The sequence below is a fragment of the Polyodon spathula genome, chromosome 19 (assembly GCF_017654505.1).
Source record: "Polyodon spathula isolate WHYD16114869_AA chromosome 19, ASM1765450v1, whole genome shotgun sequence".
Taxonomy (NCBI): Eukaryota; Metazoa; Chordata; class Actinopteri; order Acipenseriformes; family Polyodontidae; genus Polyodon; species Polyodon spathula.
Genome location: NC_054552.1, coordinates 4,449,721 through 4,521,809, shown reverse-complemented (window position 1 = coordinate 4,521,809; position 72,089 = coordinate 4,449,721). Strand labels below are relative to the sequence as shown.

Here is a 72,089-nt window from a genome sequence, read left to right as displayed (position 1 = left end):
AATACTGCTTGCAATTTTATCTAGATGGTTTTTTCTTAATGTCTCTTGGCAGTCCCTTCCTGGCATGCGGAGGGTTAAAAAGTGGCCCATGGAATCGGTCCTGAGATGCATTAGCTGTCAACCAGGAAGGTGGTCTACAGCACATATGTGAGCTGTTGGAGAAGGGAGTCCTGGAATGCAGTTAATTAACCACATCAGTTTCTTAATGTGATCAATTTTAATTAAACTGAATTTTAATTGGGATCCAAGGAGGTCTGCAGAGAGCAGTTGCTAATTCTACGAAGCATGTGCTGTTTGAGCTGCCGCTGTTCACTTCCGATTTGCTGAGGCCTAATTAATATGGATAGAGCATTAAGCCTTTTGGACTCTGGTGGCTTTCATTTCATGACTATTAATGATTTTAATGAACTGGACTAATTCACTAGTTTTCATCGCTGTGCTTGAAAGTGCTATTCAATGCGTATTTGGCTTTGTAATTGGTTTTGAGGTCCTAACGGTGGAAATTGATCGGCTTCACTGGTTTCTCCTCTGCGGCAAAACCGGATGACACATAAAAACAGTGTTCTAGAATCCATTCTAGTTCCTGCAGTCTATCAAAAACTTAATCAAATCTTGTTTTAGCATTCAGACCATACACTGTATTTAGGCGACTTTGGTTGCATGCTTTGCCTTATAACAACCTTGCCTCTGGCCTCAGGGACATTGGTGAACATGGGAAGGTTTTGTGTCATTTTTACTGAAAAGTGTTAGTATCTTGGCTCTCCTATTTCTAATAAAGAAGCAGTAGTATAGCACTAATCATTTTTCAGACCGTAGATTAGTAATTCTCATTCGATTCTTAAAGCTTGCCTGGTACAAAACAATGTAATCACAGGATATCAAAGGGATACTGTACAAAGATCCTTGTTCTGCATCAGAGCAAAGCACTGAACAATGTCTGCTATCCTTTGACCTTGAGATAAATTAGTGTGAGATTATTTCAGATTCGTATGTAAAGTCATGTATTTTTATACTGCAGAAGAAGAGATGCCAGCAGTATAAACCCAATGAAAATGATCTGTTCAGCTTGCTCCCTGCTGCCAAGGAGAACAGGTGAGAAATTGTAGGTAACTGGAAGTGACTAAGTCCTTTTCGATACTCTCTGTCGAGGTGTTATTTATATTGTCATATATCTACCAGGAACAGCCTGAAGTTAAATCTGTTTGGCTTCATTTTATTCTGTCCACCCCAGCTTAAAGGAAAGATACAGTTAAAATATTCTGCCACCATAGTTTTAAACAGCAGAGTACTGTGCATATCTAAATAGCAAAGCACATCCCCGAAGCAGGTCCTTATTTGTAACAATTTGTAATATTTAGGATTGGCATTAATTATATAGATCTGTACAGTCTTCCCCCTCAGCTGTCACTTTTTTTTCTTATATAAATTAATTTCTTACACTGTATATGGATGCACTATAAATCAAAAATAAATCTGGTATGTATCACATTTCCAGTGTCATCAGGCGCTATACTGAACATTATCACACAAACAGGGCTTTCTAATGGGCAAGGCAACCCAATCAGTTTCCTTCATATATTAAATCCAATTAGATACGCTTTCTGTTCTGCACAATCCACTATCTCTGTACATGTATTTCTCCATTTAACCAAGGAGTGTTAAAATCACAGCAGAACCTTTCAAATGAAATTGTAATAAAAGTTCCTCTGTTCTCCAGCTAAGATGAGTAGACTGTGTCAATAACTTCAGTGTAGCTCAGGTAGAGAGTCAAGGTTCCTGGTGAGGGACCTCCCTGGGTAGCAGAGGACAGCCGAACTTGCTGTTAGATGCCTTCTGTTTGTTAGCTGTGTTTTTGTAGTGTTTTACTTTAAATATGTTATTTAAAGAAACCACTTTGAGTAATACCATTACTGATAGCTCAGTGTGGTGATGCGTGGTGCTGCATTCAGTGACAGCCCATCGACTGCAGTCCCTTTGTCTGGCTCTCTCATTCATTTGCAGCAGATTCCCACCCCTATCACACAGACCCGTAATGGAAAACGGTTTGTCTGACAGTTGAAAAATGATAATGAAAATATTGATGGCCAAATTAAGTTTAATTATTTCTTTGGTCCCTGTCATATATTTTAAGTCCAGAGATGATGTATATATTATATCTTATATATATATATATTATATATATATATATATATATATATATATATATATATATATATATATATATATATATATATATATATATATAATATATATATACTACACTGACTTTGAGAGTTGACCTCAAACCCTTCTGATCATTTCTTATAAGATTCTTATCAGAATACACAAGTGTATGACGTTACAGATGGATCCTGCAATAGCTCATCCTGTAATACTTCATGACATGGTACACCCCAAGTTAGACGCTATATGTTAATTTCTCTACATGTAGAGTAGCAGTATGACTCTGGAGCTGCAATAACTGAATGACTGTTTCACTTCTTATAGGGGTGTTACTTAATTATATCACAGTCATTTGATATTAATTATTTTTAAAATCTAGTTTATTGTATTAAAATATGCAAAGTAAATAATGCAAATGACTTGTATACAGATTCAGATGGAGTATTTATTCTGAGCACCTCTACATAAATATGAAATGAATTCATTAAACGTTTCTTCAGAGACGTGCTAACTAATTCTTCATTGCTATAATTGTATTTTGAGGAAGGTTGTTTAATTAACTGAAACCCTCGATGGGAAGAAAAACGATGAACTGGCAACCCCTGGCTTTATGCCAGACCTTGGCTTGTTTTTTCGTTAAAAATAAAATTAAACATAATACATTACTGGTAGTTATTGTACTGACTGGAAAGCGATAAAATAACCATAGCTTAAAAATGGCAATGGGAAAAGCTATTTTGAAGAAGAAACACGACTCCACAATAGTCCAGAAGTAGTGGGAAAGAACTTGCAGGTAACAACATTGAACAGGCATTCGTGGTTTAATCATTCCATATTGACATACGTTTATTGAATACTACTTGATTCATACAAGATTTTCCCTTATTTATTAGTGTTCCACGTTTCCAGTTTATACCGAATTTTACCGGAAAATTACAGGGTTTTTTTTGTTTGTTTGTTTGTTTGTTTTTTTTTTTTTGTTTTTTTTTTTTTACGTCAGTTTTTACTGATTTACACCCGATTTTGGTCTATTCAATATTTCTCCGTTACTAATTTCTTGGAAGTACACAATATTTTCATTTAAAATGCTGTTTTATTTTAACTCCGACATTATTGACAAAGAGAAGGAGATGTGATACCTTTTATTGGACTAACTAAATAATAATTATTCACAAGCTTTCAAGACCTCAAATGCCTTCTTCTTCGGGTGAAAGTAGGAAAGAGAGATTGAACTCCGACATTGTAATAAGCAACCCTCAAGTGTATCCTTGGATACAGTAGACGTTTGGACGTCAGAGGATCAAATAACAGCAAACGTGGTTCTCTGCCACTTGGCTAACACATTATCACCTGGTTATGTTGGCCAATCAAATTTTAATTTTAGTCGGAGTTAAATCAGTTTATGAATGAAAAGTAGCAGAGGTGTGCCTGATGGGTGGTGCATAGCATAGCGCTGCAAATACTGCTGCACTGAGGTACGTGTTCGTGCTGACAGTAAAATAACATACTGAAAAATAAGCAACACATTAAACTAAAACAATAAAGTGAACCGAGACAAGCAATCCATGTGTGCGGCTTTTACACGCGCTTTAATAAAAAGAAAGCGCTGAATGACTGTTAACGAGTTTGTCAGAGCGCTGTGTTTTGCTGGACAGCCACTGTTTATTACAGAGAGGTGTGTATTATGACTTCGTGCGACAGTACTGTTTGTCCATCAGCTAAAACACCGCCAAACGCCGACAGTCTTAATGGTAAACATTTGACAGAAAATGGTTGAAACACACTGATGGAAATGTACTGTGTGATTTAACGTGTCTCCCGATGGCTTGCACCGCCCAGTGCTGTCAATTTTCTTTTCTTTTTTTATGATTTCAAGGTGAATAAACCTGGCTTGTTTTGTGCTGTTGTCATGTTCATACCTTCTGTAGATACTATTAACGTCAGCACAGCGATTGCCCAAATGCTCGCAAAATACCAACTAACTTGAGAAAATGTGGCCTCGAATTGCACAGATTCTGTTTCATCGTAAGTACCAGGGACAGTATTAATCGGAAAACAAAACTGCTCACGCATCATATTCTATATGTAGTATAGTATATATACTCTATAATTTCTTAATAAAAAAACAATACAAACAAAACTATATATCAAATAGCAGTAGAAACCCCCACACAACTTGGGGCAGTGATACAGAGAATGCCATAGACATAACTAGTTCATATACAGTTTCCAAATCAACCAATAGAACATAAGACTACAAATAAATTCATGACTATGCACATAGTCTAATACTCATTGCCCTGAGATTTCCCTACAAGAGAAAAACCACAGTCGTTAATTCTACTTGTCTTTTGTTCTCTTTTGGTTGAATTATTTATATACCCTTAAGGCAAAAACTTGGACATGCACTAACAACTCTTCCACAGCCTAGATGTTCTTCATTATTACATTGTTATTATTACATTGTTTTTCTGACTACTGCGTTGTCTGAGAGTGGCTAATGGTCTCATCAGAATAAATAGGTTCTGCCTTGAGGTGAAAGATATTTTTGCCTTCAACATAACTCTCATCCTCTTATTTGTTTTCTTAATTAGTCAATATATAGTGAGCAGGCAACCGTCATTAGACTTGCAATGTAAAAAACTGTGGTAAATGGTATTAATAAAATCAGTAAAGACAGGTGTAATGGATTTGAATGTGGTCTAACTGCTGTTTCTTCTGAGTTCTTGTGAAAATAAGGAAATAAATAAATATAAACCTGTTTATCTGAACTGCTCTGGGGACATAGAAATATTACAAATAAGTGGATGTTAGGATGAAGGGGAGTGTATGCCTGGTGGAAATGCTGGAAAGCTTGGATAAAGAAAGTAGGGTACTGTACGTGTATAATACACATTTCCAAATTACTTTTAAATCATGAAGAAATTACATTTAACATAAGTCCCTTTTGAGAGCAGGGATTGTAAATATCTGCTCCTCCCGGGCTGAGCCATCTAACAACAAAGTGCCCAGCCATCATTGGTACACAGCAGCCCTGCCATGACTTTCACTGTACACCAGCCCAGGAGGAGCTTGTCTATGATTCAGCATGTCCGAGTATCTGTCTGACTCCTTCCTGGATAACCCAGGGTCTAAGAGGGAAGCTTCTGACAGAAAAGGCTATGAGAGCTTCAAAGACGTGGAGGAAAGCTTAAATTCCCAAAAGCCTTTCGCTTTTACATCTTCTTCCCCAACTACAAAGAGAAAGGCTCCCTCTCTGGAGAGCTCCCTAGAGTCTTGCTCTCATAATTTGGATGATGATGTGTAGAATAACCCTCACTGTGAAGGTATGTAAAGGGCACTCGGAGGAACCACTCGGCAGCAACTCCACCCAGCACCTGCCCTGGAGATACCTCCAGCTTCTGCCACCATATGTCACCAATAGCTGATTTGCACAAGTGCAAAATTGGAGGCTGAAGCATCTCATTGGAATGAGAATCTCATTATACCAGGCTTTGATCCTGTGGATAAATCATGCGACATCTTCCACCGCATATATTTGACATTCTTGGGGGAAAAAAAGCATCTCGGAGGTTCTGAAAGGGAGCCCAGGGGTTTCAAAGTGCTAAACTTCATTGTGAACAACAGCTGGACTCTGTCCTTCTGCACATGGAAAACGAACTATAGAAGGTAACCTGACTCGGAAGTAAACAAACAACGTCTCGGGGAAATGCATTATGGTTGCCAGCCATCCTGGGGAAATTGAGATTGTCACAGTTTTAAGCCTTCGTTTTTTTGTCCTGGAAACAGTAAAATTGTTAATCGTCCCAGTTTTGCTATTGTATTTTTTTTAATTTTTATTAAGTAGCATGTATTAGGTTGTGTGTTAGCACCATTCAAAAATAAAATAAAGAATCTCATGGATTGTTTGTTTAACTATTGTGATTATGTGTATACCATATGTTTAAATGGTAATAGCTGATCTATTTTTTTAAATCTGGCTTTTTGTACATTTAACATGTTTTTGACTAGATGATAATATAAAGAAAATAATAAGTTTTTATCATCTGCAATAAATTCACCCGATGTTTAATTTTTTAATTATTATTGTGTTATTTTATATCCTGTTATTTTTGGCTTCAGAGTTGCTACAACGTCAATAAATTAAAGAAAGAAAAAAAAACCTCAGTGCGAGAAACTGACGGTCTGCTAAAAATTTTGGTCAGACACCAAAATCTTGCCAAACTGGACAAAACTCACAAAAATAGTAAAATATATTCCGTCTTTTCTCAAATTACTTTGTTTAATGCCTACTGTAGGCATTCAAGAAATGTATTCATTAAATTAACGTAGTGCTCCACCAGTGCTTTCTTCCACGGCAATATGTAAGAATCAAACATGCTATATTAAAATGGGAGCAATACATCAATAACTGCCTCTTTCAATATGCCTTGCAGGATATTCTAAACACCTGGTTCACACACCATATAAATGAGCCGAGTGCACTTGAAAACTGCATTGTGAACACAAACGAACTCGGTCCTGAAAGAAATGAAAAGGGACAGAAAAAAATAGTTCGCATCCAAACTCGGTCCCTTTGCTTGCAGATAAGCGTGAACAGCAAGTACATTGATACATTGTTTCATATATATATATATATATATATATATATATATATATATATATATATAATATATATATATACATACATATAGCTATAGCACCTCACCAATGTATGTGCTCTATATGTGGTGGTACAGGGCATACTGGTATATTCAAACTGACCACACCTTTAGAGAGAAGTTAATTAACCGATCTCACATCTCTCATGGCCCAAACCACCGTGAGTGTTTGAATGGATTTCACACACCACATTCTGTACAAGCGAGATTAAATCCGTACCAGATTTCGAGATCACAGCCCCATCCATTTGTTTTCTGTGGTCTTGAACGGGAACATCATTAAATTGCAACAAACATTCTCTGATCGATAATAATATACCAATAGGCATATTCAGAAAAACATGCTGATACAGATTTCATGTATGGCTGCTTTGTGAACAGCCAGTCAATAGAGTTTTCAGAGAATCAATTGTGAAAACACAAACTACGAGTTTAAATGGTGACTCTTTAAAATAACGGGCACAAATTCATAATGAATTCTAGCTGAATACCACAGGACTAACACCTGAATGACTTATGCACTGCCTCTTAATTTTGAAGTAATTCATTTTGAATTCAGCCCTGTTATTTCATCATCATTTCAAAAAGATTTAGGGTCTCCTTTCCCTGCCTTCAGTTCCTCATGAATTTACCATTTATTCTTCACAAATTCTTACCCTCTTATTTGCCCACCAGTGGATTGTGAGAAGTGTTCATTAGTTTATGCATACCGCTGTATTTGACAGATTTGCATATTGTAAATTAGAGTAAAACAAAGTACAGAAAGAAAAGATTTTCCTCACAAAAAGAGGAGCAAGTGAATAGTATTGTACTGACACTTATTCAGTGTCTCTTTATTCTGTTATTGCACCTGAATGTTAACCTTAGTTATTGTTATATCCCATTAAGTTTTTTCTAAATGATTATCCCTCACCTCATTTTAATTATCCGCCTACAAAAGGTTTTTAGACTGCAGCATGATGGGTATTCATTAGCAGCTGAAATGATCTTGTCCTCATTTGAAGAGAAAGACGAGGCTGACCTCTGCCTGTATAATGTAGATGTTGTTTTTCTTGTGTAAAGGTCCCTTGTTAATCTGTTGCACAAAAGACAAGCACATGCATGCTCTATCAATAAACTACTGCAGGTTTGTTTCTGAGCAAAAGCTCTTGTTAGGCTCGAGACACATACAGTAGATAGACATAAATCAAAAAACATTTTCAGCTTTCAGTAACACGTATGTATCACGTGTAAAATCCCATCACAAGGGGCTCCCAAGTGGCGTATCTGGTAAAGGCACTCCTTGTGGCATGCAGGACGTACCTTATAGCCCGGACGTCACCGCTTTGAGTCCATGCTATTCCACAGCCGACCGTGGACGGAAGCTCCTAGGGGGCGGCGTACAATTGGCCAAGCGTCACCCAGGTGGGGGGAGGGTTTAGGTCAGCCAGGGTGTCCTCGGCTCACCACGCACCAGTGACCCCTGTAGTCTGGCCGGGCGCCTGCGGGCTTGCTTGTAAGATGCTGCGTTGTCCTCCGACACTGTAGCTCCTGGGTGGCTGCATGGTGAGTCTGCAGTATGAAAAATGAAAAGGTCAGCAGTTGGCTGACAGCACATGCTTTGGAAGACAACGTGTGTTTGTCGTCACCGTTCTCGAGTCAGCGCAGGGGTGGTAGCGCTGAGCTGAGCCTAAAAAAATTATTGGACATATCAAATTGGGAGAAAATAATTGGCAACGATTTATGAAAAAAAAATTAAAAACCCATCACGAATATTGTCTGCAGGATGCAGTTGTTGCAGTTTTTGAAATATTTGTTTGAGCAATAGGTCATTTGTTGTTAGTTGTCTTATAGTCACATACAATAAAATTGAAAATACTCAGTGGTGTAGTCAAGTCGGAACAGTGTTCCAGTTCTATTTTCTACAGGCAGCTCAGACATCATCATTCTGCCACTGACATGCAGACAGGTAAAGTAAAGAATTCTGAGAAAGACACTTTGTGGAAATACTTGTACAAATTAGATAGGCATTACCTAATATATTTCACAGGGTGGAGCAAGGTCACCTGATGTAGTGTTTTAAAGACATGGAGTTAGTAACATATAAAACATGTAGAGAGAGGGTCTCCACCTCTTCAAGGCCCAACGTATAGAAGGGGGTTCTGTCATTGAGGAGACCCGACATAGAAGGGGGGTTACCATCTGTGAGGTAACCCAACATACGAAGAGGGGTACCCGTCTCTGAGATGACTCTACATACGAAGAGGCTCGCGAACCAGAAATAAGAACCTGGAGTTAGTAGATATTAGGACATATAGTGCGGGGTGTTCTGCCTCTTCAAAAACCCCAACATAATAGAAGGGGGGGTTCTGTCATTGAGGAGACCCGACAAACAAGAGCGGCTCTCCCGCTTGGGGGGGTCCTCACATAAATAGAGGCATCAGAGCCTCAAAGAGAAGAAGACAAAGGATCATGCATGCTAAAGGAGGGGTTTGGCTGGTGGTCCCCTCTGACTTATGGAGAACCCTCCTCTATGAGGTAAATGAAGTGAAGCTTAACAAAGGATTGGAGAAAGTGGAATCACTAACCCCCCAGAGGAGACCGATGCAAAGGCGATTGGCATTCTAGAGGAGGTGGAGGAGGAAACAAAAAAAACCAAGACAGCGCGACAGGAGTGACTGATGACTAAATAAGGTCGATTTAATTGATGAAAGGAGATGATAAGATAGCGGGGGGCCTACCTCCACCCCCCGAACCAGACAATTGTATACACATGTGTCACTAGAAGTTCAGCATACAACTAAACTATGAATTTGTATAATAATTCTTGTTTAAGAAAATCTATATATTAGTGGCGTTCCGGTCCCTTCAGATTTAGGACTACACCGCTGAATTTATTTTGTATTGCTTATTAATTATTAGCCGCTTATTTACCTTTATATTAATTTAACATGCATTGTTTATTTGTATCTGAGAAAATAACCTGGAGTCTTTCAAATCCACACTTAATTAGACAGCAGCTGAGAGTTACTCAAGGCTTTAGCGATACTCCCAAAAGAAGTCAACACACCAAATATAAGAATTCAGAGAGGCCCTAATTAGCTGGGGTTTTTTTTGTTTGTTTGTTTTTTTTGTTTGTTTTTTTTTAGAATCATTGCTGAACTTTGCCCCATGTATTCAGTTTAATTTAAAAATCAATTTAAAAAATGGTAATGCTGGAGAGAAAATGATTCCTCCCAATCCATCTCGTGTCTTTCTCCCACCACTAGGGTAAATTATGAATGGCTTAGATTGTCTTATTTCCATAGGCTTTGTTATTGAGGTACGCCTAATAAGGTGACGTAAAGGTCCATGCAAGTATATAGCATTCTACGGATTCCTGTCACTTTGTACACAGTGGGACACAGGGTACGAGGGTGAAACGCTTAACAAATTTACGATGTGTTATTGGGCTGTCAGTGGTCTGAACCTGTATTTCTCTTGGGGCACCAGTCTTCTGGGACAGCTTTTGGAGAAATAGGCCAGTTAGCTACCTAGATAAATCCTAAAGCTTGAGTGCTCCCCCTTCCAAGGACTACCCAGACTGCATAGATGGCTTTGTCTTCCAGGATACCAATGCCCCCATCCACAGAGCACGTGTGCTTGCACAATGGTTTGATGAGCATGACACTGATGTAATTCATATTCACAGTCACCAGATCTGAACCCAATCGAGCATTTATGGGATATTCTGGAACGATGTCTGAGACAGTGGAAGAATGGTGCCACATCCCCCCGCAGAATTCCAGGTGCCGCAGAATTCCAGAGGCTGGTAGACTCTAGGCCACGGCTCATTCAGGCTGTACTGGCTGCACAGGGTGGCCTAAGGCCCTATTAAGTAACTTTACATTGGTGGTTCCATTTTTTGCCCACTACCTGTACATTCTGCAAATTGTTGAGGCAGCTCTCCAGTGTGGTCTTTCTTCTTTGACGCTGTATTTTATTGTTAAACTATATAGTCAATCTTTTTACTATACTCTCTGTCTAAATTAAAGATCTGTATACAATTAATCACGTAATCACCGATTAATGGGTACCTATCAAAGGGATGACACTAATAAAACTGGAGACAAAGCAGGCCTTTTAATTGAAACTTGATAAAACAAAAGTTGATGGATATCCTGGAAACCAGAATCAACACTCAAGGTCAATATCTAGCATCATTAATCCAGATTATAAAGGACAGATTCTCCAATGGTAAAGTCAGACAGAAGGGCAAACTGTGCTCAACAATCAGTACCAAGCTAAAGTGCTCTCAAGTGCTCCTTTGCATTAGACAGTTTGAACTCTATGCACTTCTTAGAATCCAAAGTGAAAACAAGGTTTGCTTTTCAAAAATTCTTTCAAAAACACTTTTTCTGACTCAAGTTAAATCCTATGAAAAGAGACACCATCCTAATTACAAGCCCATTGTACTTCATGTCCTTCTTCTTCTTATTTTTAATGTATACTGAATGTTATTGCTTTTAAATTGGCTGAGACTAGGCTCCAAGGTAGCCATATAGTAGATAAAGTAATTAGTATGAATGCATGTAACACAATACTATGAATATTAATGGAGTCCAAACAATGCAAGAATCTCAAAGACATATACAACACATTGAAACCATGGTCAGTGAGCAACAAACAAGCATGGAAACAAATTCCCTCAGGCTTTACCGAAGCCTGAATGGATAGTTCGGCCTCATGCACACCCTCATCTGTAGACATAGAAATTGCATCTGAATGGATCAAATGTCTGAGAAAACTGGAAGGTATTTTATATGAGCAACCTATATTATTGTAGCCTCGCAGTACCGTCAAGTGGGACGTTTTGTGTGCTGCATTGAACTTGCGGGTGGACTGGAACTTCTCTTGTAAATAGTATATTTCTGTATGTAGCTGCACAGGTGTGTATGTGTGCTGTCCTGTCTTCCCCTCCATTTGTGTGTGTGTCACCTTGCATGAGTCTGTGAGTGGAAGCGTGTTTTGTGTCTAGGCAGTGCTGGCGTGGCGTGCACAGTGCAGCTGTATGAAAGAGGGGTCTGTGTTGGCTGCACTGTGATTTGTGTTTGGTTCTGCCAGTCAGCTGCTTGCACGAGACCAAGGTTCTGAGCGATTGGTCAGTGTGTATGTAAATGTGTCCTTGTGTGTGTGAACCAATAGGGCTTGGGGGATCTGTATTTAGGAGCTGCCTGCGAGCAGCTCAGGGTTGTGTTGTGGGTGTGTTGTTGGTGTTGCCTAACTGAGCTTTAATAAATGTACCGTTTTTACTGCTTTGACTTCTGTAATATTTCTCTAGACAACACCTCAATTGCATGTAATGTAACCACTTACTAACAAAAATAAACTTTCTAGAAATCTTTACAAACTAATTTGGCTTTAAAAAAGTTTAGCATTTGTCATTTGTTCAAACAATAAGCATTCACCATCGATACTTTAAAACATGACCAGTAAAACCAGAAACTTTTAAGGACATTTACAAACACACATTTTGTGCTGCATTTCTTAATTCACTGTAACTATAAAGCACTCAATGGTAAGCAGTAATACCAAACGATATTTCAGTTTAGAAAACAAGATGCTCAACAGTTTAAATTGAACTCATTTATACAACAATCCCCATGCATTGGATTATATAGTATTTGTATATGCATATGTTGAAAATCAATCATTCTTAACGGGGGAAACAAATATCAAATTTGATCAATGCTTAATTTGGTGAAAACAGATTTATAGCTATTTTACAGTAATTCTCATTTGCCTCGCTGGCCTCAACACATTAGCAGATCCCTGAAATTGATTCTCATCCTAATCCTAATCAGCTCCCCAAGTCCTGATCAAAACTTGTTATTGATGTGCCCCGAGCTTACTCTATTAGCAGCCGAGTCTGGCCTCTAAATGAATCATCACTGTTCCTGTGACCTTCACTATAAAGGAGCATATGGACACAAAACTATAGCCCTCAACATATAAACCTGTGACGGGTACAAGCAGGGGAGCATGGTATGAAATCTATCACTAAAACAAACTGCCATTTCCAACAAAACAGACGATCGTATACATCACAGCACTGGCCTTCCATAATTTGAAATTTACAGTCCTGGTGTTGTAGCTGACTTCTTCTCTTTCTTTTTTAGAACATGTAGCTCATGCCTAATACTTTTGATAAACTTCCATCCTCAACAAGCATGATTAATGATAGCTAAAAGAATTGAATCAAGGTTAAGAAGACAGGGCCAAAAAAAAAGTCAGGCGACCGGGGGTTGCACGGTAAATAACATCTTTACAGAAATATATGATGGGCCCTCCTTTTTGAGGTGCCAAGTAATTACTGGTACAGGCCTCCTGTAATAATTCCTATTAGAGCCAAAACGGAAAAGTCAGTAACTCACAGCATTGGGACAAGGTGAAGGCAAGGCCAGGCAAGCATGGATCAATATTTCATTTACTCGCTGAGGGTTAGCTTGCATCCCTGTATCAAACCCTTCACAGCGAGCCACAAAAGAAATAAGATTTGCTGAAAAAAAAAAAAAACTGTGCAAAGCCCTAATTTCCTTAGGGTGCTTATATGAGTACAGAGAGCAGAAAAACCTTTCAGAAAAACAATATGCACTCAAGGTCATTCATTACAATCCACTGTCAGGAAAATAAAAATGTGCCATTAATGTGAAATTCGTCAAATGTACAACAGTCAAGCGGCCAGCAACAAAATATGTTTTCAAGCTGCTAATGCCAGTGTTAAGCAAAATGTTGACCCAGCAAAGTTTTTTTTTTTAACTCTTTCTCTGCTCTGGTGAGCGTCCATGAGTAAAAACAGCTTAGCGCCATTGAAACTGCACTGTTGTTGCCTATTATTCTGCAAGGGTTCGGAAAATACATCCAGTTTTGATCAATAGAACACCAGTCTTCACTCACTGTGTCAAGTGAACAAAAGTGGATGCAGAATCATTTGTTTCAAATCAAGAGAGCAAGGACCATATTTCAATACAGAGCAGGTGCCACTGCCAGAATATAACTGATTAACCATTACTCATTACATGACTACAAAACTAGAGTTTTTTGGCCGAGGGGCAGATATTCACTTTTTCTTTGGCTGAGTCATAATACGTTTCAATGAATCAACTTATATTATCAAAAGAAATAGGTCTGGCATTAATAAATACCAACTGCCTTTCCATTAAAAAAGGCTAAGCCTCGGTTCTGAATAAATATGAAATGAACCTGAAGCTCTCATGTGCCAGGCATACTGATGGCACTAAGACAGACGACGGAAACTGGATTACATTTCAAGATGTACAACTAGAATTTCATAAATAGAGGCTTCAAGAAATTAGACCGTGGACATGTAACAGTTCTGAATGGGTTATTATTACAATTCAAACAACAGAGCACTGAACTCAAGTCACTGCAGTGTATTAATGATTGCATTTAGAAAAAAAAATGGAAAAAAAAACAGCCAGTTAGAATTAAGAGGTTGAGATGACATCTACAAGAAGGCCAAGCTACAGTACAAACAAAGATACAATTCTTGGCATTGCATTTTATTTGTGTTATTATCCTATACAGTTTGGGTTGAAGGGGTAAATGGAATTACATATTTAATGCCAATCGAAATGTAAACTAGTGATAACTCCCTCAGAGTCAGGTTATTATATTGCTTTAATAACTTACTATGGCATATAAACACAAGGTTCACATATATGTTTCATTTAATGAATTACAGCTCTAGTTGCCATAGTTCACGGCTTTAACAGGAAAAAACATGTTCCTTCTTACTCCAGCTTCTCTTGTATTCAGATTTTATGATTGGTGTTTAAACGTTTGCTCCATACATTGCCAGAATTTGTATCTTTCTTGGTTTAATGCATTTGTGATTGAGTCTTGGGTCTCCTTTTGACTTGAATTTAAAAAAGGTAGTCTGCCTGCAGAGAGTGGCACCAGAAATATTCAAGCAGTTACAATAAGTTTTCATTTCAGCCTTTGTATATAATAGTCAACTGTGTAAAAGAAAAACCTCTTCTCAAACTGTAGCCAAGTTCTCGTTGTAGTCTGTAGTGTTGCTGCACTGTCCTGCAATGACAGTTTATTCAGTTGACACTAACTTGTTTAATTTGGACCACTGGTCTGAATCATTTTAGATATGTATAAATTATATTTAATCATTTCGTTCATTGATCATTTTTAAAGTTGACCAAAAGTTTAGATTTCCCTGGAACTTTTGATATTATTTTTTTAATGCCTCTGTGTGTCTGATTAATGAAAGAATAATGGCTTTGGTGCTATTGTATGGATTAGGGATTGTGTGTGGACATATTTTAACGATCTTAAAAGCAGTTGATCTAAGCTTTTAAATAATTATATGGTAATATATAATATACTATATGTTTTTCTATATATATATATATATATATAATAATAATATAATAACATAATATTATATTATTATATATATATAGTCCTATATAACAAAAGTAATTTGCCCTAGACTGTAGATATTATGCAATAAATTAAATTCTTAGTGCTGTCTTATCTGTTATGCAATAAATATCTGATCATGTTGAAGGAAAAGTTAGAACAGATTTTAGAGTACATGTCCTAGACAGTAACCTTTAACCAAGTGTACTTTACTAAAGGCATTAAAGGCATTCTTTGTGCACAAAATGGAACAAGTCGTCTTATTTTTTAACAACGGGCCATTTCTCCACAGGGTATGTTGTTTTAGCGTTTGCTTTCAAATGGATTCCACAACGGATCAATAGAGAAGTTTTTTGCATTCATAGAGCTAACTTTACAATTGGTTTAGATGCTTGGCTGTGTGCTAGTGCCAGATTAGTTGGAAATGTTCTGAGAGAATTGAAATCCCATGCACCTGTACGGGCTGAGACTGGGGATGAATTTAATACATAACAGATTTCTTCGCAGCTCCACGGGGAATTTGTTTTGCGTTTAATTGCACGTTATTGATTTTTTTTCTTTGGAACATAATGGAACAGTGATTTGAGCTCAGCCCTGGGCCTTTGCTCTGATGAAATCTCCAGCAGATATGTGTGATATCTGGAATGTAATATTCAAAGCGCTGACAAAGAAGAAAAAGGCTTGTGTATTGTATTGTAGATTGTAAGCCAACAACTCATTTTATAGAATTATTTGTATTATTTAGTTCTCTTTTTTTTAGTTGCAGGAGTAAAAAAGAAAGAGAAAGAAAGACAGACAGACAGAAAGAAGGAAAAAAGAATAGTTACTGTGTTTACAGCTTTGCTTTTCAGCTCCTAGTTAAGGTCATTCAAGCAACAATGAGACCTGAAGAAAAAGATATTTCAAATGTTCTAGTTTTTGTATTTTTCTTTTATCTAAATCAACATAGGTTTGTGCTTCCAGATCAAATTCTTTACTTCACATCAATAATTGCATCTGATCATCTGCAAATTGTCTTGCTTTACAAAAAGATAAAAAAATAAATAAATAACAAGCAGTTTTCAATGAATTTCCCAGAAGAGGCAAAAATCTAATTACTGAAAAGTTCATTTTCTAAACGTTGCAAATAGTTTATATAACTCTGCTATTGCTACTTATTCTGTACTTTTTAACTGTTAATTGAGTTTCTTTCACAATATTTGTTTTTCAGTCTTTCCATTATAAGGGAAATATAACAAATTGAAAAAATATATTGAAAAATCTAAACAAACAAACAGGAAAAATGCAATTGTTTGGTGACTGAATAAAGCATTCGTTCACACACACACACACACACACACACATATATGTCATGATGTCATTTGTAATTTGTTCTTTTCTTTGGCCCACATTACCTCACTCCTTTAGATCAAAACCTTTTTTTGGGGCTTTTAATTATTTAATGGATTAATTCATTCGTTCATCTTAATTAACAGGTTAGAGGTTAAAAACTCCAGAACACAAAGGTCAAAAAATCGACAACACAAGAACAATAATGACGTGCATCTTTATTAACTAATAAGTGCTAATTAGCAGTAGTTGTAAAAACAGAGGACAGTCCTCCTGATCGGTAAGTGGAGTGCAGCAGTGAGAACTGGGCATTTCAAAATTGTGTAGCAAAACGATACACAATCGATAAACAATTGAACAATTGTTCCAAACCATGATTTTTGGTTTTGACCTTTTTAAATCATATTTCTAAAGCAGTATCTTTGCAGTCCTAGGCACCATTTTTGTTCTCCCTGGTGCTTTCCAATATTCTAATCTGTATCTGCATATTCCTGTCATTTTGCAGAGAGCAACAGCTGTAATGAATAACTGTGGAACACAAGCTTCCCTTCCTACAATTTTGATATACACCATATACCTTATTGTCTGAGCATTACCAACCCTGGCCATGAGCATTACATGGCCCATCACGTCCTGACGTGACCACTTTTTTGGAGCTGACACACAAGTGCCAATTGTGCTGAACTTGTTGGTGTTTTTTCATGTGGATGGAATACCTGTTCAGTTGAGGAAACTAATACGACAAATTATCTATTACAACATAGAATAGACAACACATTATACATATTTTACACTACATATTTTTGGTCTTTGGTTTCGCCTTTCCAGGTACCCATGCCCATAAATTAGCTTGCAGGTAAGTGGAGAGGCTGAAGGAAAGGAAGCCATGGGCAGGGGGGCAGGATAGCTGTCCTCTCTGTTAGAGAAAACCAAAAAGCCGATGGAGGCTGGGGATCAGAGGGCGAACTCTGGCGCTCAGAAGGGACATAATAGTAAGATATAAATTCCTTCCTTGCTGATCATTGGACATATTGTTTATCAAAGGACAAATAAGATAATAGCTATTCGATGGCGTTTTGATTTAGTATTGGAAATGCCTAAAATGTTCTTGCCATTTACAGGATTTGATGTACGGTTAAAGTGAGTTCTCTGCCAATTCAATAAATCCATTTCTCTGTAACCTACCTAAGTCCTATTCCATCCCAGGCCACCAGATGCACAAAGTGCACATACCAACAGTGCCACTTTGCCTTCTGTATTTTCTTGCTGGGAATGTCAGCACTCTGCGTGAGGCTGAGAATCGGAACCCATGCAGGATCCTTTAACAAACTGACTCAATTCTGCTTCAGTTGGTGGTCTCCAGACAAGCCATAGAAATGTTTCATTTCCCAACAGGGGTTACCAATTCACGTTGCCCACTACTGTGAAGATGTGCAGACTCACATTTTTAAAATGAGTGTTTATTGATTAACCTCCTTTGGTTTATAGATGTATTCATTTAATCAGTATTTCTGAGGTCAACAGAAGGTCATACGCTCCAGATGCGTCTCTGACATTGTTGCAGGCATGTATATTTTTTTTAAAAGACCCAAACTAATTTTACACAAATTTAATTTAAACAATATATTATTTTATTAACTCAAACAATTACCCAATGACTGGTTTGCTGGATGGCATCGAGATAACGGATATTAGATTAGGAATTTAGGTGAGAATTACAATTTAGAATTCACATATTCAGAATCCTCATGTATTTGATAGATCTGCTCACAAACAAACACTCTTCCGGGACTTGCTGCTCCAAAGCCAGCTGTGTTCCTGCAGAAGAAAAAAATAGTTAATTCCTGCTGAATTCCAATATACTGCCTAGAGCCCATCGGATTACCCTAGATGCCTTAAACACAAAAATGATAGATGTATTATATGAAATACTTATCCAGACAATGCCATTATTACAGAATGTTATTAAAAGGCCATAGTTCAATTCAGTTTGCATATTTTTTCACATGTTTGCCAGTAGCCATTCAAAGCACAGTCTGGTAACATTTAATCATTCTATCTCTGGAGATTACAGCAAGTTTAAAGTGCACGTGCCCTTATTGTTGCTCCCCAACTCTATCCCCTTCATTTAGGGAGAAATTTTTAATGGCCTTTAAGATTAAATTACATTTATGAAACAAACATTGAACTGGTGCTGTGTCTCAGCAGAATAAGCTGCCTCCAGTTACTGCCGTTATCATGGAGTCTGAGTGAACTATGCCAAGTGTTCCTGAATTTCTAAAAGACAAGACCTCCTGATCATCTGCATTCAGAGCCCGAGTCAAGCCCCTGGAGCTGATAATTGCCTCTGACAGGATTTAATTACCTTGCCCAGGACCTTTTCTCTGTTTGATTGGAGCCCTCCTCCTGCCTCTGATCAAACAAGACACTAATAACAGACTGAGCTGCAGCAGCCAATCAGAAGCCAGGTCTGATCAGTGACCTTGCTGAGTAAAAGCTGATTGGTGGTGTCAGAACTGTCAATTGTGTCAGTGAACCCCCCTGACAAGGCAGTGAGGAGATAGAGCGAGGGAGAGGGAGAGGGAGAGGGAGAGGGAGAGGGAAAGGGAGAGGGAGAGGAAGAGAAAACAACAGTGCTGTCTGTAGGCACTTTCCACAGCCTGGTCTGAGATAAATAAAACAGTAACAAAAACAGGACTCAAACAAAAATATGTAGCATGTTTTTAGAAACACTGTTCAGTAATTGTGTCCATTTATTTGGCCTGAATAGTTAGAAATATTTTGTTGCCTCCCTTCACAGATAAATGTGAAAAATACAATTAGGCTAATACATATATAATAGCTATGGCAACAAAAGGGGTTTACACAGTGATCCTGATATGGATCCAAGCTCTCATGCATATGGTACCCTTCTTCATACCACTGGAATTGCACTGCCATTAATTTAAAAAAAATGCCACTGCTTCGTCATTGAAGATTATTTGGTAAGGGTAATCTTTGCAGACAACGAAACCTACATTTCAGACCTTGCACATGGTATATCTAGATGTATTTAGTTTGTATGTTAGTCAGCTGTATTCAATGCCAATGTCATTATTACACTTCTATCCTACTTTCCAGTGCAAGTAACTGTCATGATTTAGTATTACCCTACAAATAGCTTTCTCCTTTGCACACAGGAACAAGTGGGATCATACAGACAGGTATTGTTGTGTTTGCTATCATTCGCAATCTGGTAGCAGGCTGGAGCTCCGTTAGTTTCGCATGCCAATCCACAGCTCAGCTGGCTCAAACTGAACATCCTGCTGTTGTTGCAATTTCATATGAGTACAGCTGCATGCCACGAACAAACCAATGCTCTGCTGGACAGAACATTGACTGCAATTTCAGCAAACCTAGTGTGAATAAGATCTGAAGCCCAGTTTCTCGGCGAGATTCTAGGTCTGGTCTGAGTAAGCTTGTCACCCCCTGTGTAGGCTGAAAAGGATCCTGTCTGCCTTTCTCGGACATTGGAGCTGGAGAAACATTTTTTGGGTGTCATTTTATTGGCCCTGTAGTGATGTTTGTTTGATGTAACAATCAGACATTATCACACAGGCATGTTACACATTTGGCTTATTGCTGTTAATATCACATACCATTTGGTTTTACAATATGTACAGTGGCTTTTTACAGCTTATCCCAGTTGTATAACAATCGATCACTCAGAATGCTATCACTGTGACTTGTCTTATACTGAATGGAAGATCTACGTCTGTGAAATGATTGCTCACAAGGACATTTGAGAAGTAAGTCCTCTGTGTTTTCCTTGTGGTCCAGTTCCTGTGGCTGAGGCATATAGTAATACAATTCAAAATAAATCTACATTTCCTTCAGATTGGCCCCTTTGCGGTCCTGAACTCCTTCTTCAGAGGACAGGAGGATTGTATTTCACTGCCACTCAAATAGAAAATATGTGTTTAGTATTGAGAGCTTAGACATTGGAAATGCAGAGAAAGACCAAGGCTTCACACATGATTTAATTCCTTTTTGAGGCTCTCGTAGTTAGACACAGAATTGCTTTCAGCATGCTGCTATATAAAACACCACTCATTCTTCTTTAATTCGATTACCTTGTTTGTAGTTCAGATTCCTTGTTTGATTACCTGAATTCCCCACTATTTGACAGGCTGCCACTCCTGAAGTTATTTTAATTTAGAGTTACAGAGGTAGAAATCATCACTATATTTAAAATGGCAAAAATACTTCAGTAATCAGCAAGGCTGATCATTGGGGGAATGCATGTTCCCAGCCACAGAGGCGCCTGTACATACTTTATTTCTGGGAAGATATATTTTTGCTCTCAACAATATTTGTAAATTGGAGTGAGGTGTTTGTGTTTAAAAGGTTCCCAGCTTCAATAGTAAGGCAAGGCAGGCTGTGTTTTGAGTGATTAGCCTAAGCTGGGTTTCCAGAATGAAGGTTCAGTAAAATTAAAGCCTTTCTGTTGCATTTCATACTCAGAGGCATTTGCCTTGACATTTAACACTCCATTATCTGGCAGCCCCTTGTCTAAAAGATGAAGCCTGAGGGATGACAGGGTAAAACATGGCAATTTTCTTAAACAGGAACAAATATCTTAGCAACCAGAACATACCAGGTGCTGGGCTAATCCCCTGAGTGAGGTTCGCAGTTATGGTCTGTGCCACACAACGTGACAAAGCTAAATGTTGCTTAGAAACGACAAGGTTGCGACGTATATTTATTTATTTATATGTTTATTTTAAGTTTTCGATAAATGCTATTTTATATGGTGTCCAGCATACAGGATATTGATCGTCGAGATGGATTTTTGATATATGAAGAAGCATTGTCATACTGTATACTTCTCCTCCAATACTTGATTCAGTCGTGCATCAATGCAGTACTGTATATGGCAGCTATATATATATATATATATATATATATATATATATATATATATATATTATATATATATATATATATAGTATGTGCTGTTTTATTTGGAAGTTTGTATTTCACAGCCTTCTCTCTTTTCCTTCATTCTTTTTTCTCTCTGTCTAAGGTTTTTTATGCGATACAGTACCTGACTAATGACTTTGATGTAATACATTACACCTTTGCATCTGATGCTCTAGACATCTATTGATTTGAGGGGTGAAAGGCCCAGGAGAATGGATAGGTTTGGTTTGCACAGTAACGCAAGGCTTATATTTATCTGCAGATGACAGTAAAAAATAAATCTCCATAGAATTCTTGGAGCATTTATCAGTTAAATTTCATTATAGATTGGCAGGCTGATTTCCAAACCTCGTTCTACTTTCTTATATAAATATTTTTCTATACCCATATTAAATACCATGTTTAAGGTAGCATTCTGTTTAGGGATAAAACTTCTAAAAGGTCAAATACTCTCTTCTGACAATCAGATCAAAAATAAATTAAACAAATTCAAATCTGTTTTTATATAGAATTCTAATATAATAATAAGCATTTGTGAGTTTTCCCCCTTAATGCCAGTGAGAGAGGAATTTCCCTTTTCTAAAGGGCTAAGAAAAACCTGCAATGCTTTGCCATCACAGTGTTGCTACCCATGGAACTTAAATTGTTATGATGAAAAAATTGAGCTGCTTTTGATATCTCTTCCAACCAACAACTGACCGAAGCTTTGAAAGTGGCAAGGTGGCAGGTAGCCTCCTACCACAGGCCCATAGAGCATTCAGGTATTGTTGCTGTGTGAAAAAGCAGCTACCATCTCTCAGGCATCCATCAGTGTGACTTTTTTGCACACGACATACATATTTGCTTGACCGGGCATCGTGTCTTCAAAACTTGCATGTCTGCATGTAATGGTCTTTGGCATTTATTACGAAGAGGTCGCTGTTTTTCTCGTATTTTTATTCAGCTAGTTCTTGATTCAGATGTATCAATACAATATTTTCTATTAGTCCCAGTACCTACATGTGAAATTTCATGAACAGACTATATTTGTTTATATATCTGATTGCTTCCCACAAGGAAGCGAGCTGATCGAAAATCTTGTTCCTTTAGAGGTGCTGGAGCATTTTCATAACACATTTATAACAATATATTGAACAACACCAAAACAGAGAACATATAAATCAAATTCAGATACATGCATGTGTTGTGTTTTGTGTATTGTAACAGCTTGCTTAACTTTGAAGTTATACTGTACATGGGTTCTTCAGGTCAGGTGACAGGCTGAAGCCTAAAAGTAAAACAAGGTTTTCCCATTTACAGAATAAGTTTTCAAAGCCCTTCATTTTATATCACAATTACCACTGCTGTGCTTGGTGGAGCAGCATGATGTTGTATTTTTTTTCTAAAATATTACGGTGTCTTGTTTACAAAATGTGTCCTTAGTTTAGCCTTCTGTTCACTCTCTTTTATCAGAAAAAAAGACGGTTTGCCAGGGTAGTTTTCTAACATTCAGCCTTTAAAATCTGCTTGTCATTACATCTCTCCGTCAGCCTACATGCAGCAGTGGGAGGTTATAAACAGCACTTTAGGCCATGTTATACAGTAGGTCTGAAAATAAAACAGGGACAAGTAAGGGAATGCTCCTCCTGTCTAGGTGTCTAAGGATAGAAGATTTACAAATCTATACCAGTGTAAAATAAGCAAGTGCTGTGTTTTAAGTCCCCTGAATCTTAATTACCCCAGCTCAATGGTAGGGATTATCCATAAATGAACATGAAATCCCAACAGGGTAACCTCTATACATATTTCAACAGTAAGTAATTTGATTAGTGTACTTGGCATCAAAGGGGACACTATTTTGAGTACAGGTGAAGATAACAAAATCAAAATGTATTAATTGTAGAAGCAGCATTTCTCTATACTGTCTTTAGGGTTAGTAACTTTTCCATATTTGTATACAATCATATTTTGTGAAATATAATGTGTCACTTATGAACTTTCCTGAGTTTTTCCATATTTTTACAGACATACTTGAACTAAGGAGACTAACATGCATGGTTGGATGTTTGATTTCCATAACCTTGGGCCCCTAAATGTATTATTTTAATTTATATCCACAGCTACTTAGATCAGTTGATTATGCATCTCAGTACTGTTCATTTACACAGGAAGGCTAAAGGCTCTTGCAGCTGCCTGAAAAAATAGAAAGAAAGTCTACCTATGTGCCATCATGCAGTGCACTAGCAGATTGTGATTAAGGCTGCGTTTTGAGTTGATATTGTCTATGCTTCCCTCTACCAGCAGAGCAATAAACTGCTTTTGTTGTTAACCACAGTATAAATCATTTACAGGTTATACATACACTTGTGTTATCTGCTCCTGGAGCCTAGAATGCCAATCTGATTAGTGAGAAATGGGGAAGCAGTGGTCTAAAAACGACGCAAGATCCCAAAATAGCGAGAGATAATGTCTGACTGGGCCATGCATCTTATTTTCTGTTTGGACTGGTTCATTAAACAACTGTAAATCATTTATGTTCTGCCTGGCAATGTAAAAGCCTTGAGTCCAGAAATAAAACACTGTCTTTGTTTGGCTGCTTGGTTTTAACTCGTGGAATGGTATATGTTACAGCTAAGGCTTACCAACCCTCTATTTCCTAACCTAACCTCTCATTAACATTAAACATATATCCAAACATCCTTTTTTGTTTTATACGATTTATTTTTTACTTAGGGGAACTTAGAGGTATGATCCAAACCGGATTTCAGTCCCACCTTTATCATAATGAGTTAGCCCATATTCCTGATACGACCCACCTGAGCCATTAATTGTTTTGGGGTGGGGTACAGTGCTAATGATGAGCTTTTATAGAAAATGATGTGGGTCAGATGGAGACCTACTGTACCACAGAAAGTAAATATGCATTTATTTTTTTTGCAAATGGTCGATCAACAACTTAACTCTGTTTCACCCATTTAACACACTCTGGGATGTCCAGAAAAAAAGCACTTACGCTATTTAGCAAAACTGTATTTTTGTTTGTAGAAAACGCCTGTGCATAATGACAAATGCCATCTTTTTTGTGGTTGGTTTAAAACCAACCATTCAAAAGCAATGTCATACTTTTCTTCATTTGATCACAACACATTTCTCAATAATATATCAAGGCTGCTCTGAGAAAATGAACTTCAGACAAGGAAAGGTTTTAATTGCCCTTTTTGGCCTTGCTTTTCAATTGTTTTTGACCTTTTATTAAGTAGGTGATATTTCACAGCATCTACCTAATCGTGGTTTCTTTTTTCTCATTCATTTAAATTCAACTACAACAAAAACAAATGGTCAGATTTTCAATAGGAGTTCAAGATGTCCCTGACGTGCTACCCCTGGGTAAGATTGAACCCTTTATTCTCTGGCAGCATTCAGTCAATCCTCATCCCCTCATCCAGCTCTTGTTGTTTTAAATCCATCGTTTTCCTACTTTCTCTCTGTATTTCCTGCTCCCTTTTTTTTGGCACCTGTACTGTTTCGTAGTGCAGTAGAACCTTTCATTTCTTATACACTGCATTTCAAAGGAACACTGCAGCACAGAGAGCATTGGAGAACTCTAACAAAGCTGCTGTATATTGTTTGTAGTATTGTTCCTTAGGTTTTTAAAAGTAAGAAAACGTAAATGACAAACTGAACTTACCATTGTAAAGCCTTAGGTTAGGGTTAAGGTTTAACACAAATAAGTAAGTGCGTTGATGTGGTAAACTTACTTTCTAATCACCCTGTGTGTGTGTGTGTGTGTGTCTATATATATATATATATATATATATATATATATATATATATATATATATATATATATATATATCGATATATACCTATATATTGTCCATATATTTGAAGTAGTAGTAGTTGCAGTTATAACGTATGTAAACTTCACCTAAATAACGTGTATTGTTACACCAGTAAAACTTGGGTTAGCGAACTAGTTACTCAAAGAAGATACCAACACACATCGGCATGAACCTTCATATTAGTGTAACGTATTGGTTAAACTTAACTTCAAAACTAACAATTTTATTGAAGTTGATTGTTGTGTGTTTTTTACTGCAATGCTTTTTTCAAAAAATTATCGTCCGAAAAATTGGTCTAATGAACCAGGTGGACTTACCTCTGGACTTCTGGTTACAGTCGACCACAGCCACTCAATGTCATGGGTCGGTAAGATCTTAATTATAACTTAATACCCATTAGGATTGGGTAATTATATATTATTATGATATAATATAATAATAATAATAATAATAATAATAATAATTGTGTATTAATTAAAAACAAAAAAGGTTTCTCATGATTTTTTTTTTTTGTCTTGACATTTGGAGTTTTGTTAAAGTCACTGTAAGCATAGCTGAGCCATGAATAAAATATTATTTCACCTAACAAAAGGTTATAAAAAGCATAGTATAGTGCAGTAACATAGTGCAAACATGAAGCTTTGGATTTTTGCATTTGCCACAGTACATATTTATCATGGTAAACTTTTATAAGGACGTTCATGTTACATTTGTAAGATATCAGAGAAATAAAGCCTCTTACCAAGACTGTCCAGTGGCCAATAATGCTTGCTGAGTTATTGAGTGATTCTCAATTAACTTTAATGGAGCAGATTATGTACTGTACTGGCAGTTGATATATATATATATCTATGTGTGTGTGTGTGTGTGTGTGTGTGTGTGTGTGTGTGTGTATATATATATATATATATATATATATATATATATATATATATATATATATATATATATATATATATATATATATATACATATATATATAATTCTCTTTTTAATTTTTTTTTTTATCGCAGCATTCCCTATAGGGTTGCTTTAAGGTATCTGATTGTGAATTGCACTTTACACTGAGCTGAAGGTTAAACAGTCTCATATGGTGTGGCTTCAATCTTACATAACAGATCATATGTAGTATTTTATATTAGATCTACTGTAACCTGATATTATAAAAAAAACAAACCAGTTTTGAGGATATTAATGGAATTTAGACAATGGGCTGCTTTATAGCTCACATTCCTGGATAGAAAGCCACAGTGCCCTTCAGTGTTAGTCAAGCCATGCTGTGTGTCAAGCAGCTGATTTATTCATTTCTTAGTCAATGTAATAACAAGATTTCCAAACAGTTATACTTTATCTTGAAAAAAACAACTTTTACCAAAAAACAGAAATACTCTGGAGCTTTAAGAATGGTCTGTTATTGAATTGAAGTATTCATATTAAATTAGCTTATGTTACTGCGGGGTTGTGATGTAACAGGGATATTGACAGTGTATTTACGGCTTGCTACTGTACTTCATTGCAAATATAACCCAGGTGGTTTAAACAGTGTTGGATTGTGCAAATGTTGATTAATGAATGAAAAAACACATGGTGATTTTGGTTATAGATGGATAACTATCTATATAGATAGATGTTGTTTGCTGCAAGAGCTCAGGATTTGAAGCAAGACCAAAGTTTGTTCTCATTTTTTATGAATGAAAACTATAGAAAAAGCAGCAAGAAATATCTTTACAGTAGTCATTTCAAAATATTGTCCTCAGACTTAAGTCACATCTTATTTTACTGAATAAACAGTGTTCTAGTTACATCCTGCGTTAATCTGGAACAGACTAAGGCCTGGGAGCCAAATTACTATAAAAAAACCAGAGTAGACAGAGGTTCATGAGATCCATAATGAGATTACTAGAAATATGCTAAATAAGCTAGCTTCAATCGTGCATGACCCAAGACTCAACACCTTTGATAATATTGTACTGGCTAAATGCACCACTGGCTTAAAGCAAAATGGTCTTATATCTTATGGGCCACAGCTTAGCCTGGCTTATTGTATTTAATATTATCTGAATCATAAAATATGAGGTTAATGAATTCACTTTATTAGTAGCTCTTCATTTGGTTTTTCATCTAATTAAAAGACATTTACAAAGGGTGGGAAAAGTAGTATGTCATAAACAATTTCCCCGCTATCACTGTTTTAATTTATGTTTATTTCCAATGAGATTTTGTATTGCACACACTGCCAGCCAGTGCCCAAACGCTGTAAATGCATTATTGACTGATGCAGGATTGTGATGAGGGATAACTCTTGTGTTGAAAATAAATCGAAAATATGCTGCAGTGGCTTGCACAAAACTATTGAGTGAATGCAATACATTTCCCTATGCCTGCCATGTCCTCTCAGAGGCTTGCTGCAGGCAGCAAGTACATTGATTTCTAAATGTCTGTATGTTTAGACAGCCCATCTTCTCTCTTTCCCCTGCTCCCTGGCTGCTGTGTCAGATCCACTCATGCACTACTACATTTCTATATTCAGAAGGCTGTGTATCATCTCAATGCTCCACTACGCCTTCGCCCCAGCACTCGTCCCCTCTCACAATGCAGCTACACTTCTATAATCTTAAACACTCTATATCCATTACACCCAGCCTTTGGAGATCCCTGAACTGAGTGGCAGATCTACTACAGAGCTTCTATACTGCAGCGTTTTTAATTCTTTATTTCCCTGTGTGTTTTGCTCCCTGACCTCAACACAGTAGTAATATCTGACTTCACACTGCACTAATGTGGTTCTCTGCTTTTTACAGCCTTTACTGTATCCATGGACTACTCTGACATTTCAGTAGCAGTTTTGCCCTTGGTTTGAAATACTTCTACATGTTGTAAAGTTTTTATTTCGTTTTGATGCCAATATGGATTAAAACATAATGCCTCCAATTGTTCTTGCAGTGTTATGCAGTATTAGACTTAAAGATCTGTCATATTTCTAGCAGAAAATAAACAAACATACCCACTAGTTAAATGTTGGCTTAACCAAGGTGATGCATGGTGCTAGTTCACAAGGGATGATACGAATTAAACCATAAGGGAAATCCCTTGTAAGAACAGGATCTGACAATCATGTGACTTAAAGAATTAGTATGGTACAGTATCCTGTGTCCATATTCGTCCTGCAAATAGGCTTCCATTCCCCATCCATCTGCACTGCTGTAACTCTTGGGTATTGGTATGTAGCATCTGACCTTGTGCACTCTCAAACCTGGTTGAGCGTGCTTTGTGGTCGTCTCTCGGATACTTATTAGGCCTGCAATGTCTTTTCTTAATGCATTTCTGCATTGCTTTACTATAGCCCCATGGCAGATCGTTAATGCCGTTGTGATATACTACAGTATAGCATGCTCCTTTTCTGCATTTTTTGCTTTCACTCCAACATTAGTGCCTCTGTGTTTTTTAAAGCTTTTGCTATTTACTCTGTTGTTTAGTCTTCTTTGTTTTCTACTAGCAAATGCACCTTGTTGAAAGTCCCATTTGTTTCCCCCAAAGGTAGCCCCACTTCCTTGATTGCTAGTCAGTCTGTGAGTCATATAAAAGCAGGCACAGTAAATGAAACATATATATGTATATACATACACACACACACACACACACACACACAAGCTGAAGTACCCGGCGTTGCCCGGGGAAATGCAATATTTAAATATTTCATGCATGATAAATTGGGGAACTCTTATGGTTTCTTATAATGTGGGGGAGGTCAAAATTGCAGAGTACAGTTTCTCGAGAAATCTCCTCCAGGAAGGAACGCATTGTTTCAGTACTGCGCTGTGTACACGGTGTGCTGTGTATGTGAGATCGTGCTCTGCTCTCTGACCCCAGTGGCAGTCCCTTCTCACTGCACTGCTCTCTCGGGCTCCTTTCTCCCAGATCGAGGCTGCTCTCTCTCTCTCTTCTCTCTCTCTCTCGCTCTCTCCCTCTCTGTGTTTCTGCCTGTGTCTCATTTCCACTCGAGCTAGCCGAGGGTCCCTTAGGGTCGAAGGTTCTGCCCTGCCTGATCCAACCTCAACCTTCCAGCCTCCCAAATCGGCATTCATTCTCCATGGATCGGCGTCTCTAACAACGGAGAGGGCAACCCTGGGACACATTACAGCCACAGGAAAGGTATTCACTCCGATTAGCGAGAAAATTGCATGGAAAAAAAAAAAACACACACACAAAGCCGTAGGTTAGAGGTGCCTTGTCATTTACAAGGAGGAAGATCAAGAGTCTAGTGTGGCGGTTGTTGCATATACCGTTGATCGCCGCATTATTTTATATCCAACCCATAGTTGTAAATTGGTTAACATTGTATTTTAATAACACTAATTTATTTTAGGAGATTATTTTGTTCTGTGGGGTGTCAGCTATTAAGTTCTCATATTTTTTTCCCTTTCTTGCGAAAGTGGTTTGCAGATGTTTTATTTGTTTATTTATTTATTTATTTATTTTGCGTGGTGTTTACTTTATTTTAATTTTTTTTTTTTTTTTTTTTTTTTTAAACTGTCAGTTTCAAAGTTAAAATGATGCTTAATCGACAACGATACATGCCAGGGTTTATTACATAACACGAACCGTAAGATCTGTTGCTAAATACAAAGGGGCACTTAAAATTCAACCAGAAGATTTGAATATCAAGTTATGTTTATCGCACAATGGTAAACTGTGTACAGTAATTGCAAGAATCTGTATTTACAATCTGAAAAAGGTGAAGTGTTACAAAAGTGTAATGCACACAGTGACTATGTCTTACAACATTTGTTTCAGAAACGTTTACATTACAACGGAACAATAATTTGGTAGTTGTTAAGGGCTCTGAAATAGCTATCTTAGAGGCCTTAATACAGAGGGAGGGATTTGAATGAAAGTGACAAAGCTGGAGTAAAATGTAATTGGTAGGTTTGGGATTGACCGCGGAGAATGTGCATTAAATATTATATGAATTCGCAACTGAAATACAACACTGTACAGCAGCAGCATCGTGTATCGCAGACTTCTGTAAAAAGGAAACCAGTTCTATGTCAGAACTATTGAAATGCATGAAATATGCCTCCTCAGCTGAACCCAAGCTGCTTTTGGCATTTTTTTTTTTTATTTGATAGTAACGATCGAGTAGTAGTGTCGTGGATCGCTTAAAATGAATGACATTGGGCAGGGGATCTGTACAAAAGCCAGAGGAGGGTGCGCTGTCAACCCCATTGGCTGCTGATTATAATCAATCAGGGACAAGCAGGCGAACGCTAGGGGGTTGAGTCTGAGCTTCAGTCCGTGAGAGGGAGTCTTCTAGACGGACTGAAAGAAAGCACACCTTCGGCAGCACGCAGATGGATTAGAGTCAGTGCCTGAAATGTAAGGGGGATTACTGTTTTCAGATTAATTACAATATTTGAATGATTTATATTTAATTATATATTTTAAATCCTTGAATAAGGATTTGTGGATGCATTGTAGAGTTTAAAATGAAAACAACCTTATTACTTACTATTGCCATCTTGTAATTCATTGTATTGTGTGTGTGTGTGTGTGTGTGTGTGTGTGTGTGTGTGTGTGTGTGTGTGTGTGTATGTATGTATGTGTAGCTTTTGTAATTGTTTAGTGAACGTTAGTGCCTGAATATGAAGCTAGAATGCTGCACACAATATATACTGAGGTTATCTGTAACTTTTCTTTCTCAAGTTTAGTCTGATATTCTTTGGTGAGTACTAGTACTATTATACAGAGGTATTACATGTCATGTAAAATGTTTGTGATTTGTGTTTATTTTATTCGTTAAAAAAAACAAAAACATACTGTATTTCTAGAACGTGGTTGTCGTACGGTGCTGTATTTTAGAATGTCATTTTTATCAGTGTACCTTAAATTAAATCTCAGGTCAAATAAATAGGGTTGGTTGAACACGGTTTGCACCCTGTCTGATCTGTGAGGTCTTGAATGCACTGTATTCAAGCGCTGTTATAATGTGTGGCCTGCAAGTGTTAACATTATGTCACTGTTCTAGTTGTGGTTGTGCTAACGGTAACACCTCATTGTATAGTTACGACAAAGTCAACCAAAACAAAAACGTTTTTTAATTGTTTGTTTGTGGAACATGATTACAAAAATAACTTTAGTTTACACTTTTACCTGGTACAACGAAGATATTTAAAAAAAAAAAAAATTTGGCTGATTACAGTTTCTAGCGTGTGTTTATATTGTAATGTGGTGCGTGTCATCTAATTAAAGACGTGAAAACATGGAATATAAATAGACTTTTAAAAAATACACAAAGAAACGTGGTTTTCTTTAGTAAGACATTTAATGGTGCCCAGTAATTATACTTTTTAATTCTAGGAACTTCTTATTTATCTTAATAGGTTTAAACGTTTCTTAGTCAGGTGGATCATCACAGGTAGGCCTGGTATCTATCTCAGTTGACATTATTGTTTTGCATGCAAAGACTGTCATGGAATCACAGATAAAACTGTTTCTATATTAAAAGTACATTAATTTAAACATACAACACAAGCTGCAGTACCTAAGTGCATTGTACTTGAAGGATCCAGTTGGTTGGATATTGGCTTTTTCAATGAAATTTTACTTGAGAATCACTAAGATGTTGTGACAGACTGATTTTATAATTTAACAAGTTGTTTGGCTATCTGATTTAATCTGTTTGTTATCTGGTTGAAAAAAAAATAATTTCTATTCCATATTCCCTGCTTTCTGTTTTGTTTTCTCTGCAGATTGTGGCGTGGTTTTGAAGCTGGTCGTCCTTTTTAGTTTCTGAATTGGGATTCTGAACTATGCCTGCTGCAGTAATTTGTCCTGGATACTTGTGAATTGCTCATGTCCAAAAGACGGAAGGATGGCTCATGGCATTCCATCCCAGGGCAAAGTTACCATCAGCGTGGATGAGTACAGCGCCAACCCTACCCAGGCCTTTACCCACTACAACATCAACCAGAGCCGATTCCAGCCCCCTCATGTGCACATGTAAGTTCACTTTAAATCACTTTTATTATTGAAGTCCTGCACCTTTTTCATTTCTATTGATATATATATATACACACATACATATACATATACATACATACATGAAAACAGCCAGATTAGATTAGATGGCTGAAACACACACACAGACCTAGGCAGGTTTTAGCTTAGTTGATTCACACCATAGCCCAGTTTTACCCTGCTAAAATCAGCAATTGACGTATGACAATCCTATGATAAGCTGCTTGATAATCTAAACAATTCTGCATTGGTGAATCTGTAAACCTAATCACATATATTGTTAAAATCAAATCAGAATTTTGTATCTAGTGCAGTGCAGAAGTATACTTTTCTAAAAGGTAAATAAGTTTGATGGGAAAGTCCTTCATAAAAACTCTCTATGATATCTTATGTTTTATTTCTATTAGTATATTAAATTGAATTGAGCTTTATCAAGTATAAACCAGTGTTAAATTCCAAATTAGACTAGAGCTATATTACCCATGTCATTCAAATAGCCAATAGTCCATTCCCAGACAAGGGTATGTAAATCCCATGCTTTGAACCAATGCTGGTCTGTGGGGAAGGGGTTTGGTTAGCCAATGCATTTTGATACAAGACTGTGGGAAGCTAATTTTCTTACCTATTGAAAAAGTAAATGCTGAGAGCTTAACAATTAAATAAATGTGTCATTGACATAATGTTTAATTTCTTCTATCATGGGATCCAATTAAAAGGCAGACAATTGCCACATAAAAAAAAATAATAATCCCTCGTTGAAATACGATTTCAAGGGCCCTTGAGAAGGCCTGCTGAAGTATTCTTATTTAAATCTTTAGTTTTACACAACCTGATGATACAAAAGATGAATTGTAGTTGTGAAAGGAAGAAGCCTCAGTTCATTTACTGAGTCTGCAGTATCACAGGCAGGTTAAGTAACTGTTCATACAGCTCATTTTTTAACATGTTCTGCTTTGTCTGGTGGAAGTTGATATAAGAAACAGAAGTGGCCAAGAAGAAACTAACCAGTGACACTTTTTTCAATTAGTGCCTGATAATCTGTCAAACACTTAAGATGGCCTGTCCTGCAACCCGCTGGACTGAGGCAGTATATTTCATATGTTGTTAGTTGATCAAACATTTGTTCCATTGGGAAAACGGTTCAGTTGACTTGAAAAGAGTGTTAGGTATTTGTTCTTTATCTCTCCTTACCTCAAAGAGTTGAAGCCAGGATGTTGTGAAATACCCTCACTTAAATGAAAATGGTGGTACTGTAATGAGTTTTTACACTTAAAGAGCTTAGATTGCATTTATTGAATGAGAAAATAATGACTTTTTTTTTTGTATATTCTTAGATCCTGTGATAGAAAGCAGGCCTTTCCTGACTTTCATATCAAACAAGTGTTTGGGCCTTGCTGGCATAAGGTGCCGGGAGTCAGGATTGTGTCCCATGCAGTCTAAATAATAATGAAAAACAGTGGTAGGCCTTTAGTGTTGTCTGTGAAGCTGAAGCAAGCAGTTTTTGAAATTCCTGCCTCTTTATTGTACATTACCATTTCATATACAGTGTCTGTGTGCGCATATACACACACACACACACACACACACACACACACACTTTCTTATTTTGGTTCTTAGAAAGTTTTTTTTGATGCAGTAAGAAACCATTAAATTTGTTTGAGAGAAACCTACTCGTAGTATAGAACAAACACCACATCTTAAGCTATTGCATAATTACAAACTTCGGTACTTTTAGCAAATGGTTAAATGCCAGAATTTAACAGTTTAATATAATGGACGCACAATTCTCCAGTATGTAGTGCATTTGTAGCCATGTATCTTGCCCTTTCTAGCAGTTCATTAACTAAAACGCAAACATTTAATTCCTCATTATTCATTTCCACATGTGCTTCTTATTAAATCAAGTGACTTCTAAACACAAACTGATAAGACAGAGACATGCCTTCTTAGAAAATGACTTTGCGTGCTTCGGTATTAAAAAATAAACACGTAAATAAAAATGAATTCCAGTTTTCACCTCCAAGCTTAATAAGAAAAGGTAAATGTTTGTCTTTCTTGTGATCATTATCGTTGTATTTTCTTTTTAACTGGGAGGCCAGAGGGAGCAGTGCTGTCAGGCACATGTGGCTTTGAGGAGAGTTGATAAGCAGGAAACTCAATTTCCAGCAGCCCATTCCAACAACAGTGTAGATGCTATCCCCATCATAGTATTTGCTTAGCGGCTCAGCTGTAAAGTTTTTTTCATTTTCTAAAACATATTTCTGTAAAATATTAATGGTGCTAGTGATGTAAATTGGAAGATTTCTGGTTTAATGAAATTCCAATAGTCACGGTTAAAAGGGTACATTTTTTAACACAGAAAACAGAACCCCCACCCCACCCCCCCAAAAGAAACCCCTGATGTTACTGACCGTATAGTTCATTATTTATTTTTTTTGTCAATTTTTTTTTTTAATCACAATATTAAAAACATGAGGTGAAACTTAATTCTTCTGTTGACAAGGGTTTCACAGTCCCTAAAACATATACAGGATTATAATACGAACATGTATTTAGTTGTTATTCTAGCAGATTGAGGCTGGCTGCAATTAAAGGAAGTGGGTTTTAAAAAACAGCCACTGTTATAAGCCACAATATGATAATTAGACACTGCGGCCCAGAAGGCATTACAAGTATGCAAGCTAATGTTGCTGTGGTCATCCAGAGTATAAGCAGTTATAAGTGTTGTACTGTGCATATAAGGGCTTGTTACATCGTATGAAATAAAAACTGAGAAAGGGGGCAGAGTGGCTGATTAGCGATACCAACAGTAAACTTTTAACTTCTAGGTCAACGGTTCAGTTGTAGCCTAGGCCAGTATTCATTGAAAATCATTTAGGTTTGATGGGGATTGGGGAGATGGGATGAGGATGTGGGTGGGGTGGGGTGGGGGGTCCTAAGCTAAATTAGTTTTGGTGATCTCAGTCATGCCCTTGTTGGAAAGGTGCTTCTATAACAAAGCAACTGTCATAATTAGTACTGATTGATGATTTTTCAGCCTGTCAGTCACTGTCAAGGAATTAGAAGGAATGGATTGCTGACTCACTCATTTGCGGTAGATGGTTGTCTCTTCACAGCCTCACTGGCAGGAACTTCTTGTGGGGGAGCTTGTGATACAATGTCTGAGCAACTCTCTCAATAACGATTTCGACCTGCAGCATAACTTTCAATAACAGAATTATTTACTTACTTTTAGGGGTGGTTATTTTTAAAACCTGGTACCAGGATTTTGTGGAAATTCATTCACTTTCTCATATTCATAAGGATACAGCTGCATTTTAACTTAAATGTGTTTTAATATTTGCTAGGTTTATTTGTGTTTTTAAATGAAATGTTCATGCATTCTGGTTAGCTTTTTATACAGGTTATTTATTTGATTTGATTTCATCAGTGAATTAAAAATGAAACCCCTTTACAATATCTGTTTGAAATGTGTTATTGTCAACCTTCTCCGTCACTGTTTTAATGTTTTATTTTTGCCAAGTACTAACTCGTGAACAAGTTAATGGGATATCTGCTTCTTTGTGTGGGTTTCGGGTTTGAAGCTCAGATACCCATTGATTTTGGAGGGGATGTTCCCAGGGGAAAGGGTATGGTCTGTATTGCACACTACAGTGTCCTGATGCTTCAGCAAGAAATGAACCAACATGCTACTCGCTCTGCCAGGGTGGATGTCGGCTTTGATTTATTGTGACTGCAGGGATAGTAGAAAAAAGGAAGCTCAACAGCAGCTGCTAGAGATTTTTTTTTTTTTCACAAAAACAAGGCTAATTTCTTGTAGAAAAGTTATCTTGTGGTTTCTGCAAAAGGTTGATTTTCGTCCGACGTGATCATTATAGTGTTATACTCCTGCAGGAACATTTCCCCATCAAATTGAACAGTGCTAAATGTGACACATGAGCACGCACTTTCTGCAGTATCCTAGTTTCTTAGACAAACTTACAGTATTTCCTATAATGAACTAATAATTAATAAATCCTGCTTAAGCTCATCCAGTCAATCGTGTACTAGCCAGTGTCAGCAGGTTAAACCTTTCTAGCATTTACCACAACAATATGTATTAAATTTAAATGAAGGATATAAAGAACTATCTGCTTGATTGGCATCACCATGAGGTTAACCACAGTCTCTCCACTGATCTCTTTAGTTTCTAATTGTACAATCTCAGACCTGCTTCGACCACATCATACAATGTAAGGGTTTTTTTTTTCCCCTTTCCATTTAAATATACAGACAGTGATGGTCCTGCCTTGACTGCATCTTTTCTCTTATTTAGCAGCACCGGTCCTAGTCAATACAGCAGTTAGAATCTGCCCATATTGGGTAGATGGCATTTGTGCAGTATTTTAATTGTGTCCTCCATGTAATCTGACTCCCAAACCTGGATTAGGTAACTCTGAATGCTGTAATATGTTTGTTTTATACAATTATCAAATTTAAGAACCAAAAATATATCATATGGCATTTGCTGACTTTTCTGTCTTGGTTGAATGGCAGGAATGCAGAAATCAGTGTGTGTTTGTTTTCTGCTAAGTACGGTCAAAGGACCCAACTGTGTAAAGGTAATATTTTTTTTCTGAACAGTAGCAAATTGAGCATTCTATTGCAGTGTAGGCATTCACACGCATCAGGTACTGTAGTACACAAACCTGCAAGTTCATTTTACGCTTGACGTCTGTCTCACTGTAAAACACAATTGAGGTACATTTTAACCAATAAAATGCTGCACCAGTTTCTTTTGTTTTATGGCCAATTAGTCAAATTTTCTATTGAGGCAGTGCAGGTGATGATCTTAAAACGTGTGATGTGTTCAGCTATGTCTTCCTAAGCCTCGACGTATACATTTATAATACAAATAAAGCGATATAAAGATTTAGGCTGTGCATTTCATGACAGAGCTGCAATATAACATTCTTTTGCATTGCTTTCATAAGGGATATGCCTGAAAATAACATTGTCTAAATTAATCTCATTTTGTATGCATTCTTGTTTTGGAGTATTTACTCCAAAATTACTGGTAACAATTTGGTTACAGTTTGTACAAAGGTATTCAAAATAATATACAAGAAAAACCACACGGCGTGCTAGTTGGCATTTATAAGTGAAAATACTGAACATGCATTTATAAATGATTCGTGAACTCTTCCAAAATCAGCTTTGTTAGTGTATCTGTATTGAGAGGAACCATTGAAGTGTAAAGAGATACTTTCTAAACTTGGCCCCAGTCATAATAATAGTAATATTTGTCTTTGGTACTAATGTTGTAGTGTTAGGGAAAGGACTGACGTTGTGTGTCTTTATTGAGATTGGCTTTTTTTTTTTTTTTTTTAGTACAAACCTCACCACCACTGCAATGGCTCTCTATCCCTCTGCCTGTCCTTCCATCACACTTTTATAAAGAAACTGTTTTACAAATATCTAAAAGAGAAAAAATTGCTGTCTAATTGTAATCCGATTTGGTTCTCACAATCTTTACCACCAGTCAATCAGAATCAGTGACTAGGTGGAGGACATTCCCCGTTCTGATTTCATGAATGTGTTTTAACCTTGACCTGCAGAGACCACCCTCTACAGAGGTCAGAGGTCACAGGAGTCCCGTTGCTTACATAATCCCTGGCCTTCGTTCACAAAGACTTCCAATTGTTCCAGTGTATGTATTGTTTTTTGCAGTGCCGCTGACGTCAAGATCTGAAACATCAGAACTAATTGACAGGGTAACAAATTGGAGTCTTTAAAGTTAAAAAAAAAAAGAAACTTTGTCAGCGTTTGTCATTTGTCTAATAGATGTACAGCTATGGCCAAAAGTTTTGCAACACCTAGAATTTTAGGATTGAGACATTTAACTGTATGAACATAATTTAGATGATTTATTTAACATCATGTAATCAAAGTAACTACAAAATGATATCGCAAGTGTCTACCGGAAGCCATAATAGTAGTACAGGATTTCATGTTCGTTTTTGAAATGTCACCTTTTTAAATATTGGTCAGTTTTTCATTAAGTTTATAGAAAACTGTGAAGCAGTGGTATGTATTTCAGCAAGTTTCATTTGAGTTTATGAAGCAAAATTAGTAAATTCTATAGGGTGATGCAAACCTTTTGACCATAGTTGTACATTGAAATGGGGAGAGAGAATATGGTTTGCTTCCCCATACTGGTCCCAGAAATGTATTTTCAAAGTACTGTACATCAAATCCAATTTTAAATGGTTCTTTTTTCCCCAACCTGTCATGTAATCCAGTCACTTTCATTTAAAGATGTGACAGTTTTTTGGCTACATGTATAATTTGCAAAGCAGGCAACTGTTACCAGATGGATTGCTGCTCCTGGTTTCCCCACATGGGTCTTGGTTATTTGGGTAGCAATTTAGAAATTCTTTCCAAGACTAAACACTGTGGGGCACACTGTCTGGTATGATTTCTGTACAGGTCTGCTGTAGTCAAAATAAAATAGTTTTAAGATAAAACTCACAGTCAGATAGCTTAATTCTAGTGTTGACATTTAGAAACAGTAAGTTAATGAGTCTTTAACACGGCAGTCTCCTTTGGCATTTTATATGTAGCCTTTTCATACCAGATTTGTATTTCTTACTCATTTACCCATCATTATTGGAGGTCCATGCTCCTTGAACCTTTTTTTAAATGTAAACCAGATACTAGGGTTTATTTTAACAATCTAAATTGTGGCAGACCATAATGACCAACTTATTTACATTACCACATACAAAAAAAATAAAAAATACAGAAAAATCATGACTAGTATATTACATAATAATGACTTTTGTGATATTTTATTTAAACAGGTCTTTGTGGAAATATATATCAAAGTTTTTGACTACATTTTTTAAAGCCAGCGATTTTGTTTTATTTCACACGATGATTTACAACAAAATGAACAGAAAATAGAAGGCTTTCTGTTTTAATTCCTCAGTTGTGAAAAGTCATACCACTTCAAGTACAAGTTGCAAAAGGTTGTTTTTAATATACATTAAAAACTCAGAGCATTAGACTGTAATGTATCATATGGTGCCTGCCAGAAGCTTTTTGCATTGCTTTGATGCTTCCAGCTGGATTTTATTAACACTTAACACTGTGTCAACCATGCAGTTCTGCATAAATACCGTTAAAGCCTACAGGCTACACTTGTGATTATAATATTTGAGATTGAGCTTTACTGCACATACATAACATTTTAGCACAGATGTTAGATTTTCTTTTGCAGGTTTTGCTAATCAGAATGAATACATATTTCAGATTTTCTGACATTTACAGATGTCATTAAATTGTGCTTGAAAGAAACTTCTAAAGGTTTTTTTTTTTATGGAAATGGTTGGTGATCTAGTTCTGCAGTTCCTTTAAGCAGTGTGTTTCGTTTTAATAACTCTGTTTTTACTATTGCATCATTCAGATGCAACATGGTGTATGCTGCAGCATGAATATCAGATTGGTTAAATCTTTTCTGTAATTGTTTAGACTATATTAACTTGCTTCCAGCTATGTACATTTTATTTATATATATTTATTACATTTACATTGAGAGTGTAGGCAGTTAATGAGTACAGGACATTCAATCACCTCTTGATTATAACATTGATTGTAAGCATCTCCTTTATATCGCGTCAGCCTGAAAGCTAAATAAAGAATCGCTGCATTCTCCTGAAACGTACCCATTACAGAATACCTGACAGGCTAATCTGGGACGCTTCATGCACTGTGCCAAAACAGTTTCTTTCCTCTCTAGAATATACAGGACTGTAGAGCCTAAAAGGGCAACACTGCAGTGTGCTGTGATATTACCCTAACTGCCGTGTGTTCCATTCACTAAACACCAGGGTGGACCCGACCCCATACGACACTCCGAAACCTGCAGGCCACACACGCTTCGTCTGTGTCTCTGACACACACTCCCGAACAGATGGCGTCCAGATGCCGTATGGGGATGTCCTCCTTCACACAGGCGATTTGACTGAGCTGGGACTGCCCTCCGAGGTTAAGAAGTTTAACGACTGGTTAGGTAAAGAGTCAATTTTTTTTTTCTTTCTCTGTGTTTCTCTCTGACCTCAATTACCCTTTTACTATCTAAATGCCATTCAATAACTCCTAATTAAATTAAAGGTTTTAGTTACCGTTGTCCCTTGCATAGATTGTTGTCTGCCGAGTTGCAATCTTCTTTTTTGCTTTCCAGTTGGGTAAAGTGTACGCTGTGTTTATTAAACAAACATTAATTTGCTGTATTTCCACTCGCTGTGTGTTATATATGTAATGTCTGTGAATGTGTTTGTTTTTTCAAGTAAAATAGAGAAAGATGCACCTAGATTAATTAAATACCCTGTTTATCTTTCCTTTTTTCTTCTATAATTTTTTCCTAGACTTTATGTCTAGGACCTATTGCAGTACAATATACAACATATATCCTGTGTTTTATTTTTATTTGTCATTAGATTAGCAAATTAATTAATCATTAATGCAATTAAGTGTTGCCACTCCTACTAAGTATAGAATATCATATCTCAGTGTGACAAAGTGCCCGCCCCTGTGTATATTATCTGTTATGTGTTGCGTGTGGTGTGTTTAAATGTTGGTGTATAGACATTGGTACACGGGATATAAACGGGTCTGTGTAACACGAGTGTTTAAAAATGTATATGTGTATTTAAGCACGAGGATTGCACAGCACTTCACGTGCAAGTAAAATGTAGTAATATGTGAGCACGGGGAATTGCACTTTATTAATTCACGTGCTGGGATTCAAGTGAATAATTAATTGGTAATTGAATCCCAGCACAACAGTATATATAGATGCACGTTGTCACATACTCACGGGGTTGGGTGTTCGGTGAGTGGAGAACGGGAGCGAGAGAAGGAGAAACTTAAATATATCAATTGCTATTACGTGCTGGTGGGACCAGCATGATACTTGTTTATTTAAAACTCACCGTGTTTGTCAGTGTGTCTGTCCGTGCACCGTTTCGTTAAGTTTAGTCTGTTTTTGTTTGTCTATTTGTTTTGGCGTAGAGTGCCGTGTCCTGTGTTTTCGTGTTTGTTAAACCTGTTTTATTTTTCAATAAACCGGCGCCAGCAAGCGCCACCATCATTTCAACTCATCTGTCCTGTTTTGTTTATTTTCCTGCTTCTGGTCTGACGCCACCCACTCCGGCCATCTTTGTGACACTCAGTCAATCAATATGGGTGTCAAATGAATCTTAAATCACGTTATCCAATCAAAGCTTTCACATGCAGTAATCATTCGTCTTTATGGAAAGGGTATTTAAATATGGTATGTGGTTGAAAGTGTTCGCAAAACCAATAAGAATGAATGCATACTGTCGCTAAACCTATCAGTTTTTGCAGTACACAATATTTGATGTTTCCTTTGGTAAGTCCATAGCTGTCATTTGTTGTGCAATAGGAATGAAACCCCACACTGCACATTTTAATCTCTGTTTGGCACTTCAAATCTGAAAAAAAGCCTACATAGAAGTATTTATTCATAAAAAAGCTAAAATAACATATTGCATGGCATGACAGCATGTAGTCTTATAGCACGCTTTATTTGCTCATAAAAATGAGTAATGTGTGGAATTCAATTAAAAGCTGTCCAGCAGTATTTCTTCTACATCAAGCCCTGCTCAATGCAGTTCGGTCACTAATTTATCAGACCATTCGTTCTGTATTTCATGAGCTTCCTTCTATAATGCTACCTGTGCGTGTGTTCTGCAGTGACAATTAACCATTGTGTGATGTTTAAAAAAAAAAAACAGGACTCCTACTGGTATCGAACATGAGTTTACACTTATGGCATGGAATCAAAGACCAGTGGAACTATTATAAAAAATACCCACAGCAAACAATTGAAGCAGTGAATGGCCTATACACATATACAGCTGTGGCCAAAAGTTTTGCATTACCATACTGCTTTGTAGTTTTCCATATACTGACAAAAATCAAAAAATGTGACATTTCGAAATCTAATGTAAAATACTGTACTACTAGTATGGATTATAGACGTTTGTGATATCGTTTTTCTTATTTTGCGTAGACGATGTTAAATAAAAGATCAAAATTATGTTTAGATCGTTTATTTTTATTATGTCTCAATACTAAAATTCTAGGTAATGTGAATATTTTGGCCATAGCTATACCTTGTACAGCTGCTTTCTGAAACGAAGTAAAAAGTCAGATGGAAAAGAGGTCCAGAACCCTACTGAGAAGGAATCCGTCAAAAAAAAAAAAAAACTGAGTGGCCATCTGTTTAGCTTTTGTAAGTCTCGATTTCAAATATAGAGAGGCTTTAAGGTGTCCACATCCCACCAAATGTTCTAGCTGTTTGAAATCAATATATCAGTAGAGTAGGTTTGTATAGACCAAAGGGGCAGGGTGTGTTCACAGCACAAATATTAAGCAGATGGCAGCAGAAGACATTTAGTATGGATTATGCTTAAGGTACCTGGCAGAACAATAAAGACTGCTAATGCCTGTGATGTCGCTGACCTTTAGAGCTGTTCATTCTTGTTTCTCCACCCCTGTCATCCTGTACTCTCATCTAGACTGTTACGCTAAACAAATAAATAAATACTGGCCTTGTTGCAGGCTGTGCTACTTAGATCAGGAAAAAATATTGTTGATTATGGATGTTTAATGAAGCATACTTACTCCTGAACATGTTGAATTGTGCACTCGATTTAAGTGAAAATAAATTAATTATTTCAAAACCTGCTGACCTTCAAAAATAATTTCCCAGGCTTTCTCAGCATGCAGTATAGTTGTTTCTGATGAAAAAAAAAGATTGGTCCCTGTAGAAATTCTTTCATGTGTAATTGCTTGTTGTCTCCCTTATTAAAGTAAGATGATATATTAGCTTGTTTCAGCCATGCTATATATATATACACACACACACACACACACACACACACACACACACACACAGTGCCTTGCAAAAGTATTCAGACCCCTGACCAATTCTCTCATATTTCTGAATTACAAATGGTACATTTAATATTTTATTTTAAAACACTTAAACGCAAAATCAATTATTGTAAGGTGACATGGGTTTTATGTTGGGAAATATTTAAAAAAAAAAAAAAAAAAAAAAAATGAAATATCTTGCTTGCATAAATATTCAACCCCCACACATTAATATTTGGTAGAGCCACCTTTCGCTGCAATATCAGTTTTAAGTCTTTTGGGGTAAGTATGTACCAGCTTTGCACACAGTGTTGGAGTGATTTTGGCCCATTCTTCTTGGCAGATTTGCCACAGGTTGTTCAGGTTGGTTGGACGACGCTTGTGGACCGCAATTTTCAAATAGTGCCACAGATTCTCAATGGGATTGAGATCAGGACTTTGACTGGGCCACTGTAGGACATTCACCTTTTTGTTCTTGAGCCACTCCAATGTTGCTTTGGCCTTGTGCTTGGGATCATTGTCCTGCTGAAAGGTGAATTTCCTCCCAAGCTTCAGTTTTTTAGCGGACGGGAGCAGATTCTCTTGCAGTATTTTCCTGTATTTTGCTCCATCCATTCTTCCTTCAGTTGTAACAAGATGCCCAGTCCCTGCTGATGAGAAGCATCCCCACAGCATGATGCTGCCTCCACCACACTTCACTGTAGGGATGGTGTGTCTTGAGGCATGGGCAGTGTTAGGTTTGTGCTACACATAGCGCTTTCAGTTTTGGCCAAAAAGCTCTATCTTGGTCTCATCTGACCACAAAACCTTTTCCCACATCGCAGCTCTGTCACTCTCATGCTTTCTGGCAAACTCCAGACGTGCTTTCAGATGGTACTTTTTGAGTAACGGCTTCTTTCTTGCCACCCTCCGATACAGGCCAGTGTTATGCAGAGCTCTTGATATGGTTGACTGGTGCACCATTACTCCACTTACAGCCACTGAACTCTGTAGCTCCTTCAAAGTGATTGTTGGCCTCTCTGTGGCTTCTCTCACTCGTCTACTTCTTGCGCTGAGTTTTGAGGGACGGCCTTTTCTTGGCAGTGCCTGGGTGGTGTGATGCAGCTTCCACTTCCTGATTATTAATCTAACTGTGCTCACTGGGATATCCAAACACTTGGATATTATTTTGTACCCTTTCCCTAATCTATGCATTTGTATTACTTTATCTCTAACTTCTGTAGAATGATCTTTTCTTTGGTCTTCATTTTCCTTCAGATTCACAGCCTTACCAATGATCCTTCAACAGTGGGGTTTTTGTCCAGAAAATGTGACAGCAACTTTAATGGTTCACAGGTGGAGGCCAATGGTAAGGTAACTGTGTCCTCGTTAGGGCAATTTCTTTCATCTGTGCAAACTGGGAGCTTCCACCGCACAGTGGTTGAATACTTATGCAAGCAAGATATTTCAGTTTTTTATTTTTCTTAAAAATATTTCCCAACATAAAACCAATGTCACCTTACAATAATTGATTCTGAGTTTCAGTTTTTTAAAATAAATATCAAACAGTACGAAATTTCAATGTACCATTTGTAATTCGGTAATATGAGAGAATTGGTCAGGGGTCTGAATACTTTTGCAAGGCACTATATATATATATATATATATATATATATATATATATATATATATATATATATATATATATATATATATATATATATATATATATGTGTGTATATGTATATATATATATATATATATATATATATATATATGTATGTGTGTGTGTGTGTATATATATATATGTGTGTGTGTGTGTGTGTGTATTTATTTAACTTCTACACAGATTCAACAATCTTTAGTATGTGTTGTGCACTAAGTTGTTGCGACAGTCTTAAAATGCACTTGCAGCTAATAACTAAACAGAATTCCTCTTTGTTGGAACATTTAACTATCTTTAAATAAAAAATAAAAACAAATCCTTTTTTGATTCATACATTTCAAGGCTAAAGACTCCAGTGCTTCCCTCACAATATTGTGTGTTGAATTTGAACAGAACACTTCTAGGCTGCCTTTTATCCAGTGTAAGTGAAAAAAAGTGTGCATTTAGATTACCGGTTACTGTTCCTTACTTTTCATAGACTAAATGTGCAAAACTAATGAATTATAGATGTCTCTGTTCCATCAGGGCTTTCTTACAAATCTTTTGTTATTGAAAGGGGGGGGGGGTGGGATTTGTATCGACGGCTTTTAAAATAAAGTTTGATGGCAATAAAATGCTTTCATAAAATTCCCTCCTGAGTAGAGAAAATAGAGTTTGTTTGCAATAATTGCATTCGCCAGCCTTTGCGCCTTCATTCTTCAATATGGGATAAGCCAATTGAAGACAGTGATTTCATTTTGTGCGTCGAAAAAGCACCATGTAAATGAATCTGTGATGTAGTTAGAGGATGCCTTAGGATTTTGAAATTGAGAGGTGGCTTTCCCTTATTCGATTTGGAAGGGATTATGAAACACTGCTGTATTTCAGTCGAATTTAAAGTAAAGGAACACAAAGTTTTACCCTTCCTCTTTCATTCTGATTCCGAGCGATAGGTATCGACAGACTGAAAAAGCCGTAGAACTGCTGTTTAAGTTATAGAAGGCAGCTTCAAATGTAATCTTATTCACTGCTCTCATCAGAGGTGAGGACTCTCCTTTCAATACTGTGTACTGTAGCAAACAAATAGAATGAACTATGTACTGTATCTGAAATATGAATGCCACAAACAAAAATTAATTTAAGGGATACAAGGAGGTTTTAGTGTTGCACTGTTACTGCCATCAGAAACAATAAACATTCCTGACTAAATTGAAGGATGTCTTCCGTCAAAGGGTTTTTTTTGTCACTGTGCAAGTGCTGCGTTAAAGCTGCTTCAATGTCATTTGATGGAGTTCTTCCTTGAGGGATGACGTATATATTTAGCACTTTTATTAACACCTATAGGCTTCAGCTGCAGCCCCCTCCATGATGCATGCTGGTATCATAGCATGCTGTGACCCATAGTTTGCTGTTCCTGCAGCAGAACAAAGTGTCCTGAATTACTTTTTTTTTATATTCATCAAAAAGACACAAGTGATGAGAATAAGTATGTTTTGTTTATTGCAGTGTTCATGTGCACAGGGACATGCTAGAATTTCTATTGGTATAATAGTAATATGCTAAGGGCAAAACGGAGCTAGCATTGTTAGGGCAGTGGTTTTAGCAATGGGGAGATCTAAGTTGGTCTTGAATCCTTAAAGTCCTAAAGCGAGACAATAAAGCGAGGCTAATATGGGCCATAATTAGTTTAGCTTACTAGCAGGCTACAAAGGATGATGTTCCTATCCAAACCAAGTACATTGAGGAAAATAATCTGTCCTGCAATTCTCCTGTAAAAATTGCTGTTAAAACTGATAAATTAAGAATTCTAACTCACTCTGTTGTCTTGCATTTCTAATTCTGCCACTGTGTTGCACTTCAGCTTGGCTATAGCAATATTGAATGGTGATTCAGGTACTGTATAACCCTGTTACAACAGAGGGACCTCGGTATACAACACATTGTTTTTCATTTCCCTTTGAGATTAAAGGGTTGTGTAGGAGCTGATTCTGCTGCTGATTCTGCTGTACTGTAAATACCATCAATGAATAATAAGCCTAGGCTGATGAATCCAATTAAATATTAAAAATACAAACTGCTGAATAACAGTACAGTACTAGCAAACCCATTACAGTCTGGAAGTGGAGATTCAAAAAAAGGGCACCCCATTGAGAAGCTGTAAAGTGTATCCACTTAGGAGAAAATACTTCATAAAGAGGGCAGGAGAAATTAACATGCGCAGCATTATAAAAAGGTAATAATGAAGTGGGTATTTAACAACCACTTAAGTTTTTAGAAATATTTAAACAATTACACTGTTCCCTCACGGAAGTAGGCTTTTTACTTTGTAGAGCATGATGAGTGTGTTTGCCTAAGCAGCCAGTGGACTGACCTTACTTGGTTAAGGCTGTGTTTTTGTTCCCAAAAAGGCTTTTAGTCAAAATACAGCATACTTGCAATGAACTGTGCAGATCTGTGATGGTTTTCACAGACCTCTGTTCAACAGTGCTGCCAGAATGCTATTCTCGTTACAATTAGAATGTTTATAATTGTAACCGCATTGGTTTTTTTTTGTTTTTTTTTTTTTAAATGGCCAATAGTACATCATTTGGGGCCATTGACCTGAATTGATCAAAGGACTATTTTAAATGTCCATTCTGCTTTAAATGCATATGAGAATAGGCATACGTCCTCCTTCTAAGTGTAATGGTATTTAAAACTACAGTAGTATGTAACTTGATTTTAAAAAAAGTAAATGGCAAGCATTTTCTAATGTATAACAGCTTGGGTGATGTATTGCATTACCAAGATTTTCTTACTTGAGCATTGCAGCTTAACACCCTGTGCTGCAGACAAACAGTAGATCTCTGCCTGAGCCTTTCTGGGCTGCACATAGGAATGGAACTAAATGGTGCTGGGTGGGATAGTGCTATCTGTAACACAGGAAGTGAAGTATCAAGTACTTCCTATAAACTTATTTGGGCAAGATTTTCACAGCTCTTTAATCCAAATTGTCATGAGCTCTGCATCCAGTAAAGTTACTTAACTTGAAATAAACGACACAGGAATTTAAATTAAATTGCGCTTATGAATTCATAAGCTGTTCTATTATTATTATTGTTGTTTTTATTCAATGGTATTGTGCTACTTATGACACTTTGCAATAAATGGCTGTGTGATTTTTCGACCGTAGTTGTGGCAGGATATTGGCTTCACCTCAAGTAAATAAAAATAAACTTTACAAAATGTTTTCATGTTAATGAGAGGCAAGATAATCCATAGGTACATTATTAATACAGATTTTTAAAATGAACACCCTGCTGTTCAAGCAATTAGTGTAGTAGATTTTATAATGACTTTTCTCAAATAGCAGGATTTTCATATATTTTGACTAAGAAGAAACTGATACATATATGGCCTTGAAGCAGAAGTGAATACCTTTTTTTCTCTCTCTTCAAAGCCTCTTTTGTTGCAGAAGTTTAAGTTTTCGGTCTTTTGGATGTCGTCATTGAAGGCATCCCATTGCTATGTTACTTCATGACTTTTTTCTTTCCTTTCTAGGAAGCCTTCCTTACGAATTCAAAATAGTAATTGCTGGAAACCATGAGCTGACGTTTGATAAGGAGTTCATGTCGGAGCTGGTGAAGCAGGATTACTACCGCTTTCCGTCTGTCTCCAAGTTGAAACCAGAGGATTTTGACAATGTTCAGTCACTCCTGTCGAACTGTTTATATCTGCAAGACTCTGAGGTGACAGTGAAAGGATTTCGAATATACGGGGCACCTTGGTAAGTTTTGTACTTTTTAGTTCTTGCTAATGGGAGGGTATGATAGATTTTTTTTTGCCCTCTTCGTTAAAAACAAGATTTAAAAAAAAAAAGAAAAATAGGTATTAATCTGTTCTTGTTGCTACATTTACATGAAATGCCGAGAAATGAATGTACTGGTGTGAGTGCAAATGTCTTCTACTGCTAATGCAACACAAAGGAATAAAGAAGCTCTTGGTATGTGCCCTTTTATTAAAAAACCTCTCTTATGCAATGTATCACTAGCATAGGAAAGCAGTAACTCATTATCAATACCCTAAAATCTGTAGCACTTCCATGTAGTAGCATATCTTTGTTTTATGTCTTTCTTGTAGATTTGTTCTTTGGGGGGGAGAAAAAAAAATCTATTGCATTTTTATATATAGTGTGAATGCATTAGTGTTCTAGATCATGCATAGTGTGAGGCAGCACCTGTATAGAGCGAGAATGGAACTCCTAGCACAGAACTGTCAATGTTGACTGTGGTCAGTAACCCTAAATGAAGTTGAGCCGTTTCATATTTGAAAGAATAGGGGCACACAGCGTGTTAACCAGTTCAAAACCTGATTAAAATTGGTGTGAAGCTACACAGATCACTAAATTGACCCGATTGTAATCTTTGTTAATAGTACATGCCTAATACAGTAGCTCTTGCAATGGTGAATCCATTTCTTACTACTTACCTTTTTTTTACGTACGTCACTGACTGACCTCCAGACGACTTGCTGGCCTGACTTTGACACTGCTCTGTTTGTCAGGTTACCATGTGAGCTCCCAAGCATGTGCATGAACAGTCAAGCTGTGCAAATGCTGCACTGTGCTGCCGGACTGCAATCTGCGGTCCTCCTGAGAGCTTCCCCAGTGGCATGAGCACAGACTCTAAAGGGCTCAAGCATTGGTGTTGCTTTTTTATATTCTCCCTCCTTGTGAACATCTCGCCAGCACTCGATTCAGTTAGTCCCTTTCAGTGTTTTTTTACAAAATACTGTGGGTGTCAGCTGCTGCATTAAGCAGACTATGTAAAGTAAAAACAGTTATTGGATGATTTTAAAGCAGAGGTTCTCAACCCTGGGTGCCTGATGTGCTGTACCTTTGCACTGTGTGCCACATGCTAGAGGTGCTGCATATGCTTTTTATGAAAAAATGAAACACTTCAGAGTGGAACTTGTAGATTTACAACTTGGTTGATTTTATTTAAAATTAATGATTGGTAAACAATATTTAATTTTAAAAACCTAGAAAGATTTGACTTACTCCAGTGGGTTTTTTTTTTTTTTTAAATATGTTACCAGTGATATCAAACATTACAACTAGGCAAGTTGTCAAGTACACATTAGCATGTGTTGCTTGCGCAGCATATGTTCTGACAGTTGGTAAAGGGACAGACAAGAACAGAAGCTGCTTGTGTGTGACAGAACCCAGTCAGACAAGCAAACATTGATTAAATGGGACGACGGTATGCATTCACACACACACAAAAAAAATTGTGAGTATTAAGTCTGCAGAAGTATTAAGTAATTATTCAGATATAGTGTGTGTGTGTATGTGTGTATATATATATATATATATATATATATATATATATATATATATATATATATATATATATATATATATATATATATATGTGTATGTATGTGTGTGTGTGTGTGTGTGTGTGTATATGTGTGTGTATATAAATATGTGTGTGTATATAAATTCATAATCTTAATTGTTCTATTTACTCCACGCCGTGTCCCCTCAATTTTATTGTTAGTTGTTGTTGTTGCTTCTGCTTCTTTTTGTCTTTTTTTTTTTTTTTTTTTCTATGTTCAGTATCTATCTTCTGGTGTATTAGTAACCAGAAACGCCTTTTGAAAACAGTATTAAAATATATTCATATTGAACTTATTTTGATTTCTTTATGACTGCTATCTTTTACCCAAGCTGAAGCTGGCTGAACCTAATCCAATCAATCTAATATAATAAAACAAATTATATGATTGGGGGGGGGGGATTACATACACTATTACTATTACTGAATGTATTCCAGAATTTGTATATATTTAATTGAATAACCATGCCAGCATGATTTGCATAGTAATGATCTGACAACACACACAGTGGTCGTCGTGTGTGCATCTGTGCATCCTGGCTGGGGAAATGCTCAGGAAAGACAGAGGTCCCAAATTAAACTACATGTACATGCTGCCTTTGTGCCAAGGAGTTTTATAGCCTTCCAGATCTGTGAGCAGCTGCTTCGTCAGAAGAACGGCGGCTCTGTTTAGTGCCGGCAGGGTGTTATCTCTTGGTGTAGTTGCTGAGTCGTGAACTCATCATAGAACAGAGCTCAGGCACTGATGTCATCAAAGCATCTGATTGCACTGCAGTATAAAGCTAAACAGATTCAATCAAAAGACTTGGCCCAACCGGTTTGGCTGATGATTTGTAATGAAGACAGGTTTACCCACCACCTGTGCTGCAGTTTGACAAAGCAATACGTTTAATTATCACCAGACCCTTTTTACCAGTTTTACCAAATAAAGCAACCATTATCAATAAAGGTCATAAATAGTTTTTATATGACAGGTGCAAGACTTTGCACTGATTTGCTGCTTTGTCAATACTCTAGTCCTAAATTATCATATATCATTAGACTATATGCTGTTTAAACACTCTTAATTGGTTTAATACACTCCAGTCAGTGTGGGCTAGACTAGATATACCATATAGTAAGAAAGTAGTGTGGCACAGCTTTTACTCCTGACACCTTTAGGCTACCTGATATTACAATGCACAGTACAGTGCAAAATATAATAATTGTGTCTGGTACAGAATACTCCAAGGTACTGTAAATATCTACCATTATTTCAGTACCTCTGGCTATGGGAAAACAATTATCATTGCAAAATAATGATAACTTCCCTCTATCTGAATCTTTGCCTTCAGAACATCTTTATCCATGTTTATTATGGAAGCAAGTTCTGTCCTTTTTTAGCATTATAGGACATGCAAAATGTATATTATCTTTTGTATAGGAGTCTTCTCCCTTTTAGCTGTTATCTCATTAACATCAGGAATTAATTCTAGCCGTATGTGATTTCTGCAGTATTGACACATAAGAAGGTATTTTCTAATGAAGCTGCCATTCCCCTGTGACCGATGACAAAATGCACAGCACATTCAAATCATATTTCCCTTTTCAATGACCTCGTCTTTCACAATAATGAGAATGTCAGTCCCCTTGTGTTGAGTCTTTGATGCTGAGGAAATGTATGATGGAAGTTCAAGGAAAGCATAGCCGACCTTTCTTCCCCTTTGGGGGTTACGGCATTGTTTGTTTTCACTCTGTGGGGGAAAATGACAATAAAAATTCCCAGAGTGGAATGGGCAGCCATCCTTTACACAGATCCATAGAGGCTCCACAAATATGTAATATAAACCTGTAATAAGGTATATACTTTCTAAATTGTCATCTTAAATTAACTGGAACTTGTAGTTAAAGAAGTATCCCAATCTCCCATGCCTTATAGAAACAAATGATGACTGGATGGAATCCTTTTATGAAACACCAGCTGTTTGGAATGGCACAACTTTAAAGAGCCCACAGAAGCTACCCCTGCAATCAGAAGCTAGAATTGCAGGTTGAGTCCTCATTAGGTTTTGCTATCTGATAGTTGGATTATTCTGAAAATACATAAAAGAACAATAACAATCAACAGTGATTGAACAAAAATGATAGAACAAGAATAAAGAAATGTATTCAGTGTCAGATGTCAAGAAAAAAAAAAGGTGGTTTACATATTGGCTACAAATGTTAGTCTGAATGTCCTTGTAAAGTTTAGCTGTATATGTAGTATATAATTGGATTCTTGTAGTCGTGTGTTAATGAAAACATATTTTCAACCTGACTTATGTTGGCTTTAATCATAGCTCGAAGGAGCAATAACCAAGATAAAGTCAAGAGTGGCAGTGATAAGCTTGCTCCTGCTAACAAGCAAGATTGCCACTATAACCTTTTATAAAGTTGACATCCACATAGGAATATTGTTGCCGTTTCTTTGGAAATGGTATATGAAGAAGAGTAGTGGACAGGTATAGATTTTAAAGGAATTTCTTATTAGAGTCCTTGGCATGACTCCCTCTCCACTTAAACAGGAATCTGTCATTGTTCTGAAATATCCTGCCCCTTTTGTTTGGAACAAGGGACTCCCAAACATGAGACTGACCTCCTCCTTTCTACTACAGAGCGAAGACAGCATCCCTTATTCTATTCACAACCTTGAACTGCGGTAGCAGGGAGGTCAGAGGTATACATGTGAAGCAACTCACAAACAATGCAGTTGGTTTTGTAATAGTGTTTCTATGGAGATGTGTTAGTGTCTGACTTTTCACATTTAGTGATGCCGTATATGCAATTTGATTAGGAGCAAGCACCCAATGCTGAGCTGGATATGTGCATGTTACAGCAGTAATCCTTGGAAGGTACTAACCATGAGAAGAAATTGTTGTAGAATGTTGTTATGGTTAAGGCTACGATTTTGGCATGGTCATGTTTTGTACATTTCACAGACGAGGTGCGGCAAAAAAACAAGAAAGGTCAACAAATGTAGTTTTAGCTACATCATTATACACATATATATTATATACACATTATATACTTTTAAATAGTACACCAAAACCAATAATATCAAGACTATTGCTTTTGACTGCTGACAAGTTTAACTGTTACTTTAGGGTACTAAGAGTTAAACAGCATGTAAACGTAAGTAAACGTCTGATCTCTGGTGCATTTGTTCTTCTGTCTTTACAGGAAACTACTTACTCTTCTGTTTATGTAAAGCGCTTTCAATATGTTTGTCATAGCTTGCTTTTCATTTGTATTCCACAGAAATGTTACATACTGTACTAAACATCATGCCACCACTTTCATGAAATGTCCCCTTTTATTATATTTTTCAGTTCTCTGCTTAGCAGTGATATTTGCCACTTTGCTGACCTACATAGCTACACGTAAATGCTGTGTGCGTACACAACCACACAATTTACAGATACTCACAGATATGTCTTTTGAGTGCATTTGTGATAGAAATAAAGGAAGTGCCTAATCAAATGTGTTTTTACATCCATTTCCAAGATTTCACTGACTTTATTCAAGTTCACAATTTCCGTGAAAGTCAAAGCCTTAGTTATGGTCCTATAGACCAGAAGTAAAGCATTTCTGGTCAAATCTAGAGATGGTGTACATTTTGTATATGTTTCACAAAAATGCAGATTCTGAAAGTCTCAAACATTTTAAAACCCGGAGTTAACACATATCCAGTTTTACATCATGGTGCAACATATCCTACAAATTACCATTACATTGTTAATGTTGTCTAGTGGGCCGTGCCTGTTTGTAACAAAATTGAGGCTACAGCATCCAGTACCATAGGCACAAAAATGAAAACAGTCATGTTTAAGTCACCACATATCATCTTCCAAAATATTGATTTTATTTATTTTCCATCATAATTTCCATAATTTTATTTTAATCTTCTGCTGAAATTAATACATTATATTTTGGTGAAGTTGCAAAACGTTACGGTGTATTATAATTCAACCAGTAGCAATTGCTAGGCTTGCATGTATGATAGGATGCATAATTGGCTGCAGGATAGGCATGCAGGATGCAAAGAATGTTAGGCTGTATGACTGTATTAAATAAATATGCACGTCCTTAACATAGTTTAATTTGCAGGCGCCAGGCTCCCATTTCGTTTGTCTTGGCTTTAGGCCTCCTGCTTGTTAATGTGAAAATCCCAGGCACTGTCCACATGACAGCCAGTGCTTCACAATTTTGTTTATAATCCTTGTCAGGCTGGATCTGCGAACAAGGTGCAAGGTTGGGTTACTGAATTATACACATTGATCATGAGAACCAGAACCAGGGTAGTTTTTGAATACGGAAAGCCTGTCTCGGATTTACAGCTCTCGAATCACTCATTAGATTAAAACAAACAAACAGAATCAAGTTTGCAGAGAGTCAAAGGAAAGGCCTGGGACAGAGGGCTTGCTTGAGTCTTATGTGGGTGGGTGGAGGGGAAGACACAGCAGGTCCTTATTGAAAATATACAAAAGTACTCTGCAGTCGCAAGCTGTGATTTCAGGTCTGGTACAGATGGATTTACCATGTCTGAGCTCAAACAGACTTCATGGAGCCTGTAGACAAAAAAGAAGTGTGATCTGTCAGGGGTGTGGCAGCTAAGCATATACTACCTGGCTTTTTGCAAAGTAGAGTTACCATTATGGGACAGATGGATATATTCAAGGTACCGTACAGTATAAAGTGAGAAACATGCATTAACCAGACAGTTAATATTGGATTATTAGGATAGCTTTTTAATCCATCGAAACAGACTTTTATAAACATTCTTTCAATAACTTGTGAGTTAAATTCACTTGCATCCAGGGCAATTTAAGTTGGAATGTCTATTTTGAGGTTGCCGGCAGTAAGGTAATAATTATTTATTATGCAGAATGAAATATCGAAAGGATCCAAAAGCTTGGTAACTAAAAACATCATATCTGCTTTGTCATATTCTAAAAATACTACCTTAAATCACCTTTTTGTCAACTGATGCCACCTTGTATCTATAGTAACAGTGTGTGGTTTGGAAATGCTTTTGATTAGACCTTTTCTGTTTTAGTGACTTAAGAGATCGTGCTTCAGTGTCTGCAGGAGCTCAGCGGTCTCTGCAGGAATCGATGTTGTCAGCGTGTCAGAGGTATAGATTAGGTTATCTTTTTGATCGTAATGGCAAAAGATGGCTCTGTCCTCATGAAAGAGTCTCTATGGAGATTGTTTATTATTATTATTACACTCAAACCCAAGAAATGATCAATGTTGTTGCAGCTTTTTCTGTATTTCAGCAATGCAGTTGCAAAGGGGATATCGGGAAAAGCCTTCTCTCTAGCCCTGCCAGTTTCCTTATTTGTGGGCTATAAGAGCAGCATGATTCCAGCGTGCCTCAAAGGGCAGGGTGTTTTTCTAAACAGCCCTGGGGGAATGCATTAAATTTGAATCGGCTAAAAAGAAAAAAATAATGCATTATAGATTTAGTCCCAGCAAGGCTTAGCAGATTCAATTGCTTTACTTCTTGGCCAGAAACGTATCATAGAAAAAAAGTTTCTTGCTAGAGTTAATTATCAGGGATATCAGTAACACGTAGCTTTTTTTTTATTGTAGAGTAGCTGTAGTATTTAAAGTTGCAATCGCCATTATTAGTGTGCACTGGCATGTATACTGTTCAGTGTATACCGGTTATTGCACCTAAAATGAATATTGATGGAGCACACTCGCTGAAGGCTTACTGTATAAGTAAATGGCTGCGGTGTTATTGTGATGCATGTGTTGAGAATGGACTGTAATAAATAGGACACACAGAATCTGTAGAGCACTGAGCTATAAAAGGAAAGAATAAGTAATGTCCTATGCCACTTTGAAAGCAGCGTGATGGAACGGAAGCATAATATTTAATGTCTCGCAAACTGCATATGCAGTCTGCATGGTTGAAGGTTGGATATCTGAAAAGTAATACAGTGAAACAATGGAATGACATTTTTGTTGTGCTTTGAAAAAAAAACTGAGTGAACCAGTGCTTTAGTCTTTAACCCTTTCCCAGGGTTTTATTTATTTTTGCATTTTTATTATATATTTTTTTTTTACTCTGCAGTTTGGTCCAGTTTATTTTCTTCTTGCACACATTGATATGTACATCTATCTGTCTAAATTGTGCATACTTTCAATAAAACGTTTTTTCTTTTTCTTCTTTACTTAGCATTCTACACTTTTGTATAAATGTTTTGTGGCTTTCCTTCTCAATAATTCATCTCAAGGCATTTAGTGCGGTTTCTGCTTTTTAAAAAAAAAAAAAAAACTTATGATTCTTCCGAGAGTTTCTTGTTCCATGATCACAATTGTCTCCATCATCACCGAAAACCCTACTCTGTCTGATAAACATTTTCAAATAGAATGTTTTGACTTTCTTTCCCAGACACTGCCTACTTATGTGGATGATTGTGACCTGACCTGTGACCTGTTTGAACAGCAGCTTGTCGGCAGTAATTAGAGGGCTTTGTTGTTGAAGCAATCCAGATTGCATTCTCTGACTGCACACGTAATCAGCATTAGCAGTCAAAATACAGCGGCGTGCAGCGGACTTCTTTGTAACACTAACAAACAGGGATCTGCTGTAGCTCGTGACACCAGCGTTGAATAATTATGTTCAATATTGTCAAATCAAAAGTGACAACAAAATGTTTTTTTTTTTTTGTTTGTTTTTTAAATACTGTAACTATTTTGAAAAAGATTATCATTAAAAAAAAAAAAAAAAAAACAGTGCTGTTTTGGTTTATGGCTAGAAGAAATATTTGAAAGTCACTGTTAAATCATTTAATGTTAACTTAAATACAGTTTCCAACTCATGTTCTGCAGTGTCTGCTGTTATTTGGTTAAGTTTTTCATTTTAAGTAGTTTTCTTAGCTTTGATTTGGTCGCTGAAGGTGCAAGGCTATAGAACAGCCCTCTCCTTTGTTTTGATCTGCAGGTACGATGTCTGTGTTGGGCAGTGACTCCCTTTTCCGAGGCAGTATCCTCCTGTAAAGCAGGATGGCGCAGCACTCGCAACAGCACACTCTTAATAGGTGCTGACCGACGTAGACTTCACAGTGAAGAAAATGTATTCGTTTAAATGCACAAAATGGTGAAGCCAGTGAAAGCTCAGAAAATGTGTTTATTTTCCTTTAAACTGCTAAACAGCATGCATTCCTTATGTCACTCTATTGACATACAAAGTATTTAAATATGGCCTACAAACTTACAACTCTGCACTCCATGTACATGTGGCATGATTTTCTTGTTAAAATCTTTGCTAGCCATCAACTGTAGACTTTTTTCTGGAAAAAACGATCCATCAAAAAAAACGGGCAAGGAATATTGCAAACACAGGCCCATCTTGCTCGTTTGGTTGTTAGTCCCAAAATCTCATCAAGCAGCTTCTTGAAGGATCCCAGGGTGTCAGCTTCAACAACATTACTGGGGAGTTGATTCCAGACCCTCACAATTCTCTGTGTAAAAAAGTGTCTCCTATTTTCTGTTCTGAATGCCCCTTTTTCTAAACTCCATTTGTGACCCCTGGTCCTTGTTTCTTTTTTCAGGCTGAAAAAGTCCCTTGCGTCGACACTGTCAATACCTTTTAGAATTTTGAATGCTTGAATTAGGTCGCCACGTAGTCTTCTTTGTTCAAGACTGAACAGATTCAATTCTTTTAGCCTGTCTAATGACATGCCTTTTAAGCCCGGAATAATTCTGGTCGCTCTTCTTTGCACTCTTTCTAGAGCAGCAATATCTTTTTTATAGTGAGGTGACCAGAACTGCACACAATATTCAAGATGAGGTCTTACACAACAGTTTTAACATTACTTCCCTTGATTTAAATTCAACACTTTTCACAATGTATCCGAGCTCCTTGTTAGCCTTTTTTATAGCTTCCCCACATTGCCTAGATGAAGACATTTCTGAGTCAACAAAAACTCCTAGGTCTTTTTCATAGATTCCTTCTCCAATTTCAATATCTCCCATATGATATTTATAATGTACATTTTTATTTCCTGCGTGCAGTACCTTACACTTTTCTCTATTAAATGTCATTTGCCATGTATCTGCCCAGTTCTGAATCTTGTCTAGATCATTTTGAATGACCTTTGCTGCTGCAACAGTGTTTGCCACTCCTCCTACTTTTGTGTCGTCTGCAAATTTAACAAGTTTGCTTACTATACCAGAATCTAAATCATTAATGTAGATTAGGAATAGCAGAGGACCTAATACTGATCCCTGTGGTACACCGCTGGTTACCACACTCCATTCTGAGGTTTTTCCTCTAATCAGTACTTTCTGTTTTCTACATGTTAACCACTCCCTAATCCATGTACACGTGTTTCCTTGAATCCCAACTGCGTTCAGTTTGAGAATTAATCTTTTGTGCGGGACTTTGTCAAAAGCTTTCTGGAAATCTAAATAAACCATGTCATATGCTTTGCAATTATCCATTATCGATGTTGCATCCTCAAAAAAATCAAGCAAGTTAGTTAGGCACGATCTCCCTTTCCTAAAACCATGTTGACTGTCTCCCAGTACCCTGTTACCATATAGGTAATTTTCCATTTTGGATCTTATTATAGTTTCCATAAGTTTACATATAATAGAAGTCAGGCTTACTGGTCTGTAGTTACCTGGTTCAGTTTTGTTTCCCTTTTTGTGGATCGGTATTACGTTTGCAATTTTCCAGTCTGTCGGTACCACCCCTGTGTCAAGAGACTGAAAAACTTGTGAAAAGTAATCATTTAACATATTTGCTATTTTTTTTTTTTTCTTCCTCTATGTGTTTGCCAACGAATCTCTTAAACATTTAATCTCCTTATTGAATGTTCTCTTGCTGTTGTAATATTGGAAAAACATTTTGGAATTGGTTTTAGCTTCTTTAGCACAACGTCTATTTCTCTCTTGTGCCTTCTAACTTCCTTTTTGACTTGCGTTTGCAGTTCTGTGTACTCTTTCTGCGTACTTTCTTTTTGGTCCTTTTTTAATGCTCTGTAAAGTGCCTTTTTTCGCTGAATATTTTTTTTAATTGATCTATTAAACCATTTTGGCAATTTAGTTTTACATTTAGATTTGTCTACTTTAGGGATGTAATTGTTTTGCGCCTCTAGTACTACATTTTTGAAGAACAACCATCCTTCTTCTGTGGGTGTTTTCTCTATTTTACTCCAATCTACTTCTGTTAGTCTCTGTTTCATACCTTCATAGTTTGCTTTTCTAAAATTGTAAACCTTAGCTTTAGTCTTTAGAGGTTTTAAAAAACACTTCAAATGAGACCATGTTGTGGTCTGAGTTTGCCAGTGGTTCTCTGACCTCTGTTTTAGTTATTCTATCTTCGTTATTTGAAAAGACTAAATCAAGGCATGCCTCCCCTCTATCGGTGCCTTGACAAATTGTGTTAGGAAGCAGTCATTTGTCATTTCCACCATTTCTATTTCATCCTTCGCGCTACCCACCGGGTTTTCCCATTTTATTTGGGGGAAGTTGAAATCCCCCATTAGTATGGCTTCTCCTTTGCTACACAATTTCTAATGTCATTGCAGATTATTGTGCCCTGAAGGTCTATAATTCTGCTATGGCCTTTTAATTTTTGTCTGTTATTCTGACCCATATTGATTCGGTTTTATTTTCTTTGTCCAGGTTTAACACCTGGGCTTCAAGACTGTTTCTTATGTATAGCGCTACCCCTCCTCCTCTTCTGTCCTGCCTGTCTTTCCTATACAGTGTATACCCACAAATATTATATTCGTCCCCATCACTCTCAGACAACCACGTTTCTGTAACACCTATCACATCATAGTTACCTGTTAGTGCAGTAGCTTCAAGTTCTAAAATTTTGTTTCTGATACTTAGACTCTGAAAAGTTTACACAGTAATCGGGTCACGTATCAGACTGCAGCGGGACCAGAGTCAGGGCAGATATGTAAAAAGTAGGATGAATGAATCCTGTTTTAAATACCATTATACACAGTTACTATATTCACACAATCATTGTTTTGAGATTCAGCTTTTATTAGTGAGCTCCCCTAAATCCCTTCTTTAGATAGATACAGGGTAGCTCTCTGCCATGTGGGTGCTTGAGTGACAGGCAGGAGATCGAGACGGAGGTTGAAGTTGATACAGCCTGCAGGTGAACAGGATTTATTTACATATCAACACACTGATCAGCTCACGTGACACTACCAGCAATGGCAGCGCACAGATCTGCAATCTCTGAACTATTCATCGGTGTTCAATCATAAATGTATGTTGCTGAAGAGGTCTATCATGGCGGATAAACGGTTAGGGTAGATACGAAATGGATTACTGTGTTACAAATTACTGTGTTTAACGAATGCTACACTGCTACATTTATGTAATGACCTGTGAAACAAACAACGTTGTGCCTATTACCTTTTAACAATAAGTGGTGTGTTATGCAAGTGGAGGGTATAGAGGTAGCATGTAAATAAATCCTATATGAAGGAATAATTCATACACAATGTCCATGCGTAATCCAGTTGACCACACCTACGTGTTGCTTACATCTGTATGCTTTGATAAGAAGATACATTACTGTTTGTATATAGCATACTACAAAAGGCTTTCCCTGAAGGTCAAATATAACTTCTGCCATGTGCTGTAAAACCCCCCCCCCCCCCCCCCCCCCCAACCCCCCCCCCCCCCCCCCCCCAACTGGCATGAGTTAGTTTATCATTGTGTTGGGCGAGTAGTCCGCGTGTCAGGGTCGACAAATCCTTCCCTTTTAGGTTAAGTGACTACAAAAACTGATTGTCTCCGTCAAAAATAAACATAGGTCAGTCACAGGAAACAATAACTTTCACGTCATACCAGAAATATATCTGTGGTTTCATAGAAGACAATTGTAACAAGACCACCTCTTACTGTTCCCCCCCCCCCCCCCCCCCCAAAAAAAAAAAAAGAAAATAAGGTGTGCTATTGTATGTGAATGGTTGAAGGTTGAATGTTATGTTAGATAAATATCTTCAACATTGTTGAGAGACAGGTCAATTTCATGACCCGGTTTCCTCTCTGGCATTTGTATAAAAATAATTTACATGAAGGTTTTGAATGTAAGGGCTTAAACAACCTGTTTAAGTGGCTGTTTTTTTTTGTAATTTAAATATTGTGATTATGAATGTAGTTAACAAAGAAGAAATAATTAGTTAGAAGATTGACATAACTATATTATAATAAATAATAATACTAATCTTGATTTTTATATAGTGCCTCTCATAGTAGACCGCCGTCACAAAGCGGTTGCACAGTCACTTACAACAACGTCTCACCCAAAAGACGCAGCACAAGGAGGTTAAGTGACACAATGAGTCAGTGACTGAGCTGGGATTTGAACCGGGGACCTCCTGGTTACAAGCCTGTTTCTTTAACCACTGGACTACACAGTTTAAAATAGGTATAAAGCAGGACATTTTACAGTGGATTTGTAAAGAGCAGCCAATCTGCAGCACTCTAAATAAGTGGCAAAAGATGTCTTAAGAATTAGTGAATAACTGTGAAAGGCAAACCTTAAAGTTATTTTCTAAAGGCAGTGTGCAGGAATTGCTATGTAATGTATTATGAATTTAATGCCAAATGTATTTCTGCACAAACCAAAAAAAGCATGAGTTAGGGTCTTATGGAAACAGAATTCTCCTGGGGTTATGTTAAAATAGAGCAGCACTTTATAAGCTACTGGAAAATAAAAACTACAAACTTTAGGTAATCCGTAGAGTGTCTGTTCCTGTTAAAGTGCTGAACTGTTGGTTAATTTCCTTGATTTCTTATATTTGATAGGTGATTCTTTTAAAATACAGTATATTATTTCGGGACCTTCAATAAACACTGGCATTTTTAGTTCAGGGCTATAATGACAGCCAAATGAAATCCGGATGACGAAAAGGAAAGATAATAAAGTGAGGACAGCTACAGACAAAAGCTGCTGAAGAGGTTTATTGAAAAAGGTGCAGAGCAGTCTAGGCAATGCTCCTAGCAGTGAAAGATTACACCCTGTTTTTTCTTTTTTTTTTTTTTTATCTGACGCTGTGTTGAAAAGTGGGCTCTCTCTATTGTATATTTATTCAGGCATCAATCACAATCAGCAACCCCCCCCCCCCCCCCCCCCCCCCCCCCCCCCCCCCGGTGCCTTGCCGTTTGTCTGTGAAAGCATTGTAATCTTATTTTTATCAGTTCCTTCCTGTACAACTGACAGTTAAAATAGCACAAGTGGGGGTCAGAAATATCTTAATGGATTGTCTTCTTATTGGTGACCAGAGGAAAAGCTGAAACTTCTTCCTGTGATGATAATGGGGATAAGTGATTAGATGACGAAGATTCTCCTCCCCTCTCCCCCACCCCACCCCCCAAAGTCTTTGTAACCTTTGCAAGACTGAACAGGCCATTCAACATAATTCTAATTGGAGAAAAATACTCAGATAGTGTGTTTGAGATAACCCTTGTATATTGTTTAATAATTCCTTTATTGTTCTAAGCCTTATATCTCATTAAAAAGCCAACCGGCACAGCATTGCTAATGTAGAGAAAATGAATTAAAACTGTCAGGTTTTGGCTAGTGTCTTCATCAGTCAGCTTTCCCCATGTAGTCCCACTTGCCTAGATATGAATAGACAAAGGACACAATTACTGCACGATTTCAGGTATTTACATCCACATGTACACAGCACACTAGTAAAGGTGGCTTGAGATGTATAACACATGTGGATTTTAACATGAATCATACATTATTCATTCTTGCCAGTGGTGTTGCATACATGCTTTAACTGTAAAGTTAAGAAAATATTCATTTTAAAGGGAACTCATCCTGTAGCTATAGCTTATACATAACCATGGCCGATGTAGAAGTGTCCCCCAGCTGAATTCAAACCGGGCTGGAAAACCCATTAATTCATTGCAATGAAAATGAAAAATCCACCACTGATGGAAGTGATAAAAACCCAATTTGTCTCTCTCTTTCTCAAACTGAGCATGAACTGCAGATCCAGAACTGCATCTTGCGGCGCTGCACCAGACCTGCAACAATCAAACGCCTGTATTGCACAAAGACCTAATTTTGTTCTTGAGGCCTGAGCCATAAACTGTGACAAGAACAGTCAAGCATGCAGTCTAATCAGATGCATTCTTTTTGCCTAAATGTACATTTTTCGATTGGGGGTTTCATCATGTCACTTCAATTAATTATTTTTCTGCCGGGGAATTAACTTGTCAGAACCCCTATTTTTTTGTTCTCATTGTTCCCATGGATCAAGTTCATGCCTGCCAACGATTATTTTGGCTTGTCTGGTAACCCAACACCAATATTCCAGGGCAAATAGGCACCAGTGCGATGGCTTCTGAATGGGGGTAAGCAACAGCATGCATTCATACGCCATTCCTTTCATTTCTGCCACAGGGGTATAGAAGGTAGGACCGCTTTTATCCTTTATCCAATCTTTTTTTTTTTTTTTATCTGAGCGAATCAAGTTTCAGCAGGCCTTCTTGTTAAAGCCCATACAATGCTATTTACAAATTAGTTTTCATTCCCATTATTTTTCTGCAGAAATGGCTCCATTTCCCTCTTGAAAAACACTGCTGAGGATGTTTGCACATTGTCAGACTTTTCTTCCTGCCATTCAGTATGCTGCATTGTTGCAAAGCCTTCATTGTTTATCCACATTGCACTCTGCGACGTGGTTCTGCGTCCAGCTGAAGGGTGTGTTCTTGCAATCTGTCATGCTACTTGTGGGAACCTTTCTAGAGCAAGTGTCTGATGAATGGTAGATACATTTAGATTTACTTTGACAGGTGTCTGGCAATATTTGAATCTAATCAAGTCTTACATATTGAGCCTATTCCACATTTTTATTTAAGATAAAACATTTTGGGAATAGTAGCAGACAGGTGTTGTATCATGCATTAGAAAATGTAAAGAACCCATGCATTTAAGTATTTCCCTTAAGCATATGAAGGCTTGCAACCCAATTTATTCAGAACGAGTTGTGTCTTTGAGCTTTTATGAAGTACAGTAATTTTATACCAATGCTTTGCAATATAGCCCTTACTTGTGGGTGCGTGCATTTGCTGCTGAGTGACAGGCAGGAGATCAAGACAGAAGTTGAAGTTGACACGCCCCACAGGCTGGCAGGTTTATTTACACACAAAGTGAGAAAAGCTTACGTGACACTACCAACCATGGTAGCTCACTGAAGACATACGGCCAGCGTACAAAAAGCAAAACAAACACATTGCAAAAAACTATCAAATAAACGTTGCCGTAACAATGGCATGTGCTACTCCTAATGCATGGGGGTCCCGCTTGCTCACCTCGCTATACTTTTATGGGGATCAACCATCCCTAAGCTAATCTTTAATGTATCAACACAAACCCTGACTCCGGCTGTTGGCGGTTTTGGCTTCGATCCCGGTTCACCATCACGGCAATCGGAGTATTTCAGCAACGTATTTTGGTCTCTATGTTCGGGTAGCGTGGATGATCTTCAGCCCATTGTCCTTGGCTTTGCACCAACCCTGTGGAGAACAAACAGGACCTCTTTATAGCTGACGCCATGCTGGAACACACCTACCTGCTGATTATCCACAGCTGGCAATCACACACAGCAGGCAGGCTCTCCCAGCAGCGTGAGGTACTACTTCAATCATTTATAATAATTACACACATTTACGCAATACTATTTACAATATATACACAAAACCCACTCTTTGTGTGCAGGGCTCCTGCCCTGCTACACTTTCCTTAAGAGCAGTCCTTGTATGTGGTGATATGTACGGATGTGGAAACTCGGTACAGTTGCAAGTTGTGAAATCATAGCTGATACTACAGGAGAGAACACACCAGTTTTACCGTTCGAATACTAATGGTGCTGACGCTCGCCATTCACTTGACCACAGTAGTTATTATTCAGCCAATTTAGTATGGTGTCAGCCTGGCATTTGCCCCATGTCTGCTCGGTATCAATGGCCAGCAGTTTATCAAACTGAAGCCACTTGGCTCCTATTACCACAAGTTTCAGCACTGTTAATAAACGGTGAAGGCATGGTCATATATAGTGTTTTCTGTCAGGTTGCCTCTCCCCCGGGTGAAATAAAAGTCCTATTAACATGCTCCTCCTCATTGGGCCTGACAGCTTGATCAATTAGGCTCCTCTTAAGATGACCTCTGTGCTACCGTGACAAGAAGGTGAGTCTAAAATGAATGGTGCGGTCGTTTAATGGGTTACCCTGAGCTCAGATTTGTATCTGGCGAAAGCTAGCTCTTTTGCGATGTCTAGGATGGCCGGCCGGCATTAAATCACATCCACGTTTATGGCTGAAGTAATCAACAATGTATACAATCCAGCTTGCATTACTTTCTACATATTTAATATGTGGTGTTGTGAAGGCTATGAGTAGTGTATATGTGAATATTGTATTTTTGATGCAAAAGACTTATGAGCTGTAAATCCTCTTGCATCTTTTAGCACTGCTAAAACTTTCCCTGATAGAAATGACAGTTGTCTGGATTAAGGAGGATCCGATCAAACAGTGATGTGTTCATTGGGTAATCTTTACTGATGCATCATTGACATTCTGTGTTTGAAGAGGCGATCTTCTGTTGAAGAGAGCTTGCTATCTACATCAGTGTTATTGTGACTTAGTCAGGCAGTGTGCCCGGCAGTTGTGTTAGCTAGTCTTGCAGTGGGTAGCACTAAACAAAGCTTGTCCATAAGAACTAGTATGCAGAACCCATCTTTTCCATATTGACTGAAGTCAATGAAATTAACGCAGTAGGTAGAGTAACATTGGGCAATTTAAATACATCGTGCTCCACATTTTGTTTTGTTAAATGCATGACCTTGTAATGTCCCTCAACCTATAAGGTTAATTAAATGTACTTATATCTCTGCACACATTCCTACCAATGAAGCCAAGTATTTCCTGAGTATGTATTAATACTATGGCTTGTGCTGCTGCTTTACTAATCTTTGTAAAACCGTGATGCGATTTACATACTCTATTCCTTAACATGCAGGCTTTAACATCTCACCTAAACTGAAGGAGTCTCTATTCTGGAACTATGGTATCAAAACATGGATCTCTTTTTCTGATATATTCCCAATTGATTGCAATGTTGCAGTCAGTTTTCCACAAGGGAAATGCCTAGCAGTCATAATGATGGTGTGTAAAATTTTATGCAAGGTTAATTTTAGATGCATAGTTGTCATTGTTTATTAATTATGCTTGTACGCTCATGTTTATTTTCTACACATCAAGCATGTTAGACGATCATCTTGCCTCTCCTGAAACTGGTAAATTGGAACCCCAGGTCACTGTGTAATTACTTGCTTAACATAGAGATGTCCTATTTTACAATGTCATTCTGATAGGAGACACACTTTGCACTTACCAAGTTTTAAGAGGTCCAGGAGCCTTTTAGAATGACACTGTGCTCTTCACATATTCTTGTGCATTTGATGAGAGGTATGAAAGTGATTACTGATGCGAAACCTACATTTGAACCTGCGCTTTGCTATGATGTCAGCTATAAAAGAAACAGAAACACGCTGGTATTTTAACTTTAAATACTGTCTGATGAGTTGGTTATAAAGAATATAACCTTTGTGAGTGCAGGGTGCTTAATTCAATATTGTATATTCTGCATACGAGGCTAAATGGATTCTCCCTGACATGAAGCTTCAAGGCAGATGTAGCTTTAACCTATTTTAGGAGCTGTCTAAAAGACAGTCCCATCCAGTCATGTGCCACAGCAGGGCAGTTCTTTTTCTAATCAGCTTAAGAAATGATCTGCTTTTTGATGTAAACTAGATCTGAATGTATTTTGTTCTCACATTAAACATAAGCTGCATGCTTATTTAGGCATGGTTCCAATTCTGTACTTTAACTTTCACAACAGAATCAAGCAAATAAAACCTGTATTTGGGATTACTTCCACCAAAAACCACGAATAGTCTAGTCTTTTGTAGGGGTAGCTATAGATTATCCAGTGTTAGGCACTCTTAGTAGACATGTCTTGTAACATGGTCTTGGTGATAATGGTCTTGACTCTTGCTTTTGTTTGTAATGTTTCTGTAGTGTTTGTGAAGTCTCATTCAGGGCTGGTTCTTCATTTTCAGGACGCCTTGGTTCAATGGTTGGGGTTTTAATCTTCCGAGAGGTCAGTCTCTATTGGACAAATGGAACCTCATTCCAGAGGGCATTGATATCCTCATGACCCACGGACCTCCACTTGGTAAGATAACTCCTTCAGCACGAACTAAGATTAGGTAAAGTTTTCGGCTTGTTGATTTGAATGGAGTTTGCCTGTACAATTAGACCAGCCTGCACTCTTGAGAACAGACATCTTTTCTATCCCGTTGTACTGGTCTATAGATTTCAAAGAGAAAAATACATGCATAGGATGGTCTTAATCATCAGCATCCAGTTTGTATATGCAAATGGTTAGAGGGTCCTTAGCATCTCATTTGCCTTTATAGTGAAATGGCATTGTGTCAATCCAATAAAATACCCAGCTATTTAAAAGTGCAGATGGACAACATTGATGGCATATTTGTTTCCCAGCAAATAATTGTAGTTAAAAGCATATCGCTCTTGAATAACTGTAATTCCATATACAGTAATGCAGTTCAGGCATAAAATAGCTCTTTGGTATGAAATCTCATAAGTTATACAGCATCGCAAAGTAAAGCCCTTAATTACTTACACATGCTTGCTGTTTCACTTCTTTAAACCTTGGTTATGAGTGTAAGTGTACTATACTCTGCTGCACAGCAGGAATGCTGTTTTGCTTTAAAGAGGCTGGAGCTGGAGCAGTGGTAATAAAGCCACAGTGAGGTAGTGTTGCTCTGGATGAAACCTTATCCAGAGAATATGATGGTATTGATTGAATTTCGCCTCAGGTTTCCGAGACTGGGTTCCAAAGGAATTACAGAGGGTCGGCTGTGTGGAGCTCTTGAACACTGTGCAGAGGCGGGTGAGGCCCAAGCTCCATGTGTTCGGAGGCATCCATGAAGGTTAGTGGTAATTGGGTTTTATAGGATGCTCCTGGAATTTACAAGGAAGGGCAGAACCCTGTTTAACCAAGAGTGGCATTTATCAGATCTGCTCTTTATGGATAAAATTAGGGAGGGACATACAACAAAAATGAGTGTTAACAGCAGACCTGGGGTCAATGATAATTGCAATTACAGCTGCAGCAGAATTGTTTGTTGAAATTGAAATTACAAGGCTATTTTGTTCAATTGAAGTTACAATTAGGCTGCAGTAATTAAAATTATAATTACATAACATAAACAACTACTCACTGAATTGCTCCATTACCATTGCAATTGACCCCAGGCCTGGTTAACAGTGCAACAGAAATGTGGATCTTCAGTCAATATGTTGAATGTGATATTTTCTAACATTTCTGTTACACATTGGAACGGGTTGTCTTATTTTGCTTTGTTCCCCTTCTCCCAATAGGTTATGGGATAATGACAGACGGTTATACAACATATATAAATGCTTCAACCTGTACAGTCAGTTTTCAGCCAACCAATCCACCCATCATATTCGACCTCCCAAACCCACAAGGACCCTGAGGCACTAACCCACATCAGGGAGCGTCTAGAAACTACCAGTTTTTTTCTAAAAAAAAATAAGTCCAATGAATCTTACTAAATGTTTCTTTCCAAATTATTTGGTATTTTGTAAACTGCTGGTACAATTTTAAATATTATTTAAAAAAAAAAAAAAAAAAAAAAAAAAGGATAAATGTCATGCTGTTGAAAAATGGATTGGCTCTTTAAAATGAAGCTTTGTGAATTTGTATACCTACCATATATATTTTATTTGCATTTAGCTAGATAAATTGTTAAATGCAGTTGTAATATGTTAACTACCCCTTACAGGACAATTTGGCTTTCATTTGGAGGCGAAGAACACTGCCTTAAACCAGCTGTACATTAAACATGAATTCCCTGTCCTTGTAGTAAAATACTTTTTAAAGTCTTGCTATTTATTTATTACCAGATGAATCAGAAATGAATTAGAAATGAACTTGTTCTTCAAGTAAAACTCAAAGCGCAAAGTTCATATCAAGAAGAATATGGATGATTAATTTGTCTGTAAATGGATAACCTTAATTATACTAAACATAGAGTAGCATTGGAAGCTGAGATGTGTTTTCGGTCACCACTGTGCTTCTCAATCTATTGTTTGTATTTTGTCGTTCAGCTGTGACTCATCTGATTGCAGTTCCGCAGTTCAACAAAATTACAACTTCTTTTGAGTTGCAATTTAAAACCTCCTATTTCCATTTTGAGTCAACTGGCATACTTACTGTACAACCTGACAGAAAACTAATTGCTAAGCTTAAATGCTTCTCTCTCTCTCTCTCTCTCTCTCTCTCTCTCTCTCTCTCTCTCTCTCTCTCTCTCTCTCTCTCTCTCTCTCTCTCTCTATATATATATATATATATATATATATATATATATATATATATATATATACAAGGTTTAGTTGTCCTTTACATTCTAAATCTTACTGTGTTTGTGTTTAATTCTTATTTTGTTCTAATTTTGCACTGTGTGTAAATGCAATCTTGCTAGCACAAAAAAAAAGTTGCCAATAGTTGTTTTGAACTTTGCTACTGTAAATGCTACTGTTTTTTTTCTGACTTTATACTTTGTTTATTGAAATTTAGAAATGCATTATTATTATTTTTGTTTCTTTTAAATTTATTGTGATATTATATATTTAGCCGCCTTTATATGCAAATAAATTGCAAGATTTTTACTTATTACATACCTGTCTTTGTTCGGAACAAAATGTTTGAAACACTGTTGGTTGACAGTGAGTCCTTAGTCTTATGGTTCAGACACAGAATAAACTGCTTAATGTTTGGGGCTAGAGGACTTGCCATTTTCCCATGGCATAAAAAAGTTCATTCGAGTCACAAGTCTGCGAAACCAGCGATTAACTGCCCCTGAAATACAAGCTCAGCTAAATGCTACTAGAAGTACAGATGTTTCAACATCAACTATTCAGAGGAGATTGCGTGAAGCTGGCCTAACTGGAAGAATTGCTGCAAAGAAACCATTGTTAAGAGTGCAGAATAAGAGGAAGAGACTTGCCTGGGCCAAAAAACACAGAAACTGGATGTTTGAGGAGTGGAAGTCGGTCTTATGGACCGATGAGTCAAAATTTGAAATATTTGGGTCCAACTGCAGAGTATTTGTAAGACGCAGAGAGGGTGAGAGCATGAGTTCTGCATGTGTGGTTTCCAATGTCAAGCATGGAGGAGGCAGTGTCATGGTCTGGGGTTGCTTTGCTGGTGACAGAGTTGGTGATCTTTACCAAGTCCACGGCAAGCTCAACCAGCATGGCTATCATAGCATACTTCAGAGGCATACCATTCCATCAGGATTACGGCTAGTTGGGCGGTCCTTCATTCTTCAGCAAGATAATGACCCGAAACACACCTAAAAGTTGTGCAAGAACTATCTGGTGAAGAAGGAAAGTGAAGGACAACTCAATCTAATGACCTGGCCTGCCCAGTGTCCAGACCTCAATCCCACAGAACTTGTATGGGATGAACTGGACAGAAGAGTCAAAGCAAAGCTACCCACAAGTGCCCTATATCTCTGGGAATTGCTGCAGAAGAGATGGGAAGACATGTCGGGTGATTTCCTGCTGAATCTTGTTAACTGAGTGCCTTGTGTTTCTAAGGCTGTTATTAAGGCAAAGACAACATTTTTTTTTTTTTTTTTTTTTTTTTTTGGGAACATTCTTCAAATGAATTTGTTGAGGCTGGAAAATATATAGGTCCACAAAAGTTTCACCTTTAAAGTAATGTCTGGGTCTATACCATAACCCAAACATGATTCCATTAAAATACAAGTGCCTGAATTCAGTTCGCCCCACCCATCTATAGATCAAAGGAGCCAAACCAATTAATTTCCCCCAACCACAAAACAAATTATAGACCCAGACCTGTTTAATCTTGAGCCTTCATTATCATAATCCTCCTTAATCATATTGATATAACCCTAGAAACCAAAATTAAAAAGGTGTGTGTGTGTGTACTCTTGTATTTGTGCTGATCTTCAATAAATTTGAAATTGAATGAACAGAAATACCTGTGGGGGAGAAACACTGCAAAATACAGCAAAAATATCCTTCTAAAAATATCCCTAGAATGGTGCAAGGTACAGAATACTGAAAAAACCCACCCATGTAAAATAGCGTGCAGTGTGCAGAAATCCTGCCAGAATATTAATAAAAGCCTTGCTGTGTTGTATGTTTGCAGATCACTTGTCAAATATCCTTGGCTGTCTAGTGATTTGACTAAACCACAGCAGCTGCTGTTTGGTGCTCAGCTTGGAGCCTTGGTGAAGTTTAGTCTCGCTCTCTTTGTTAGACAGCAAGCTTGCCTCATCTTAAAGAAAGTTTAAACTTTTTACCACTGGCACAATCAAAGATATCCAAACATTCCAGCCATGTGTCTTAGAGGTTTCTAGCTGTGAATACATTAAATAGTGCAGGGATTAACCACATTTACAGCTACCGGAGACACTGGAGTTTGAAAGGGGCACTTAAAGATGACCCACAAAAGCCTTTGTATGTATTATCTTAAAATGTACCTTTGTGATTACTGGTTAAGTTACCTTACTGGTTACATACACATACATATACACCTTACTAGTGTATATCTATCTGTGTGGATAAATAGAAAACAGTCTATTACTGCTTTTATAAAGAG

General features: G+C 37.3%; 1 protein-coding gene across 2 annotated transcripts; it reads left to right on the top strand.

Moving 5' to 3' along the window:
• Window positions 1–29,249: 29,249 nt before the first annotated feature.
• LOC121294262 (metallophosphoesterase MPPED2) lies at window positions 29,250–69,772 on the top strand. 2 transcript variants are annotated; one of them, XM_041217824.1, is made up of 7 exons: window positions 29,250–29,503; window positions 32,101–32,350; window positions 40,240–40,421; window positions 48,477–48,702; window positions 67,462–67,577; window positions 68,245–68,358; window positions 68,810–69,772. In XM_041217824.1, the coding sequence occupies exons 2-7, from the start codon at window positions 32,223–32,225 to the stop codon at window positions 68,926–68,928; spliced, it is 885 nt and encodes a 294-aa protein (XP_041073758.1). In that variant the 5' UTR covers window positions 29,250–29,503; window positions 32,101–32,222; the 3' UTR covers window positions 68,929–69,772. The 2 variants fall into 2 exon arrangements, with proteins under 2 accessions (XP_041073758.1, XP_041073759.1); XM_041217825.1 differs by lacking the exon at window positions 29,250–29,503 and adding an exon at window positions 30,651–30,727.
• The last annotated feature ends 2,317 nt before the right edge of the window (window positions 69,773–72,089 follow it).

What these genes read in the sequence shown, in the direction of transcription:
- LOC121294262 (XM_041217824.1), top strand. Translation starts at nt 32,223, where the DNA reads ATGGCTCATGGCATTCCATCCCAGGGCAAAGTTACCATCAGCGTGGAT. An exon ending in GAAGTTTAACGACTGGTTAG is followed by an intron (nt 40,422 to 48,476) that starts GTAAAGAGTCAA and finishes TTTCCTTTCTAG; the next exon opens with GAAGCCTTCCTTACGAATTC. An exon ending in GACCCACGGACCTCCACTTG is followed by an intron (nt 67,578 to 68,244) that starts GTAAGATAACTC and finishes ATTTCGCCTCAG; the next exon opens with GTTTCCGAGACTGGGTTCCA.